Genomic DNA, 72,089 nt, shown 5'->3' on the forward strand with positions numbered 1-72,089 from the left:
GAGACCTACGCTCTGCAGTGAGAGTAAAGCATTTGTGGAAAAATGGGACCGCATTTTGAATAAATGCTCCCTGGACCTGATCTTATTGATGATAGAGGAACTATCAAAGTCATTAACATCTATTGATACAGAAATTACACATTTGAAAACTCAACTTAATGAATTCAAAACATCTGAAGAGCTGACACAACTTTTAATAGACATCAATGAAAAACTGTCTAATTACAAATCTGATATAGAACAGCGTAAATTGAGAAAGTTCAAAAGAGACACCTTTGACTACTTAAATGATATAGTATACAGCTGGCAAGAATATTATCACCATTGTAACCTTAATAGACAAAAGCCCTGTCAACCAGATTCCTCCAACTCGGGGAATGAAAGCAGCTCCAGCAGCATAGGTGAACCGATACAACAAGGAGCTACAGGTTCGCACAGAGAAGGATCACAAATACCCGCAGAAACAGCAGACTCGCGCTCAACAGACAATCTAGGAGTCTCTTCGTTACCACCATCACCAAGTCTAAACAACGCAGGAGTTTTTTTAGGACTCAGAGACAAGTCAAAAGAAAAATGCGCAGAGGGCAAGGCAACACAAAAAAGAAAAAACAAATGAGTGAAAATATAGTAGTCAACATATCCAACAAGACACTCACTAGCGGTCAACTAGACATGTTGAACCGGGGCTTGTCATTTGTCCTTACGAACAACACAACTCTATTCGAGGAAAGAATTTGTTTGCACAGGCTTTTAAGAAAATTGCGATTAAAAATCTTCTTTGACACAGATGAAAATCTTGAGTCTAGTGAGTCAGGAAGTGATACATTAGAAATGAGACCAAAGAGTAACTTTGATCCACAGACACAAAATTTCATCTTGAACCTCTGAGAATTAAGTACTAGCTGACCTTAAACGCATCAACTATAAATCAACAACACCTTGTAATGTGAGGAAATACCAAGTGGACCATATTGAGGCACTGGCTAAAGCCGAAGATTTAACCATAAAACCAGCGGATAAAGGAGGTGCCATTGTGATCATGGACACGATAAAATACACACAGAAATGTTTGGAGTTACTGGAGGATGACACCACCTACAACAAACTAGATTGTGACCCTATCATCAGGATAAGATCAGTCATAGAGGGACTAGTAGAGGAAGCATACGCCAATGAATAGATCAGTAGCAAAACTTGCGAGTTTCTTATAAATCAACATCCCATCACACCAGTTTTTTATGGACTCCCGAAGATTCATAAAAACCAGAATGACCCACCTCTGAGACCCATAGTGGCAGGATTTGATAGCATATTTGACCCCTTGACTATATACATTGACCGATTGTTACAACCACTCATTCAAGAAATACCAACATACTTGAAGGACACAACAGACTTCCTCAACTGCATCTATGAGATCTCAGAGTTAAGCTCAGATTGCATACTGTTGAGCTTAGATGCGTGCAGCCTATATACCTCAATCCCTCATAGGGAAGGTATAGAAGCAGTAGAATGGTTACTTCTTGATTCAAGAGCCACAAGAGGCGATCCGCAATTTATAATGCAACTGTTAAATCTGATACTTAATAACAACTACTTTAGATTTCAAGGCACATTTTACCTTCAAACAACAGGGACGTCAATGGGGTCAGCAATGGTCCCAGTTTACGCTAACGCTTTCATGTACAAGTTTTGCTGACCTTTGTACTAGACAAACCAGAATGGGCAAGCAAAATCATCATGTGGAAGCATTTCATAGATGATATCTTTGGGATATGGTGTGGCACACCAGAGGAATTAACAACATTCTTTAATTATCTGAACACGGTACATCAGAGCATCAAATTCACCATGGAAACAGGAGCTCCCTCTCTCCACTTCTTAGATGTTTGCTTGGAAATCAAGGACAATGTCATCGCCACAAATGTGTATCACAAGCCAACAGATGTTAATAATCTTTTACACTTCACAAGCTTTCACCCTAAATCTATGAGAGATAGTCTACCTTATAGTCAAATCTTGAGGCTCAAGAGGATTATCTTGGACCCAGCAGGTCTAGAAACATAGTGTACCAAACTACTGGATACGTTTGAAAAAAGAGGATACCCACTCTCTGTGCTAGATGATGCTAAATCAAGATCGTTGAACAGGAGCAAGGAACATCTACTGACCCCAAAGATTAAGGATAAGACAACACCATTACTCTACATATAAATATATTCTAGACAAAGCTTTCAAATTGGCAGATCAATAAAGAAACATTGGAGTACTTTACAAAGTGATCTATTGCTCCAAAAATTATTTCCGAAACCACCCATGATGGCTTTTAAGAGAGGCATGAACCTCAGAGATAAATTGGTTAGAGCAGAGAAGATGCCTAAAGATAGACAATTGTTATTGAGCACTAGGAGAAAGGGTACCTACCCCTGTTTAATTTGCTCCAATTGTAACAATGTAATCAAGGGAGAAACAGTGACACACCCACAGACCGGCAAGAAACTTAAACTTAGAGATTTTCGCCACTTGCACCTCTGTAGGCGCTATTTACACCATTAAATGTCTCTGTGGGAAACTCTATGTGGGTCAGACTACAAGATAAGTCAAAGACAGAATTAATGAACACAAATCTAACATCAGGTCCAAGAATATTAATTCCCCACTAGCTAAACACTTCACAGAGCACCACCACTCAGTGGCTCAGATTAAATTTCAAATCTTGGAGATAGTAAAAAAAAAAACCTACAGAGGAGGTGATTACAACTCGATCCTCTCCTGCAGAGAAAAATATTGGATCCATCTTCTTGACACCCTTAAGTCCAAGGGACTTAATGAGGAATTTTCCTTAAGGTGCTTCATATAGCAAATTAGTGATTACCCGTATTAAGTCACAACCCACACCTACACTTATCTAGATAAGGGATATTTGTCACCTTGATTGGCATCACAACATCCATATACAACCACAACAGGGCAAACAGAGGTGGAACACCTGTTAAATTTATCGGAGTCCGGGACTTGTTCTACCGGCCCACCTCAAATTTCTAAATATTCAAGGGGATATCCTCAACGTTTATTTGATAGATCTAACAGGAATATATGGTGGAACTTGTGTTAAACCAAAAGAAGTCCGGGCTCTGTTTTACCGGCCCACCAGATCACTTTATATAAGGCCTGAAATGTTGTCTCCAATAGTAAGCTTCGCAATGATTTCATGAATTTATCTACTGTTGGTTACCATTATCAGTCCAGCATATGCATACCATCATAGCAACCAGTACCCAGATTAGACTGAGGCGGCATTAACATATGGAGGCGATGTGACACCACTATAACCGCAGTCTTATATATTTTGAATAGACGTGATTTTTGCACGTCCAACATGTGACTTGTAATTCCTTAATCTCTAACTACTCAGTGTATAAATATACACCTAGGACCCTATGGCATCACCAGTTGTATAATAATCCATACTAACCTATTCATCTTACCACCTGATTGTCTTCCTTTGTGACATGTACCATTCCAAAATGGTGCTCCTGATTTTCCATTATCCTCTCCATAGGGACTTTCTGAACAAGTCCATTTTCTATTTTTACTACTCTGCCATGCTAACACAGGGAGGTCTTTCCCGATAGACCCTAACTTAGTATTCTCGGTCACCTAGGCGACCGCCACGCTACGCTCTGTAGATTTCTCCACACAGAACGCGGTTAGTATTCCTGGCACATCGCGCCATCGATATCAGGATTTCGTGCATTTTCAGCGCGTCCCGAGAGACTACCGACATACCAAGCTCGCGGTGTCAGAGGTAAGAGTGCTTTTGCACTAGCATATCCCTCACTACTACCATATGCCACAACATGAGCTTTCACTCATGATCCCATCTCTAATTAGGTCTTATACCTTGATCTTTTTAGGGGAAGACATCTTTCCAGATATACTGGACCCCAACATACAGGGACCCTTTAAACACTTAAATTACATTTTGATTGAGGTTATTCTCCGGACATACTGGATATGTGGACATGGACTTCTTGTCACAAGATTTATCCCTATTCATGGGTGAGTGTATAAAGAAGAGATGGCTGCCATTTGTACACACTAACTGATTACCCAGATGGGCGCACTTGGGTGTTATAAACAAATGATTGAATAAGCTTTTCATTTCTCTGAATTTCACCGGAACCCGTAGAATGTGATAAAGTGTTCATCTATTGCCAGATAAGCTAAGAAGGGACTAACTCCTCGCACTTAGAAAAGGAACAGAGACAGAGTAATATTAAGGTACTCCACTTTAAACTCTTGCTTAAACTACCAAGCATGACCTTAGGGGATGTGGTTTCATTAACGCCACTTGTGAAATTCCACGGGTCACTCTGTATCTCTCGTATTTTTTTATTCTCAATCACTCATTTACCACTAAAGATAGTCACATCTTGGGACTACATCAATAACTACAGACCCCATGTGACACGAAGTAGCGGCATCTTTTCAGCCACTAATATACCGAAATCTTACCTGAAAGTTTTTCCATGCATATGCTGAATTGATTCCAACTAGCATACCTATAATCTCCCTTGAACGTTCACTAGTCAAATGTTGAAATGGATTGTGCATTCCACAATGAGATCTTTTTAGGTGTATATGGTCATGGGGAGCCACTATGTATTGCTAAACTTTTTGATATATTGGACAAAGTTTATATCCTCTTTTAGGGATGATTGTTAAACTAAACTACTTTTGCTTTTCAGTTCTAAATTTGGCTCAGGAAGAAGAGAATGGATTCTCGAAACGCGTCAGCCATTTTAATTGTTTATTTTCGCACAAAATCCTTTGTTTCTTTGTGTTGATCTTCTATATATATATGAAACTAATGTGAAAGAAATTAATTAAAGAGTTCTCTTTTTTATGAAGATGATGTTTTGAAAGTCATTTGTTCATAAAATGCTTATTGAATAACAACACTTTGTCATAAATAGTTATTGAACCAGTTCTCAAATGGTCTAACAATAGAGTGCAGGGGTTGGGAGGGCCCCAGAATTTTGGACCTTCTTTTTCTCTTTACATTTTTGTAGCAGTGGACCTGTGCCAGATCCACTTTTCCTCCACCGCACCTTAAAGAATCTAAAGTTTAAATACCATATTTATTTTTGACCTTTTACCGTATAATCTTGGAGTGCATCCATATACCCCTCTCTACTCCCCACAGTCCCATTTCCATGGCAGGCATGCCGAGAAGACCCGGATGTGGCATGCTCTGTCCGCAGACTACCGCGGTGTCCGCGGACTCCGTAACACAGGGGCAGCCCTTCTTCCCTTTCCACTTCACTCTTTACACTACTCCTTCATTGGCTACTGTTAAGCAGTCACACACCCACCCACCAATCACAGCCAAGAATTCTACATCTAACTCTATTATTTCAGTGCAGGACTGCGGATGTACTGTTAAACACTGAGAGTACAGGTCTCCTGTTATTCCCAAGCACCTGCATGAAAAGGTACTGTAAAAGTCACCAAGATTTCTACTTCCAGATTCATCCACATCAGCATCTAGCAACACAAAGTACAGGTATGCATACATTTTGTCAAGTACATTTCCAACTCTTTCACAAATGCATATACACAGGGTTTCTACCACATACCCTACAAAACCTACTCTATAATCATACTCTAATTTCTCCCACTCCTGACATCAAGTGGCAGTTACTTACAATAGTGTCTGCTGGTAAAGTTTTCTTTTAATGAGCACTTTCATAACAGTGTGAAAACAGACATTTCAATTTCAGCATCACTCTGTGTGATTTTATTGTAACAGAAATAAAATCCACATGTGAAACATTTCCACAGCATTTTTAAGTGCCAGATCCTATGTGAAACCTCAGTATATTACCATGCCATGCATGCTTGTTCGTATCACCCATTATAATGTGGAAACTGTTATTTTCTTCTTTCCTTCTGTCACTTTTAAAACCACTTCTCCCACTAACACAGCTGCAGTAAAACATGCACAATACACACTGAAAACAAAAACTTATTGTACGTTACCAAAGCATACCATGTACATGGTTTGAAAAATGACAAAATGCACTGCGTTTACAACTACTCATTTCAACACCATGTGAAGGCAACCAAATAGATGTATGTGCACATTTACAGCAGTGCTGTCTGTAATTTTTAATAAATAAATGAAAGCAAAGGGAAAGGATTTCTCCAACTTACTGCAAGAGCACTCATGTGCCAACAATCCATGTGTGGGAAAGTTAATGAAATTGCACACACTAACATTCTCTTTTCTAATCTGTACATCTTTCTTGGCTAATCCATTTTTTACAGCCCACTAGGACTTGCAGTACGCCATTTCCAATACAAATAGGGCAACAACAACTCTTGAACTTTGTAACGTGCAGCCCAGTAGGGCATACTTATCACGGGACCAACGGCCCCAATGCCAACTATGCTGGTGCTCCCAGTACCCATTTCCATACAGTGCTATACAATTTCACACACATAGAGAGTGACATTTTCCAACACCTGACTTTCCAGGCCAAAAGGGCCTGTAATATCCTAGTGACACTGGGAAGCTACCTGCCAAACAGGTATTAGGAATCTGGTGGCAACCCGTCTGCACCAACAGCAGTGTTACAACCATACTCGTAATCACGTCCAATGTTACTAACACTTCTTCTCAAGAAATACTCCTCCCGTCTAAAATAATGTCTTCTTCTAGTACAATTATTGTGCCATTACCACGCATACCCACTAATTTTCTTCTTTCCCAACTGCAGTGAAGAACAGCCTCCTGAAAGATAGAAACGTCTCAACTAGAAGATAAAACCCAGAAGAAAACGGGTAAGTGCAGTAGTGTTGTACTATTTTTTCTGTTACTCATACAGTGCAGTGTAGCCATATAGTAGTCTACAAGATTCTATCCAATCCAACACCATTTGCTTCACTCTTACTCATTGCACCTCAGCAGGCACACTCTTTGTATTCCCATCTGAACACCAGTATCGTAACACCCACAAGTATTGTAAAAACATTGTAATGTCCTTACTTATTCATGCACATTGCACTGTCATAGGCACTGCAGCAAACTCTTCACACACAGCTACAATTACAACCTTCCAAAGAAGAACTGACAGCCCATTCCACAATCACACAGCCCTCTATGTCTATACTGATATTCAGACACTCATGCACAGTGCACGCAAATACATTGCACAACTTTCAAACCCTCAAACCCACACTTCCCTTTTTTCTCCAACAGACAGAAGAGAATGCCTACCAAAAAGCAACTTCATAGAAAACAACTAACAAATAGAGCAGATCAAACTAAAAGCATGCAAAGTAGTCATCCACCTCTAGCAGAGTTTGTAGAAAATGCTCAAACAAAACATCCAATACAGTCACTGAACAGAACTGAACCAGCTAGCAGGAAAGAAAGTATGGCCCCTCTTCCAAAAAGTAAAAATAAAAATAAATGTGTTAGGAAGAATAAACCTACCAATAGCGTTAGCATTGCATCTACCAATTTTAATGTAGCCACAGTGAAGAAGCAGTCCAAAAAATAATTTTACAAAAATTGTTCCAGCACCGTCCACCACATCAAAATGTTCCCGACACACCTTTCCACTATACTGAATCTTGTCTAGAGACTGTACTATGCAAAAAGTCCTGCTTTAGAACTGGAACATTTTAATCACATTCTCCTACATGGCACAGCCAAAGAACTCCTTGAAGAAATAGACCACATCCAAAGCAAATATTTTGGAAGTGAAGATCACTTAGAAAATCCAGTAACTTTAAAGAAGAATAGCGAAAACCTCACAAATGGCAACCTTCTAATACACACGTACAAAGAAGAAATAGCAAAGTTTAAAAGCACATCTGCTGAAGTACCAAACCAAATATGTGTGTGTTGTCGCATAACTTTTTATACAAAGAGCACCAAAACTGTATATATAACGTACAAAATAGAACACAATGAGGAATCACAATGGTTCCAATTAGCTCTCTATCTTATAGCAGAAAACAAATACGAAATGACTAACCCCTCAATACTTTTCACATACTGCACTACAAAGCTTGACAATAACCAAATAAATGCCTTCACAGACTATCACTAATAACTTGGAAATATACCCACTTCCAAAACCTCTCCAACAGCTTAATTTATATGAGAGCATTATAATCCAAACAGTACATCCATTTCAAGCTATAATACGCCTTCAACCTAAAACAGCCAAGCTGCCTCCTTCGGAATTACTGAAAGGCATTCATGGCAAAGCAGTTTATTTGCCATTAGATCTTAAAGAAAATGTAGACACGCTAGAAGTGTAGCAGCCAATAATTATATCTATAATTATCCTAGTGAATGGTGTACCTCCGAAAGACAAAAGAATTTGGCAACAGCTACTAGACTTAAACAAAATTAGAGAAGCCCTAAAATATCTTAAAGAGAACAATGAGTACTACAAAGACATAAACATTGCAGAAAACCTAAGGGAAACCACCAAAATAATTCAGGATTCCTCATCAACTGGCCAATTTGAACTTGTAGATCCCATCCCGGCATTCAATATTTTAGACCAGTATACAATTCATCCACTGCAGTCCAAAGACACCATAGACGATGCACTGAAAACATATCAAATGCGGCAAGCCAAAGGATTTCCAATCAGCAAATGGGAAAAAAGTGTAGAAGCACAAGCCTTTCCTCTGCTCTTTCCTACTGGAAAGGGGGGAAGGTATGATGAAAGATGCACACAAATACCTGCATCAGAATTCCGCTCTTTACGAATGTATTCTGAAGACCCCAGATTCAGACAAAACGTTGAATACATATTCCACCTCATATTTGAAAGTGAACTATCAACTCTGTTACGGAGTGGCACACACATTAAAAACAGGTTACAATTTTTTTATCATGTCTGCTACGCAACTACTTCCAAAGATAAAAGACAAAGATGAAGGGCCTCATTACGAGGTGGGCAGTAAGGGGTTAACAGCGGTGGTAAAGATGCCGGAGCCGTTAACCCCTTACTGCCCTACTACGAGGTCTGCTCGCAGGACCCGCTAAGGACGCCTGGTTCTACCAGGCGTCCTTAGCGGGTCCCGCAAGCAGCCCAGCATGCTAACAACGGGCCTGTCATTAACGGGCCCATTGTTAGCATGCTACCCATTCCCATTGAGCCCTATGGGGGCTCAAAAGGTAATGGGGATGGCCCGGGTTCCCTAAATGGGGAAATACCGGGCCCTCCAAGGTCAGAAAGGCCCGGTATTTCCCCATTCAGGGAACCTGGACCCGAGTTTGGAGGCAGCCATGCCCTTATTATGGGCATGACTACCTCCAAACTCGTAATGAGACCCGAAGTTTTGTAGTCAAGTATCACAAATCTCTTGGCAAACATGTGTGGTGCAAAAGAATATTGGTTACGACGTCACGCAGATGTACGGTGTATGCTACAGAACCTTGGCCCACCCACATGGTTTGTCGCTTTGAGTTGTGCAGCGCGCTCTGTTGTGTAAGCCCTGTTGGAAGGGCTGTTTTGCATCTGTTACTCTGACTTTTTCTTTTAATCATTTGAACCGCATTGCTTGTGGAAACCTGATCCTTTGTGCAAGGCTTTTGAGCTCACAAACATTTCAATGGTTCTTGAATCCTGTAAAGAACTACAAAGACCCTACTTCATCCACATAGGACCTTGAGGCTCAAACTACGCCCACCTAGGACTATTGTTTAGTACCTAAACGGTGCAGTAATCTGCAATAAAAAAACTCCGAACTGTGCAAACCTCGCCCACCATTCCCAGAATTCCACAAGAGTCTCATCGCTCGCGCCATTGCGCGCACCCTGTTGTGTAAGCCCTGTTGGAAGGGCTGTTTTGTGGCTGTTAACCTGACTTTTTCTTTTCTTAATTTGAACCACATTGCTTGTGCAAACTTGAAACTTTGTGCAAGGCTTTTGACCTCACAAACATTTCAATGGTATGGCTTTTTCCTTTTAATATTCTATGGTCATTTGAAATGTGTACACTTTGGTAGTATACAAGAAAAATGTTTTCATTGTTCTAGGTTCTCGAATCCTGCAAAGAACTACAAAGACCATACTTCATCCACCTAGGACCTTGAGGCTCAAACTACGCCCACCTAGGCCCATTGTTTAGTACCTAAACGGTATGTTATTTAATCACACATGCTTTTGTGATAATTTCTATCTGCTTCTCTAACAGATTACTAAGAGATCTATCTTTAGTGTTTTAGGTGCGGTGTAATCCGCAAAAACTAAAAAAACTCTGAACTGTGCAAGCCCCGCCCACCATTCCCAGAATTCCACAAGAGGATCAGTGCTCGCGCCATTGCGCGCACGCTGTTGTGTAAACCCTGTTGGAAGGGCTGTTTTGCGGCTGTTCTGCAGTGGGCGAGGTGAGTCACAGTCCTATAATAGACTACTGCCAAAATCAACTTACTGTTACTGCCCACCCATGAGATCACAGAAGAGCAACAACTTAGGGAAAAACCTCCACGCTAGCTTCCTTTATTTTGCCCCCATGGAAATTACCGTTTTTATTTCATGGCATGCGGTTCATTACTAACTTTAAATCTTACACCCTAACGTCTGACATGCCGTCCAAACTAGAGAGAGTGAAGCTAATAGAACGCTTAAAGTGCACTCCTCTCAAAGGAGATCACACTGAACGCTTGTCAAAAGACAACTTTCCCAGCTCTAAGAATGGTCCATATTCTGCTACTGCTGACATTCAATCGTTTTATGCGATTGAACAGCATAAAACATTTAAAAACAGTTCTGTTTCAAGGTCTCTTAATGCGCCCTCAGGGGGCGTATACAATAACGAGATCCTGACGCAAAGAAGGTCCAATCTCAGTGACAAAACTATGGAATCAATACCCTTATCAATACTGGTGTCTACTCAAGCCAGAATTAGGGACTCGGATACCATCTCCTCACTAAATACAGCACTGTTACCATCTGCTCAAAGCATATTAATGGTACATGCATCCACAGTCCTATACGCCGTTCACTGATGACCTAATAATCATTGATTCTCCCCCCAAAATGATGTCTAATTCACATAACAGTGAAGAGCATGAAGCAGTAACGAACCATGAAGCAACAGCTTCCTCAACTCATCACTGACAAATGCACGATCAACGAAATGGATTCCCCACACTGATCTAGTTTGTCGCAATCACCAATAATGTTTACATCTGCTCCTCCCAATTCATCTCTGTTATCCATAACCTTTCTGAGCCCCCTCGAGTGAGGCAATACTTTACAAATGAGACTATTGCCCCCAACCCCTCTTCTTCCTCAGAGGCTGACTTTTTACTCAATTCCACACTAATATCGATGAACTTAGCCCTCACTTCTTTCATAAAACTGTATGAAACCAATGTGGCAAATTAAACTTGTAAACAGATTTGCTTAACAACCTTGTAAATAAATCACAGCAGACCACCCTCAATTTAACCGAGCAGCGCATGGCTTGTGTCAGGTTATTTGGGAGCCTGAGACAGGATCTGCAAATAGAATCTGTGCCATGCTCTTCTGGCAAGTTTTCTAACCAAACTGTCAGTACAATTAATCAACCACTGACCCTAGATAAGGTGCCTCCGCGGTTGGATGTTACCTCAATAACCACAAATAACCACTGCAGGGGCTCGCAAGATGTCCCTTTAATAGAGAACAATATCACACAATCTGATATGATCGAAGTGTCCAAAAAATCCATTAATCAGACTGAATGCATTGAATCTAACAAACTAACTCAGCTATCATGTCCAGGTCTACTGGATATGCGAGATGATTTTGACATATTTTCCAAATCAAATAAAGTGCCTAAAACCAAGTTACATCAGACGAAAAAAACAAGAATATTAAAACCAAGGCCTCAATCAATCAGGCTGCTACCAAATGATTTGTAAACAATCTCACTAAGCCAAGTAAACGCATCTTGGATGTGAGTGGCGCGATATCGAATAAATATGCCAAACTGGTCCTGATAAACAGAGACCTGATAGGGTTCTCATGCACGAACCACTGGATGAACTTCTGGGTGAAATTGAAGCTCAAAACCAAAACCATCCTGCTCTGATAATCACAAGTGCCAAATAATAAAAGTCGATGATCGGACCATTGAAGGACACAGAAAAGAATGTTCCACCCTTGATCTGATCAGCGTTTAACTGAGTTAGAAAACTTGTTACGCCAACATTTCAACCTCAGTGCTCCTCCTCACAGAAACACAGGTTTCCAAAATGAATCTAATCCACAAACCAAGAACCAGCAACCTTATTGCCCCCCAACAAATGGACTCAAAACTAATCATGTGGAACAACAAACTCAAAGAAAAAATACTTCAGAGCAACATCCGATTAACCCTACTAACATCACCACCTTAGATAGTGGTTTAAATAAAGTCATTAATTTCCACACCCTGATAATTCAGTGTAGATCGGATCTAAAGCAAAAATATGATCTAAATAGATCATTGATTTTCAATATTTTTGAAGATTTATCCTTTTGTGACATACAACCGGTTGAGTTCTCTATGACTCAGATCTCACTACTGCGAGGTTATGGATCCGGTCAGGTGCAATTTTGAACTTGATTTGGCAATCCAGACAGCCTATATTTGAACTGGGATTCACACTTTGCTATGAGTCATACGACAAATACAACACAACGGTAAGACATTCGAAAGAACAGTCAAATCTAACATATCAGAAAAAATCCACTGTAGGGCAATTCACAACACAACCATCAAGAATTGAACATAGATTTGTTAAACATAACGGGGGACAAAATTCTAATCATCGACGAGCATGAGCAAAGGCTTTCTCATAACCACCACTTGACGAAACTTAGCAGTCATTTGCATTACTCTCATGGAGCACACGGGGTCATTGCCACATAATCAACAATAAAGACAACAATCTTTATAATATTGACATCATAGCCTTGCAAGAGACCTGGCTAGTCAAAATACCAGTATGGGATGACTATAGTATCGCTATGACTCCAACCTTGACCCAAGTCCGAGGGAGGCCTATGGCGGGTCTCCTTATAGCCACCAAAAACTGGACTGGGTTGATTTTACATACATGGGCACAACCTAATCCCTTTATTCTCTTGGTAAAAATTGTCTATGGCACTAAATATATTGCATTGTCAAATATTTACTGGAACCATCTAGTCATTAAAGAAAATTCCTATATTGATGACATGCAACTCGTCCTTGACTTAATAGCTGCAGATCTGACCATCAATACTATCTTCATTTTAGGTGATCTGAATCTACATTGCCTAGGTAATAAATTACCTTCTCAAATGCATATCTTGCGTAGATGGGCTGCACTCATTAACTCCAGACAACTAATAATGCTTAATGGAGCCATCGAGAATGATGTGCCAGCACGTCCTACCTGGCATCGGCTGAATCATTTGCTGTACGAAATCAAACTTATAATGACCACGATCAACTAACTGTATCGTGGAGATGGTTTAAAAAAACATAGCACAACAAATGTATAAAATGAATGATCTAATAGTGTCCAACGGGTGTAATCGCATAAGATGGACTCCACAAAAACTTGACATACTTCACCATTTTATCAAGACAAAAATCTTTAAGAATAAAACAAAGTCGACTCCGGAAAAAGTATACACACCATCTTTGCAATTATTTAACAAAGTTAAACCCAAGGCCAGCAGACCGAACTTTAAACACAGGCATTAATATGATCCTGAATTCAAACATCATAAAATCCTCATGAGAGCAGCAATAAGACAGAAATCTAAAAGCCACAGAGTGAATTGGCAAGCCTTAATAAGGAGCATTAAGCTCAAATACCAAAACTGGATTAAATCCAGAAAATCAAATGTTTATCAGCAGAATCTGCAATCTGTTAAATAGTGCAACTTTGACCTGGTAAGCCGCCCTGCAGATAAATGCAGTTTATGAACTGGCATGGACAGAACACTTCACTGCCCTCTATGCCAGTAGAGATCAAGAAACTGACCTGCAAACCAGCTCAGCACAATCCCAACTGTCGCTGACATTTGATCTAGATGATATAAAAATCTACATTTCAAAGCTCAGTCTCTCACGAGCTCAGGGCCCTGATGGCCTTACAAATCACAACCTCAAGGCCAATCCTGAGCACTGGGCCTCCATTCTTCACACAGTATTTCAAAACGGTATTGACACAAGGCGAATACCGTATTCCTGGCGCAATTCAATTATAATTCCTATCTTTAAGAAGGGGAACCGCCAGACACCATCCAGCTATAGGCCGATAGCTTTGCTCGATGTTGCGGGCAAACTATTCTCACGATTGATCCTCAGAGATCTTAAATAGTGGATCAACTCCAAAAACCTGTTTGACCCCCATCAGACGGGTTTTGTACCCGGGCTTGGAACATTGATCAACTTGTTGACAATTACAGCAATTCAGCAGCAGAATTTAGGAGCAAAACAACCCATCTTTATGGCGTTTGTTGACTTTAAGTCAGCCTTTGACGCTGCAAGTAGAGATCTAATGCTTCGTAAATTACTGAATGCTGCATGCCCAACATCCTAGATTACTCTAATAATACAGCTGCATACTGACACATCCATCCAGATTAACCACAGATGGCAAAACTATCCACATTGATACCGACATGTTGTGGTTTAAAACAAGGATGTGTTTTGGCGTCCACAATATGTGATCAATTAATCGCAGACATGAGCCACATCTTTTCAACCATACCAAGCGACCCTCCTCGTCTTGGCACATATCCAATAGCTTGGCTCATGTATGCAGATGACCTGATTCTCATCTCCAAAATCCCAGTAGGTCTGCAAAAACTGCTAACAGGTCTCGAGAAATATGCAATTTCCAATCTGTTAGAGATCAATGCTGAGAAAACTAAAGTTCTATGCTGTCACTCAATTAAGAAAAAGAAGACCAACAGGGTCAAATGGTCTCTTAATAACATCTATCTAGAAGTTATAGACCAATATAAGTACTTGAGGCTTAATGTAAACAACCATGTATCAGACCAACCGTATCCAGAAGATTTGCAGACTAAGCTATGAACTGTCACTTCACAAGCGCTGATTATTCAAGGAAAATATGGCAAATTCCCTTGTTCAACAGTTATCACTTGTTATTTACAAAAAGCCTCAGCGCTTATTTTGTATGGGGCTGAAACTAAATTTCCTATATCAGAATTGTTTTGGACCAAAATTGAGGGACAATTTTAGAAAAAAGTTTTAGCTTTGCCCAGAAGTGTACCCATGTGTGTGTTGAGGTTTGAGCTTGCTCTGCCTTCCCTATGTGCCATGTACTCCTGGAAAATCCTGAGTTTGTATAGGAAGTTGCAAATGGCCTTGAGTGATGGTAGACTGATGTTTAAAATATCTCAATACATGATTTCATCTGAACATGCTTTCCCTCAAAAATGGAGATCCCTGGTGGAAATTGTAATGGATGCAGCAGAAATAAAAGTAGACACATTAATTGCCAATCCGACCAAGGTTAAGAACAAGTTATGGAGATCGGATTGGATACACACAATAGATCTATGTTAGACATATTGAGTCTGCACAGAACATCCTCTAAATGAGAAATAATATCGTGCTACAGAACTTTATCTGATTAAAATCCCAAATCCAAACTATAGAAATATTGTATATGTTTCAGATTAGATATTCACAAAACAAACCATGTCCAAGCTAAGTATAATCAAATGCCACAATGTGAGAACTGCTGATGATTTTTCTGCAACCAATCCCTTCCAGAGACTCTAAAACACTTATTCATTGAATGTTCTGCTCTAAAAACTGAACGAGTGTTACTTCTGAAACCCTATTTTGAACACCATAGAGAGCTGACACCTCAAGATCTATGAAAAAAAACGTTGTCGAACCAAATTGATATCTGTTCATATAGCCATAGCAAAATTTATTTTATAACTGACACTGGAAAGCTAATCACTATGCCTGAGATATGTTTTAATAGTTTCAGACATTTAATGTTGTGAATCTGACGACAACTGTGAACTCTCTTTTTTAACTGACACAATTTTAGTTTAGTCATTTTTCCAAATTGTCGTTCTTTTTTAAATGGGTTAATTGACATCATGTCATTTTCATGTTTATGCAGTATCTCCTTGAATGTATTAAATGTAGGCACGACAAAAGTGACTTAATGAATAAGAAATAATGATTGTAAACACACAATCAGGAACTCATGAACTACATAATCCTTGCTAGTGTCATGTTTTTTTTATATCTAAATATGATGTGATAACATTGTAAAAGTTGTATCTTTTTCAACTAAAAACAATTAAAAAAAAGTTGTGCAGAGTATGCATGGGAAGACTTGCAAGACTTCCTACACATTGAAAACCAAAACAAAGAAGGGATAGACATAAAAACAGCAGGAGAACTCTGCTCTCTTGATCCTGTAAATGTATCAAGGTACTTTCACCACTGCTGTATTACCATGCTGCACTTCATCTGTAATCAAACAGTTCCTCCCCTCGGAGAAGCGCAATACTTCTTTTAGAGAAAAGAATATCAATCCAGAGGAGCACCACACAGCCACATGCTTTTGTGGAGAAAAGATGCTCCTAAATTTGGTCAGGACAGTGATGCCACTGTCTTGCAGTTCATTCACAAATATGTAAGCTGTGACATAAGCACACATAGTGAACTACATACACAAATGATATGCTTCCAAAGAGGTGTCCAGTCATAATGTCGAATACAATAATTTCGAAAGTCAAAATGTCGAAAATATTTAATCGAAAATAAAAATGTCGAATTACAAAAATGTCGAATTTTTTTCGATTTTTTTTCGAATTAATGTTTAAATAAATAATTAATGAATTATAGTTTATAAAACATAATTTTTTTAAATGGTTAAAGGTATATCCATGGTGGGTGGGGGGAATGGGGAGGAGGGGGGGTTGGGGTAGGGGTTTGGGATGGGTTTTTTTAATAATTAAAGGTATATCCATGGGGGATGTTGGGGGGATGGGGAGGAGGGGGGGGTTGGGGTAGGTGTTTGGGATGCGGGGTTTGGGGAGGACCCCCCAATAAAAAACGTTAGTATGTGTGACATTTTACATAGTTATTTTAACATTGGTTTTTCGATTTTTTTTTCGACATTTTATTTTCGAATTAATGACTTTTTCTATTATATGTATGTGTTTTCGACATTTTTGCATTCGACATTTTTGCATTCGACATTTTTGTAATTCGAAATTATTTTTTCGATATTATGACTATAAACCTTCCAAAGACATAAATGTGGCAAATATTGTTGACGCAGATATAAAAACAAAGGCAAATACTACAGCAAATGCTGCTTTGGTTTCCCTAGACCAGTTTCAGTTAAAGGACAAGTAAACAGCTTCATGTCTTCTGTTAGACACAGTGTGAAAGGCAAATCGCCTAAAAACACAAACTGCATTAAAATAAGCAAAGCTTTAAAGTACATCAATGATTACAATGCCATCATTGCTCTCTTGTGGAATGCAAACATAGATATACAGTACATTGCAAACAATTCCACTGCTGTTGCACGATATGTCATGGATCTACGTGATTTTACCGAAAAGTTCGACTCCCAAAAGTCAGTTAAAAAAAAATAATAATAATTTCACAAATATATATGTGGGGGAGACCCTACCCCCTATACATTTTTTATTCACTTTATCCCCCCCACATATATATATATATATATATATATATATATATATATATATATATATATATATATATATATATATATATATATATATATGCATGCATAAAATTGGGGGTCAGACTTTTGGGGTTGAACTTTTGGGAGTAGGTAATTTTGTACAATACCTATGTCACAGCCTACCTAACCAAAGCTGAGAAAACAGAGCTATAAAACCTCTGGCATGACATATCATCTGACAAAACACTGTCACAAAAATTGTACAGCGTTGGCATAAAAATGCTCTCTCATAGAGAATGTGGATGTTACGAAGCTGCAGACTGTTTAACAGGCACAGCCTTATATGACAAATCTGACAACATAGTCTGGCTAAGCTTTGGTCCAGCTGCATCCAGAAAAAGAGTGCTCAAATTGTACCAAGATATAGAAACTATAGCCAAAAACAAGCCCAACAGCCAGGACATTTTGAAAAACAATGTATTAGACACATACTACCCAAACAGAAGTTGTGCTTTGGAAAACATGTGCGTACAGCACATAACTCAAAATTTCTCGTACAAGAATAATATTAAACCAGATGAAAAAAAAGGTAAATACATAGTCAAAACCTGTGAAGGCAGCTTTGTTAAACTTACCAATTCCAGCTTAATTAATCATATAAAGCTATCATTTAAAACCACTCAAAATAGAGAACTTTACTACATGTCCCTTCTCCAACTTTTTAAACAATGGAGAGAAGAAGAGGATTTGTTAGGCATCCATGACTCCTTTAAAGATGCTTTCAATGCAAATGAAAGCAGTATAACAAATATCAATTTCAATCAGTACAAAAACATGTTGGACAATGAATGCAAACAAGAGGAAGAAGTTCAAGCACAACTAAATGTAGACACTCCTGAGGGTAGTCAACCTTCTGTTACAGGAAGCAAACAACCACTTGAAGAGCCATTTATACTAAATGAAGCAGAAAACACCATGGGCCCAATTAATAGAATCCAGCGCAGAATCAGCGCAAGCGCCGCACGCTGAGAAGGAGCGTGGGCCACATGTGCGCCAGCCGAGGTGCAAATTAGCAATTGCGTGGCACGCGTATTCATGGATTTCCCGAGGCATCAGTAGCTGTGGCGCAATGAGCAGCAAGCAGCGCCAGTAATGCCCCCAACATGGCCAATGCGCAGGAAAAAGCCCGTGAAATGCCCAATACGGCGCAAGGCCCCATGCCATCTATGGCCCAGCACACGGCACCCCCTCGTAATCACGTGAAAAATCAGAGCGTGCCCCACTTGGGCCTGCCAAATTGTGTGGAAAGGCCCATGCGTACCCGTCTGCACCCCAGCAAAATCGTGTACCCCGCTCGTGGCAGCCAAACCACATGGAAAGGCCACGCGTACCCCTACTGCACCCCAGCAAAATCACGTACCCCTGCTGCACCCCAGCGAAATCATGTACCCTGCTTGCGCCAGCCAAATCGTGTGGAAAGGCCTGCGTGTACCCCGTCCGCAGCCCAGCGAAATCACGTGCCCCGCTCCCGCCAGCCAAATCGTGTGGAAAAGCCCGCACGTGCCCCGTCCGCACCCCAGCAAAGTCCTGTACCCCGTTTGCGCCAGCAAAATCGTGTGGAAAGGCCTGCGCGTACCCCGTCTGCACCCCAGAGAAATCACGTACCCTGCTCACGCCAGCGAAATCGCGTGGAAAGGCCTGCGCATACCCCGTCCACACCCCAGCGAAATCGCATACCCCGCTCTTGCTAGCCAAATCGTGTGGAAAGGACCGCACGTACCCCATCCGCACCCCAGCAAAATTGAATATCTCGCTCGCACCATCCAAATCGTGTGGAAAGTTCCGCCATCAGCCGCAAACACAACCCTGCAGGCAGCCCACACCACATGGGACCCATATCACCTGTAACCATACCCTGCAGGCAGCCCACATGGGACCATACCCCGCAGGCAGCCCACACCACATGGGACCACCCCATCACCTGTGACCATACCTCGCAGGCAGCCCACATGGGACCATACCCCGCAGGCAGCCCACACCACATGGGACCACCCCATCACCTGTGACCATACCTCGCAGGCAGCCCACACCACATGGGACCCCATCACCTGTGACCATATCCCGCAGGCAGCCCACACCACATGGGACCCCCCATCACTTGTGACCATACCCCACAGGCAGGGCCTGACTCATGTCCCCCCACCACCACCAGTGACGGCAACCTGCAGGCAGGCCCCGACTCATGTCCCCCCCACCACCAGTGATGGTAACCTGCAGGCAGGCCCCGACTCATGTCCCCCCACCACCACCAGTGATGGTAACCTGCAGGCAGGCCCTGGCTCATGTGACACCACACACCCCAAAACACATTGGACCAATACACAATCATGCAGCACATGCCAACAAAATGTGCCACCACCCGCTGCGCACCCCCGATGCTCCTTTGGTCATGCCATCCAGCACCTGCCCCATGGCATGTGAATCCTGATATCACATATGCATGTATGTGTGCACACACATGAACCACATTGGTGAACAGCAGGGACACACAAATGAGTCAAGGAAGAGTGAAACATGCAATAAACCATTGAGACCAGACACCACTTAGATCTCAATGGCCAAAAATATAATGAAAAACATGTATCAAAGTCACACACAGTGCAAACATATAACAAAACATGCATGAATCAAATCAAAAAAGAAAAGAAAGTGAAAATCAAAACCAATGGGATGCAAAAATGAAAAAGTTCAAAATATGGTCCATCTCCATCAATGTCAGTCCAAAAAAACACAAATCATAAAACAACCATTTCTTCATGGTGAAAAAAAGTAGTTCCAATGAAATCCAAACTATTTACAATAATCCAGGTTCCATGGTCCCAGCACGTGTTGAAACATCATAAAAATCCAATATTATTTTTTACTATATACAAGATGAGGAGCAAAGGCCAGTGACTAAAAAAAAAAATAAAAACAAATGAAACCTACTCCTAAAGAACTATATACAAAGGCAGCGGGCTAGTCCTACGACTCACCATTTCCCCCAAGAGTTTTGGCCAGGGCATCATCGAACTCTGCATCAATTTCCCTGAGGCGAGCCTGTGCTCTCCCCTCGAGGTCCTGCACGGACTCCATCATGCTCCTTTCAAACTCCCTACGAGACTCCTCGAGGAACTCGGCCCGCCTCTCCCTGTGACGCAGGGTGTTCTCTGCCATGCCGATGGTGAGTCGTTCCCCCTGTGCCCGCTGCCGCTCTGCTCCAATTTGCTGGCCTATTCGCTGCAACACGGAAGACATCCTTGTGTTAAGATCCACGTTTCCCTCCTGCTCGACGGCCGATAACTGCCCCTCTGATATTGAGAGCCCCGGGTCCTGTTGCCGCCTATGTCGAGCCTGCTTCCGCCGAAAAGCCTGGTGCCTGCGACTCCGGGACAGCCTCCGGAATGATGACAAGCCGCGGGGCTGTCGTGCACGTGCCCTGCTGCTTTGTGCCTGCACTTCCTCCATTGCCATTGGTCCTGTTGCTGCAGTGACCACCTCTGCTGATCCTTCTTCGATTCCCAACTGTGGCAGGGATGTGGTCTCCACCAGACTGGCCGCCGGGGTTGGGACAGGTCCACAGGGGGCCCTGGTGTTATATGGGCTGGAAGACGACAGGGAGGACGACTGGCGCACAGAGGAGGAAGAGGAGGAGGGGGTCGCAGCAGTGGCCAGCACACGAAGCACATTCGTGACCATGAACTGAGCTAGCCAGTTTATGAGGCGACAGACCTCATCGTGATGATGTGCAAGCCTCCGATTGGAAGCCTGCACATCATCACAAATGCTGCCTGTATGCCTCGCAATACCGGCTAGCACCGGTTCCACCCGGTCGCGAATTGCTTTATCTGCAGGTAGTGGGAGATCCGTTAGCGTGGATGCACCCACCACTTGCATGCCAAACATAAGAGCATGGTGCACATACCAACCACACGTCTACATGCACATGCACTATGGTGGACAAGAACACATGGACACTTACCAGTCGACTCCGGTTAGTGTAGATGTATCCGCCACCTGCAGATGGGTCCGGCCTGAGGCATGCCCGCATGTGCATACTGGTGCAGTCGCAGTTCCAGGGACAGGATCAGTTACAGGCCCCTCCACGGTGACCTGCACTGGCTCCGGCCCCTGACCCTGGACTGCACCAGTCGCACCTCCCTCATCACCCCCGCCGGGCCCCATGTGCTGGGCTGATGTGGCCTCCTCCTCATCCTCTACCACCATCAACCTAGATGACTCCCCATTGTCTTCTGCATCGGATTGCCCCTGTGTGGGCTCACCTGTCCCTCCCACTGCCTTGGAGCCCACAACCAACTTCAACCTCTTGGGCCTCCCCTCAGCAGCTGAGGCCGTTGACCCAGGGGTGGCACCAGTCTCCTCGCTCCCAGAAGATGACAGTGCCTGGGAGGATGACTGGGCCTTGTGTCTTTGCCTGGTGGAGGCATCCCTGCTGCCGGGCTCCACAGCGCCATCTCCGCCCTCTTCCTCCAAGATCGCTGTGGATAGGGAAACATAGAACAGATACATCAGGGTACTGGACATATGTGTGTTTGTCACAATGCAAAAGTACAGAATTGCCACTGTCAAAGGTCACAAACATCATCACTGTCCACCAGACACAGGGAAGTGCCATTCACACACAGGCACAATCATGTCCGTCATTCACACCAGACACACATATCCTTGAACAAGGCACTGCCAGCACTTCCAAATTGTGCATGCACTTCACACGCATCATGGCACATACACATCTCACTCACACACATCGGCTGACAGTCATGAAGCAGGCCATGGATCCATCACGTCAGAGTGCACTTGAGCTGAAATTGGCAGCATGCGGCAATCACCCATGCAAAAACGAAGAGTCGCAGAAATCCTGGAGTGTTTGCCACTCACACACTCACTTCTCATACACATGCACATGTACACCATGAATGTCCATGATGTTGCTGAATTCACACATGTGTCACACCTCTGGCATGACACAATCCACACACAGGGATGGAAACGTGTGCATGTTGTGACATATGTGCGCACATCATGCATTTCCACACCGACACATTGATGTCGCACATGCATCAATGAACTCACATGCAGCTGTGCCTGGGACATGCACACAGACATCTATACAGTAGGCATGCCAAACATAAGAGCATGGTGCACACACCAACCACACATCTACATACACATGCACTATGGTGGACAAGAACACATGGACACTTACTAATTGACTCCAGACAGAGCTCCAACTCCAAGACATAGGTATGCAGTGCTGGGTCGATGTGCTCCAGGACTCTCTTTTCATTGGTGGTCAACCGGCCCCGGGCCTTGTTGAGGGTCCTGAACCTGTAGTCCTCCCAGCGCTTATGGACATGTTGGTAGTCGCGGGGTGCCACCCCGACTGTGTTGATGGGCACCCACGATGTCCACCCAGATCTTCCTCCGTCCTTCCTTGCCGACTTGCAATGGTCCATGGAAGAGGGCATCATAATGCCCCATGACTTGCTCCACCAGGAAGTCAACTTCTTTGGCACTGAAGCTGACAGCCCTCTGCCTCGCTGCTGGAGGGGTTGCCACTTGCCTCAGATGGTGTGATGTCGGACATGGCAAACCCCGAGGCAGGTGTGGGTGGGCAAGGTGGCCCTGGGGCTGGGCTGTGGAGCAGTGGTATGGCAGTCGGAAGTCTTCAGGATCAGCAGAGCTGGTCACAACAACAGGATCACTGGCAATGGCTTCAGAGCAGGCACCAAAATGCAGGACATGCTGGCAGCAGCAGATGGCTCTACGAGGCAGTTCGGTGCAGTTGGAGGCAGGTAAATGGCCTTATAGGCAGGAGCGTGGGTCTTCTGTGTTCTTTCGCGTGGCCAGCCGGAAACATAGTGACTGCACGTGCGGAAACAGCGCATTTGCGTGTAATCGGAGGAAAGGCCCTAAGCGCGTAAGTTACGTGATGCACAGTGGTCATTGGGCGTTGCCGTTCAGTATCGGGTTAAAGGTCTGCATAGGACAACAGTGCACTGTACGTGCTTTTCATGGGGACGGACGCGTGAATTTACTTCTTTGTGGGTTTGCACGTGAATAGTACACTACTGTGGCAGTGCATACTTCTTGTTTTAGCGGGGGAGTTGCCTATGCGCACACGCGTGTGTGTTTTTATTCTTTGTATGAGGCAGACGGTGAGTCGCGCATGCATTTTTCATTCTGTGGTTGCCCCTGTGTGTCGCATACCCAATTTTTGGGCTTATAGTAGCCTACGTGTTCCTCGCATTCTCATTTTTTGTGTTTCTGGGTGCCACAGCGTACTGTGGGACATTTTCTCATCACACGTGGGCTACTAAGGGGTCACGTACATATTGTTTTTTTTTTGGGGTGCCTGAGTGGTGTGCGACCCGTCCAGGGGTCACACTGAGCCTTGCTGGGGCACGCATGTACGTTTAACATCACGTGCCCTGCCCACTCACTCCAATTGCCCAGGTCAATTGTCTGCTGCACCCCCCATTGCACCATTCCATCTGTGCCATGACTGGGAGGGGAAAAGTGGGAAGGGAGGCAAAGGTGGCCGAGGGGGCCGAGGTGCTGGGGCTGGCAGAGGTGGACGAGGGATCTGGGGTTCCCAGGTCCATGCAGGGAGGGACCTGCCCCCATCTCAACAGGGTCCGGTAGCTGCAAGGGCAGCTGCAGCACCAGCCACCCAGGCTCAGTGTCCTCCTGCCATGCCTGTTGTGGGCCCGGCCCCATTCCAGGGAGACCAAGGGGCACATGTCCATGTTACCAAGGCCAAGACGCGTGTGCTCCCGGGACCTAACACCAGCACCAGCGAACCCGAGCCAGCAATTCCATCTGCTGGCCTGACCAGCCAGGGTGCGGTAGCAGCAGGGTCCTCCTGCCATGCCTGTTGTGGTCCCAGCCCCCACCCAGGGAGACCAAGTGGCACATGTCCATGTTATCAAGGCCAAGAGGTGTGTGTTGCAGGGACCTGCCACCAGAACACAGGCACACATGCCTGCAGGGTCACCTCCGCTCAGAGCATCAGTGGCTGATGCCTCAGCCCGGCCAGCAGTGCTCCGGTCCCTACTGACCCAAGTGGTCCCAGCCACACAGGCACTACACAATCCTGCACGAAAGGGTAAGCAGACAGTAGGCAAACAGGCTCAGTCCCGAGGCATGGCACAGGGACTCGTACGGTGAGGAAGAGGAGCTTCAGTGATGCGGAGATCCAGATCCTCTTGGACTATGTGCAGGAACAAGAGGCTGACATGCTTGTGTGGGCACTGGCAGTGTGTCGCCGATCGCATCAACGCCCTGGGCATTGAGAGGCGCACAGCTTCTGAGGCAGTGAAGCGCTGGAATGACCTCCGGCGCTGAGCCAAAGTTAAGTTAGGTGCCAACTACTCATCCTCTCTGGTGACTGGAGGTGGACCAGCAGTGGAGGAAGCAGTACTCACTCCACATGAGGACATCGCTAGTCAGATGATGGATGCAGAGCTGATCCAGGGCGTGGGGCACCTTCCAAATATGAGGCAATTCTGATGAGTGGTGATGGGTGTGTGTCTAGGACATGTGTGTCACGATTGTGCCAATGGCGCACCAATTGGAACCCATCGTAGACTATTTGGGACTCATTTGTTTCCGTAATACTCCCTGGACAACACCTATTCATATTATTGCCTTTATGTCCTGTTTGCGAGGCTTTGGAACTTTCTTATTTACTTTTGCAAACTACATGTCCCATAATGCACCTTGTGGCAGTTCCCATTTCCTGGCTATTCCTATGCAGCAGTTCTAGTACTACAATCCCCAGAAGCCTTAGAGAACAGTGGAGTTTTCGCTTTCCCAGGACTACCCAGGACTAGAGAGGGCGGAGGCCAATTACATTCAGGTGTGCTGCTCCAGGTGTTGCTAATTAGCCTATTTCAGCACAGGGCAGCTCAGTATTTAAGCAGCTGCCTGCAGGAGCACATGTCTCTTGCATTGAGCCTTCTATCAGCCCTTTGTTGCCTTATTCCTTGGAAATTTGCTGTGTCCTGTGGTTTCCAGTTCCTGGTCTTGTTCCTGAGCCCTGTGCTTCCTGCCTTGCAGCCCGGCTTCTCAGCCTTCTCTCCCATGGCTTTTGCCTGCTCCTCTATGCTTCCCATTCTGCAGCCCTGCTTCCTTGTTTGCAGCCCTCTGTTCCCTGGCTACAGACCCCTTGCTCTCTTTCTTGTTTGAAGCCCTCTGTTCCCTGGCTACTGCTCCCTTGACCTCCTCCTTACCTGCAGCCCTCTGTTCATGATTCCTGTCCTTGACTTCCTTGAGTCTTCAGTCCTCCCCTTTTGTTATCCACTTCAGTTGTACTGTTTCCTTAATTTCCCTCTGCTAGCTTTCTCTTGTCTTTCCAGCCCTGAGTTACCGTTCTTGATTCCTGTGTACTGTTTTTCGGTCGCCGTTCCCTGCATTTTGATACTAGTTTCTGCCCTTCCTTTCTTCCGGTTCTCTGTCCTGAACCTTGCTCTCCTTAACTTCCTTTTCCCTGGATATTTCTGTTCTTGTCTTCACTTGTGTTTTATGTAATTCCTATGTACAGAGTTTGACTGCTGGATTTCCAGCAGGCAATCTCTGCCCCTTCCCTTGTCGTGTTTCAGTGTTGTACTTCGTGACATTGTTTACAGTGTACTGGTTCTTGTTTCAGGAAGCAGTCATTGATCGGTTCCTGCTGGACCTGTACAGGCTTCAGTCTTGTGAGTACTGTTAGCTTGTTTGTGCCTTAGGGTTCAGATACAGACACCCACTGCTGTTGCTCCTATCCATGAGCATTCAGAGTGGGCCCCTGTAATAACAATTTGTTCAGAAGGCTGGAGTTTCCCAAGTTCTGTGGAACACTGTTTCCCCATTCTGCATACACCCCAAGAGGGAACCCAACGTGTTTGTTATCTTTGTATTCCCTGCCCCTTTTTGTTCACAGCCTCTGTTGCTTATCCTTTCTTGTCTGCAGGACTCCTTGTAATACAGCTTCTTGTGTGCCTTTCTCCCTTTGGCTTAGTGGGCACGCTTTTACCCTCAGGCCCCTCCTGACGATGTGTATGTTGCGCCTTGGCCGTGTGTTGATTGTCTGGCAGATCTGCATGCATTCACATGACTACCATGGGTGTACCATGTCATGGTGGTCTCGCATGTACTTGTTGTCCTGCAGCCTACACATGCACGATGTGCTGCACTCCCTGTCAATGGACATCTGAACACCTGTTCAATCCTCCAGTTACACCCTATGTCTGGGAGCTCATGGCCCTCTTCCTGATCAAACCTGTGATGTCTGATGGGCTGTGACCCTATGCCACTCAACATTGTCCTTCTCTGCTCATCTCTGACGTCGCTGAATTTTCGACCTGCCAGCTTAACCTCTGCTGGGGTGGCCTCCCTTTCCCCAACTCCCCACAGCAGCCCGCACTCTCCAGGGGACTGGTCATACATGTGGTGTCATATTTCAAAGTCCTCTTACAAAATATATGTGCTCCTACTCACTGTGCTCTGCAACTCATCCCGAGCTAGACTGTGTCGGTTGTTCTTTTGTCTTGGGGGCAGGTGTTGTATCTCCACAGGACTGTGATATTGGCATTGGGTCACAGAGGGTACGGCTGTTGATTTCCTTCACAGTGCAATGTCCACAGGGACATTTGGGAGCTGTGGCCACAGTTATCCATCTTCCGCATTTGCTTACCTATCATGGACTGTGATCAAGCCTTCACTGTTCACTCAGGGTCATTCACTGCTCACATTGCAATCAGTTGGTGGTGAGGGTCTCTCTTTGGCAGTGGCCTCCCTCTGGTATGGGCTCTGTGCCTGATTTGGACTGGAGGTGATCCTTATACAGGTCAGGTGCCACTTATGGTGATTGGACATGTGTTGTGCTTTCACTACTCCTCACACCTGTTGACGTCCAGGATAAATGATGGAATGCACTAGTCACCTGCCCAAACGCTGTCCTCGGGCACAGGCCTCTGAGCTGACAGTTTTACACGTGCACTGCATCCACGCCATACACCATACCCGGGGGAGGATGGATGTATACCTAGAACCCTCTTCACGCTATTGACACATGTTGTATGCACTTCCACTTCCACCTGGCCGCTACATTCCCATGGATTGTCAGTGTGTTGTGTTTGATTTGTGTGACGTTCACCTGTTGTGCATGGCCCACTCCCACTTACATCCACTGGGATCGCCTCCAACGTGCTTTTTGACTTGACTGGTGTCGATGTGACATGGACGCAGTCCTGTATGGCCACTGCCATCGAGGACCAGACCAGGGCCACAAGTGGTGTACCTCTCTCGCCATTTCCACATTGAGATGCACCTCCAGAGTATGGCGACCGCAGTGAAAGGTCTCCTGATCCCCAATAGCCGTGAGGGCCATTAACCCATGGAGGGTTTTTTGTTCACACATCATCCACACATGTGGGTGTTCGTGTGCACCCTGCACCTCTTCCCTCCTGGGCGCCCCCCCCAAGTCCCACATGGGCAATTTAGATTTTTCTCTTTTTACAATTTTTTTTGTGTGTCTATTGTGCATTTATGTGACAGTGTGTTGCTTTGTGTGGCATCCGAAAGCATCCACTGTGGTTTGTGTGGCATCTGAAAGCATCCACTGTGGTTTCCAGCTGGACCCATGCAGGCTTGTCTTTTGTCTCGTGTTAGTACCCTCCTTGTTTGTGCCTTGGGGTCCAGGCACATGTTCGCCTCCTGCTTCCCCTTTCCATGGGCTTGCAAGGAGTGCATTGTGTGAAAGTAACTTACACATTGGCTATGGGCTTCCATGATATCTGTGGGTAGTCTCAAGTCAAAAATGTGTATACACCCCTAATGGGAATCATGATTGTTTGTCCCTTTTGGTTTGCACATTTAGTCCCATACTTTGTTGGTGTGGTAACTTCATTTATTTGCTTGTCTGTCTTCATTGGTGTTGGCCTTAAGGCTGTATACAATTTGATGATCCCTTTGGTTGTCTAGGACACGAGTATGTCCAAGGGTGACAAGCGCAAGTCGCTGCCCATTGTAGCACGAGTGCAGTTGTGTCTGGTCACGGGAGGAGGGCTTCACTGTTGGGTGCTGTGTGTCTGGTATGTTGTACTGGCCAATTGTTGTTCCTGTGTACATTGTTGGGTTTAGTTGACATGGTGGGTTGATTCATGGTCTCGGTCCGTTGATTGTTGATCACTTTGTGACAGTGGCGTTATGTGTTGGCCATTTGTTTCTCTGCTTGGGAATTGCATGCCATGGAACGTTGTGTGGGACAGGGGACATGAATTGTGTGGGGGTTTGGGTGACATACTAGCATTTAGATGGTTGCTTTGGCATGGTGGTGGGTGGAAGGTCCTTCTTCCATGAGTCCCTTTTGTACACACCAGATTGGGTTGCTTTTAGTGCTTCGGAATGCACATAATGTGGCACTTCCGAGGCCACTTTCTCAGGGTGGTAAGGCTTGGACAGATGTTTGCCCCTTTGTCATAATCGATTGTGGCCTGGCATGTGCCAGGGCTGTGTGCACTCCGCAGGGGTTGGATTTTAGGTGAACTATTGGGCCTCAAGCTGGGTACGGGCAGCCTCGCCATGTGCCCTTTCCCCTCCCATGCGCAGTGGCCTTGCATGTGGGTGGGGATGTGGGGGCACCATCATGTCCACCGGTATGCCACACCATGTTGCAACATTGTGCAGGACACATGCTGCCACAATTATCCTGCACACTACTAGTGGTGCATATAGTAGCTGTCCACCAGAGTGGACAATGGAGTGGTAGCGTGACTTTAGCACTCCGAATGTGCGCTCCACTATGGCCCTAGTTGCAATATGGGCTGTGTTGTATCTTACCTGGGGTGGTGTGGTGGGGTTCCGTATTGGCATCATCATGTAGGTGCTCGGAGCGTAGGCACTGTCCCCTGTGGAGGTGAGATGGGTTGTCAGTGAAGTGGTTTAGTCTGCATGAGACATGCATGCAATTGGCGCCAATGAGCCATGTGTTGCCATGCCTCCCAGCTTCCAGGGTCCGGTGTAGGGGTGACATTCTGTAGATGAAACTATCGTGGGTGGACCCTGGATAGTTAACACATACAGAGGTGATGATTCCCTTGGCATCACATACAACCTGCACGTTGATGGAATGCCAGTGCTTGCGATTGCGATAGATGTGCTCTGTGGCCCTAGGTGGACGTAGGGCCACATGGGTGCAATCAATGGCACCAAGCACTTTGGGGAAGTGTGTCACCCCATAAAAGTCCTGGACCACGGCCTGCCTTTCTGCGGGTGTTCTGGGCATGTATATGTGCCTGCGGACTGAGGGGCGTGCAGTCATGATTGCCAGCACCCGGTGTAGGCAGCATGACTGTGTGGTCTGTGAAACACCCCCATCTGTGGCAGTTTTCCGCTGAAATGACCTAGTGGCCAAAAAATGCAGTACATTGAGCACCTTTTCAAAGGGGCTCTGTGCTTGGGAGCACAGGGTGGGTAATGTGACAAGGTCATCCTCCCACTCAGTGACCAGGTCTAGGATGATATGAGGTGGAAACCTATACCTGCCATAGACCTGGTCATCAGGCATCCCAAAAAGGCTAGTCCTTTTCCAAAGAAATGTGGGGCCTGGCTATCCTCCTCCTGCGGTGTCCCACGATCATTGCTGCGAGGAATGGTACATTCATCGTAGCTGTATACGCGCGTTTGTGTTCGCGTGTGCTTTTTATGCATTGTTTTAGGTGCGCAGTGACGCTTATGCCTGCTTTCGCTTGACAGACGTGTTTCCGGGTTGTGAGTATTTTACTGTGGTACCCACATTTACGCTTGTTGTTCCCCATTCCATGTATTCTGCCCCTTTTTAGGTTTGTGCGCTGGGTGGTGTGCGCCTTCACTGAGCATCTTGCACAAGGCGTTCGTGTTGTCGCAGTGACATGTTGGACCCGCGCGGAATGAATGCAGGTCTCGGGTAAGCCACGCGCAATGTTTTCCATGAATCGGAAAATGGGCACCTGCGCGCGTTTTGCACGCATGCACCTCGTTTTTGGCGCAGATTTATTCCATGAATCAGGCCCCATGTGTCAATATGAGGAATCGGAAGAAAACGTTGCTCTGCTGAAATCACAACTCAATGATGAGCAGCGTAGCATTTTCGTAGAAGTAACTAAAGAAATTGAACATGGTTTGCAGCATGAAAGTAAAACTTGTAACTGTCAAAATTATAAACCTGTGCTCCTCTAGGCAAAACATTCTTAATAAAAGTCATCAGCAAATTCCTCCAAAAATTAACAAACAACAAGCTTTCAGCTGTTGTAACAGCCCTCACAGGTTTAGCTGCCTACAACATAGGTGGTTACTTTACACCGACTGCTGCTCCTTGCAGTAGAGCACCAAAACAAATTAGAGTACTACAAACTTTCAACAGAAGCTGCTATGGAGCGATGCAAACTTCTGAAGCAAATGGAAATGCTCCTAATAGATGAGGTGAGCATGGTCTCCACTCTAATGTTGGCTTTGATTCACTGCAGATTGCAAGAGGTTCTTAAAATGAACTACGAAGAACTCTTTGGAAGAAAACACGTTATTGTTTTCGGAGATCTCCTACAATTAACAGTGGAAGGTGAACCTATTTTTTAAAACCTTATGACACAAACTGTACTGTAACACACTTGGCAGCATAGGAAATGTAAATCTCTGGCAACCTTTCCAATACAGAGAACTAACGCAAAACATGTGTCATTCTGCAGGCGGTTCATGTAATAATGTCCCCACAAAAATGCCTCCTGACAAAAAAGTCAGTTTATTGCAAGGACATTATTACATTGAACATGCGGGGGACACCGCTGCAACCCCTGATTTTTTAAAAAATGTTTTTACAACGGGAGCAGGGGACAGCCCCGCAACCTGTCCCCATACATAATGTCACCATATATAATGTTGCCAATGGCTTTTCCTGGCAACATTATGTATGGGGACATTATGGATGTATTACCTGATACCCTGCAGACCTCACCTATCCTAACCTGTTAAAAAGCATACAGATTGGTCTTCTTTCTAAGGATGAACAATCTTTCTTAAATAGTAGACTCATCCATGAGTTGTATGGGCATGGCACATCTGCTCCTGATGTCATGGAACTATTAGCACACACAAATGTGAAATGAATGTCCTTAATGCCAACCCTAGCAAGCTGTACGCAATTCAATGAGACAATGTTAAAAAATGAAATGCAACAGTCAAGTACGAAACAAGTACTGTTTGCTGTGTTTGCCGCATTTCCCTATTGGAATTCTGCAGACCACTTCTATTCAAGACTGCAAGGCTGTGTGTACGCCCGCCATCAGGAGGACATCTGAAGCCATAACACCGGCATTGCCTGGCCTCATAGGAAGAAGGTGACTTTTGCTGTAAACTCTTGCACAGCTTCTGTGTGCGCCTAGACCCCGAACTGATAGGGGTGGACTTTTTGTGAGTGTGCCCAGTATACATAGTGTGCCCATTACCCTAATAGTGTGCCCAACTTTTCGGTGATAGAGGCGCTAGAAGAAGACACCAATTAGTGGAGATTTGTATTGTGTCACTATGTGATTACCGTCACGTTGAAAAGTTACTCACACCCTCTTGTGTTTTGTTAAGGGCACTTCCAGGCGGAAGCTCCGCCTTGGCTTTGTTACGCCTATTCCTGGGTCTACATATCCTCAACTCCCAGCGCACCGCCAAGTACAAAACAAGTATTGTTTGCTGTTCGCGGTGCGCGGTAAGAGGGGGGCATTGACCTAGGGGATTTGGCGCTTGCGTGTCCAAAATTTCTTTTGGGACATACTTTGATGTAGACATTGAGTTGGATCAAATAAGCTTGTGTTTTTTAAATTGGTAACAGAACTGCTACAAGGAACGGTTGGGTGGTGGACAAAGAGGTTATGGGAGATTACTTCCCTAAGACTTTGTTTCCCAAGGTGTGATATTTACTATAATTTTGATCTAACAAGCATTGCTTGCCAACAGTAGGATTGGTTGCTTCACACCTGGAAAACACATGAGCCAACTTTATGTGACTTTTTTTCTGGGCACTTAAAACTTAAAGTTTTGGTATTTAGGACTAAATAACATGTCCTCGCGGCTACGCTTTCGCACATATATGTTGGAAGACCGACCAGGTGCATCATTAAGATGGAATGAGAAAACGTGCAGAAAGCTAAATGCAATTATTAAAATGCTAACACTGAATTGCATGAATCGTAGTGACCCTACTACTTACGGGTCGATAAAAATACTACACAATTCAATCATCACTTATCTACTTGGTCTGGCTTAAATCAAAGGAACAAGCACAGCCTTTAGTTGCGGATTTACTTGCTGTAAGAATTAAAATTCTAAAAAAACAAAAAAAACAGGATATTGTGCATTTAACCAAAATGGGACTATCTAATATTGAGTACCAAAATACAAAAAGAAAAGTAATTAACAAATACTACAATAATATAAAAAAATTACAGAATCTATCTTCATCACTCAATAAATCAAAAATTGATAGCATCATTGTGCTCAAATGATGGGCGATCCACTTGGGCGCTTCTAAGGGGTAATGAAGACTTAAGAAACAATGAGCAATCCTCTAATATTAGTGCAGAAATATGGACTCACTTCTACAAGGACAAATTTGCACTACCGGAAAGATTCTCGGAATCTTTAGTCAAATACCACCATTATTCAACTAAGGAATTTAAGGGATGGTCTCTAGAGGATATTACATGGGCCCTTGGTAAGCTAAATAAATCAGGAGCTCCTGGCCCGGTCTGCATTCCACCATGTGTCCTTAAAGAAAATGTGCAACTATGGGCCCCGGTGCTGAAACTCCAATTTTATGAAATCACCCGAACAGCTTGTATTCCATCATCATGGTTGCAATCGGTCATAGTTCCCATTCACAAGAAAGATGTCAGAACTAACCCCGGTAATTTTCGCCCGATTGCATTGATTGATGCAAGCGCAAAGACCTTCGCTGTCTTACTATTACAGCAATTAAAAGAGATTGTAAATCGTCTTGCTATTCTCTCACCATTTCAGATTGGTTTTCGTGCCAGAATGGGAACTGCACTGAATGCAACTGTTTTAGCACACTTAATTGCCCAAACGAAAATTCCAAATGCGGGTGCCCTATACATGGCATCCGTTGACTTATCCGCAGCCTTTGACTGCGTGATCAGGAACTTACTTTGGGAAAAACTTGATGCAAAGCGGATACCACATTCCCTAATTGCGATGTTGGCCAAATTACATCAAGGCACTTCATATTTGGTGCGAATAAATAAATCGGGATCAACAACAACTCCTATTTCAACTGAGGTGGGGGTTAAACAGGGTTGCAATTTGGCGGCTACCCTGTTTAATCTCTACCTCTCTGATATCGAGCAAATATGGAAAACTGAGATCACCTATCCTGCAAGATTAGGACATTTGCGCATTCAATGGATTGCATTTGCGGATGATGTGTTAATCTTTAACCGTACACCATATGGCTTACAAAAAAAGCTCACAATATTTGCAGAATACTTGTATAAACACAATTTAACATGCAATGTGGAGAAATCAAGTATCTTCATTTTAAAAACATGAAAAAGAGAATCTCTACAATGAAATGGTCCATAAACTCTATTCCAATGCCTATTAATCTGAATATGGAATATTTGGGATATGATGTGATAGATTCTCCCTCAATAAAAACTGGCTGCTAAACTTAAATGCAAAAAAGCCGTATTGATGACACAGATGCGGATTGTATTCATGAAATATTGTAAATTTTCAATAGTACCACTTCTGCAATTTTATATCCTAAAAGTGGAAGACATTTAACTATATGGGCTTGATTTATGTTTGTGCAATATTGATGCAATCCTTGACCAAATCCAGGGCCAATTATGGAAATCTACACTGAGATTATCAAGCTCCCTACCAAATTGTATATTGCCACAGGAGCTAGGTATCTCAGCTCTATCAGTAAGATTCTATTGGCGACAGCTAACGAACTATGGGAAAATGTTATTTCCCCCTCACCAATTGCTCTACGAGGAATTCTCAATTATGATCAAGAATCGAGAGCCTATTTCGTTGGACACCTTCTCAAAATCCATGATTACGAAACTCGATGAATGTGGCTTAAAACCAATGGATCTTGAATTTCGATCGGCTTACGTGAAGAAACGATTATATGAGCATGATTGGCAAATCACACTGAACGCGATGCATTCAAAAAAACTGTATTCTAAAGCAGCAAAATTTGCTACTCTTAGAATGCCTCGTAGAGCCTATTTGTTAAAATTCCCGGCTAAATCCTATCGGTACTTATATTTGAGATTTAAGCTTTACCAACTACATACCTTTGAAAAAACAATTACTTGGAACAAGCAATCTCTAATGAATCAGATCCCATGGTGTAGATTTTGTGAGGGAAATATCTGTGTGGAAAATGTAAAACATCTAACCATCTACTATGCTCATTTTGAAGCTTTAAGATATCCTCTCATTGGTCCTAATGTCTTAGATATGACACAAGAAGCTAGAGAATGGTGCTGGATGAAATTTATGTGGGGATATTCATTCAAAATAATTGTTTCACTGTGCATGTTTCTTGAGAAATTGGTTGTGGAATTGGCTAAGAAGGAAGAAAACATTCTCCTATAACAATGAAGTATGTATCTAACAAACATAGTATGAACAAATGTATTCTTCTTTTAAATAATATTTAACCTTATTTGAATCCAAATTATGAATGTAACCATTTTTTATTTTATGTATAATGAATTTTTAAGATCATGAATTTCTTATTATGTTGTAAAAAGTTTGTTAATAAAACTAATAAAACAACGTTTTAATAAAAAAAATAATAATAATGCAACCAATAGTGCATATTAACTCCACAGACAAACTGGAAGTGCACGGCATGACACTCCCTATGTGTCAACAAGCAACAGCACAAATGAATAGCTTAGAAAACTCTATCTCCAACAGAGAACATTTTAACATTGTGTTTAAAATGTAGAGTAATTGTGAAATGTAACCTTGACGTGGAGCAAGGTTTAGTTAATGGAGCACTTGGTACAGTGGTTGGCTTCCATACCTATCCAATTGACAACAACATTCAGTTTGCCACCATGCACTTTGACAAACTTTCAGAAGTTGAAAGGATAGGATGCTCAACAGCACAATTCATTCTTTTCAAAGACATCTATGTATGCAGAGACCAATGTTCTCTGTCTCTTGCATATGCAGTCACTATTCACAAATCGCAAGGTCTAACCCTAGATCAGGCATTGATTGGCATTGACAGCACAGTCTTTAAAGAAGGTATTAGTTACGTAGCACTGTAACGTCTACGTACACTCGAAGGACTATTTCTAGTAAATTTTGATGCAAAGTCAAGGCTGACATTCCTTGCATCGTGGAGTACAACAGACTACATGGACTCTAGACATCCCATCTCAAAATCTACCCCGTTCCTCAAAAAGGAAAACGTATTAAAAGAAAAGTAATGCAAACAGAACTTCTAAGAGAACTCCTAACAGTACCACCAAAGAAAGTGAAAGCGGCTGCTACTCATCAAGTACCACAACCACAAACTGTTATGCTCACCTGGTCTCTGCGGGGCATTGGGGCACAATTGCAGTCCTCCCTGGACTTTTCTCCCCTGGATCAGGCTTCTTCCCCTGCTCCGGTAGTGTGGACTGTGCTGGTTGCTGACTCTGCCCCTGAGAGAGTAAAAGAGGCCATGAGAATGCTGTGGTCGGACTGTGATTTCCTTCGAACCCTTCTCCCAGAGCGAGATGAGCATACTTTTACCCATATAGTCTCACCTGTTTATTTATGAGGATGAGCTCTCTGTCCTGCTTCTCAACTGCAGGGGTGCCTTTAATGAACCTAGTTTCTTCACTGGTCCATGTGCGTGGCAGCCCAGACAGGCTGTGGCTGATCCACTTCTAAGGTAAGTGTTTCTCAACAATGACTATTGTCCGTATCCGTTTGCAATGTCTTTTTTCCGTGATTATTGTCCATAACCCTTGTAATGTCTTTCCTTCTCCCAATAGGTGGTGAAGGGCTCAGCGGAGTTGCGGTGTTGGAAGCAAGTCCAAATGGGGGCCAGAGGTGTTTATGATGTCCCAAGTAGAAGGTAAGTTTGGTTCTAAGGTCAAGCGCAAGGAATGTGGTGCGAGCGACCTTAGAGTAAAGTCTTTATGTTGTTTCTAAGCTTGTTTGTCCTTTTCTCCTGCAGGGATGGCCTGGCGACGTCTGACGAGAGGCAGCTATCCGAAGGTCTGTCGGCGGTTGCTGGATGGATGAATTTGCGAGGATGCTGAATGAGACGAGCTCCTGCATAGCTTAGACGCCCGGAACTGGTGAGGATGCGCTCCGACTGCAGTGACTGCTGGAATCAGGTAAGATACACTTCAAGCGATGGTATTGCTGAAATCAGGTAAGAGCGCTTCAGGCATCTGTGAGCATTATGCTGCTATAAGCTGACTAACGCAAAGCGCTTGCATACGGGCAGGGCAGGCTTAAATAGCCTGGCCCCAGCCACGCCCCCTTGGCTCTGCCTTATGGCCCGACCTTGCCGCACCCAGAGGATGCTGCACGTGCAGCCCAATGTTTTGCTATGGCCACGCCTGGCCTGGATGCACGTGGGGACCCTGCAGGGGCAGAAAGAACACGTGCACCAGAAATAAAGTGAGGAGCACATTTTTTCATGAGCCTGATGCCAAAGGCGCCAAGACTGAGTCCACCTGGACCCTTTATATGATGGAACTAGTGGTCCTTGCCCAGTGGCCATGACAGCACTCCCCCTCAAGGCCCCTCTCACGGGGGTTCTTCCCCCAGGTACTGGTTTGGCGGGATTGTTACGATGGAATTGTCTGATTAGTCGTGAGACATGGATGAATTCCACAGGTTCCCATGTGTGGTCTTGAGGTCCATAACCTTCCCAGTCGATCAGGTAGTACAATTTAGATCGCACTATCTTGGAATCCAGAATGGCTTTGGCTTCGTATTCCGGTTCTCCTTCTATGATATCAGGCTCGGTGGTGCCTTAATCCGAGTCTCTGGTTTCATTGGTTTCAGGAGAAAAACTTGGAATACCGGATGGATCCGCATATTGACTGGTAAATCCAATTTCATGGCAGCAGGGTTAATGATGGCTTTGTTGGGATAAGGTCTGAGGTTCCTGGGACGGAAGGCTCGGGGTCCTTTCAATAGAATGTTCTTCGATGCCAACCATACCTTATCTCCAAATTGGTAATGCCGGGCCTCTCTTCGATGTTGGTCTGCACACTTCTTCTGTTGTTCTTTGGCTATGGTCAGGTTTTCTGTTGCTTCTTTAAGGGTTCGAGTAATGGTCTTATGCAATGTGGTAATTTCTGGCATTTCCTGTTCGCCAAGTGGATCAAAGGAGGACTTTCGAGGATGTCGCCCATGCATTGTGTAGAATGGGGTTTGTCCGGTGCTGCTGTGGATAGAGTTATTGTAGGCAAATTCGGTTAACCAGATGATACTTTTCCAGGACTCCTCGGTTTGTTGCAACATACATCTCAGGTATTGCTCCAGGATCTGATTGGTCCATTCATTTTGACCATTGGTTTGGGGATGGTGACTCGTGGATAGCTAAAGGTCAATTTTGGCTATCTTACAGCACCTCCTCCAGAGAGCTGAGACGAATTGTGTTCCGCGAACTGAAATCAATAAGGATGGGAAACCGTGTAACTTGACAATTTGTTCCAAAAATACAGTGGCAAGTGCGGAAGCAGTGGGAAGGCCCGTCAATTGAATAAAATGCACCATCTTAGAGAATAAGTCTACAGTGACCAGGATCGTGTTAAACCCATTGCAAGGAGGAAGATCAGTGATAAAGTCCATAGACAGCGTATGCCATGGTGCTGGTGGTACAGTCAATGGACACAGTAAGCCTGCAGGACTTAACTTCTGGGATTTGTGTTGCACGCAGATACCACAAGTCGCAATTAATTGGGCAACGTCTTTTCTCCAGGTTGGCCACCAATAGCTCTTTTGAATTTTGGGCCAAGTCTTGGCAATCCCTGCATGCCCTTCCACTAATGATTCGTGGTAGTTTGCTATTATTTGGTTTTGCATTTTCTTGTCCTGAATATATAGTCTTCGTTGAAAATAGGGAAGGTCATTTTTGATGGAGTATTGATCTCCCTTATCCAACCACTCCTGTTGAGCTGTTTGGTTCATCCCAGATTGAAGATCGGTCTTTAAGTCCTCCCAACAGGCGGTCGCAGTGATCTGGTTTCGGTTTCGGATTCTTCGAGAATAATGGCCACTGGCTTGGATGTTGCGAAAGCTTCTTTGTCCTCACCCATGCATGACAGGACGTCTGCTTTCCCATTACCTACTCCAGGTCTGTAAGTAATGACGAAATCGTATTCAGCAAAGAAGAGAGCTCAGCGAAGCTGGTGCAAGGATTGGGCCTTGGCAGTTTTCAAGTGTTGCAGATTATGGTGATCTGTGATAACTGTGACCGTGTGTCTTGCCCCTAAAAGGTAGTGTCTCCAGGTTTTGAAGGCTCCTTTGATTGCTAGTAGTTCCTTGTCAATGATTGCATAGTTTAATTCCGTTGCAGAAAACTTACGGGACCAGAATGCTATGGGATGTAATTGCCCCATGTCCGGGTCCTTTTGTGATAATACTGCTCCCATGGCTATGCTGGAGGCTTCCATTTTGACCACATATGGCAGGTCAGGTCGGGGATGCAGAATAACTGGTGCTGTGGTGAAGGCAAGTTCTATTCCTGGAAGGCGTTTTCTGCTTTGGGGGACCAGAAGATTTTCTTATTTTTTCTCAGTATGGAAGTGATTGGATCAACTATTTGCGAAAACCTTGGGATAAACCGTCAGTTAAAATTGGCAAATCCGAGCACACTTTGTACTCCTTTTGTGGATGTTGGGGATGCCCACTGAAAGATAGCATCCACCTTGCGGGTGTCCATGTGAACTCCTCATGGGGTAAGCATGAAGCCCAGAAATTCAACTTCCGTGACATAGAAAAAGCATTTTTCCTAATTTGGCAAACAGCCGGTGCTGACAAAGCTTCTCCAGAACTGCCCTTACATGGCCAACATGATCCTCCTTGGACGTTGAGTAGATAAGAATGTCATCAATGTAAACGAGTATGCAAACGTCCAATAATTTGTGAAGCATATCATTCATGAAGAATTGGAATGCAGCTGGTGCATTACATAACCCAAAGGGCATGACCTTATACTCGTAAAGTCTGTATTTGTTTCGGAATGCCGTCTTCCACTCGTCTCCCTTTTTAACTCTCACAAGGTGGTTGGCTTCTCGTAGGTCGAGTTTGGTGTAGATTTGAGCATTATTCACCTGATCTAGCTGCTCCGGGATGATTGGCAGGAGATATCTGTTTTTTTACTGTGATTTGGTTCAGGGCTCTATAATCTATACAAGTTCTTAAGTCGCCCTCTTTCTTTGGTATGAAAAAGAGAGCCGAGGAAGCAGGAGATTTAGACGGGCAGATGAATCCGTTAGCTAGGTACTGATCCAGGTAAGACTTCAGATGCTGGTTTTCTTGCTTTGTTAGAGCGTAAATTCGACTGCAGGGGATTTGTGTTCTGGGCACCAGATCGATCTGGCAGTCGTAAGGTCTATGTGGAGGCAGGGTGTTTGCTTGTTCCTTTTGGAACACGGCCAGGTAATCCAGATATTCGTGGGGTAAGGAACCAGAGAGCCCCAGGATAGATTTCGTCTTGAGTTCCTGGCTCTTCACGCTTTTGTGGTAGCAGCGATTGGCGCATTCTTGAGGAAAGGTCAGCACTCGTGTTTGCCAGGCGATCCTGGGGTTATGGGTTTCCAGCCAAGGCATTCCTAAATTCATTTGGAACTGGGGAGCCCCGATAAGATCGAAAGAGATGTCTTCCCGATGTCCATCCTGACACATCAGCATGACTTTGTCGGTATGTTGCTTCACTGGGCTGGATGACAACTGAGAAACATCCACTGCTGTGACGTTTTCCGATTGTAGCTTTTGCTGGAGGGGAAGGCCTATTCGTGCAGCCAGATCTTGATCAATATAATTTCCTACCACTCCACTATCAATGTATGCCTCCAAGGCATGTACCTTTGACGGTTGTTGGTGGTTGACCAAGAGTACCGGGATGACCAGATGTGAGGTCTGTACAGATTCCTTAATTTTGCTCGGCAAGTGGACTCTTCGCTTGTCGGGCGTTGGAGTTTTCTGGGTTTTGTTCGTTCTTTTCGTTGTCATTATCCGTTGCACCTACTATTCTCTTGGGCGGTATTACTGGGCATTCTCGGAGGAAATGTCCTGCTCTTCCACAGTATGAACAGAGTTTTTGTTGTCTCCTCTTTTCTCTTTCCACCTTGGAGATAGGAGCCTGCAATCCCCCGATCTGCATAGGCTCGGTTAGTTCGTGGGCTTTGACTAGATTGTCCCAGGGTCGCAAATAGACCGACCTTCCTTCAGTTCTTGGGCGATCCATTTTTCGGTCCTGCAACCTGTGGTCCAGCTGTACAGTCAGATTGATGTACTCCGCAAAGCATTCAGGAGGGTTGACCACTTGGGCTAGAACATCCTTTAGTTTACCACGCAATCCCCGGTAAAATAGTGTGGTCCTCTTCTCTTCTGGCCAATTTGTCTGTGCTACGAGATGATTAAAGGTAGCAATATAAGTCAGCAGATGATGGCTTCCCTGTCTGAGGGACAATAGTTTGTTATCCAAGGCTTGTCCTTGGGTGTGTCTAGCAAACAATTTCTCCAGTTCGCGTTGGAATTTTCCAAAGTTTCGGAGTAGAGGATCATCCTGATTTACTAATGGTATCTGCTTTGCTGCCTACCAAGTATGAAAGTACAAAGGTGACTCTTACGCTATCGTTAGGAAAGGCTCGAGGACGGCACAAAAAGTGAAGGCGACATTGGTTCATGAATATGGCATACTTGTTAGGATCGCTGGTAAAATGTTTGGGTGGGGCCAGTGGCACTGCCCCTGGGAGCACCACTTGAACTGGTGGTGATGGCTGCGGCATAGGAATCTGTGCAATTCCAGGTAGTGGTACCTGCCCGGCCTGTGTCTGAAGTATCTGCCTTGCCAAGTCATCAGTTTGTTCTCGGCCTACAATAATGTCCCTTCTTAAGGCATTGGTTTCTTGTCTAGAGTTATGTACTTCGGCCCGCAGTTCCCCCAGCAATTGGGCCAACTGGTCTGTTTCCGAAGTGTCCATAATGCCCAGGCAGAGATTCAGAGAGGCTTTGCGTTCTGTTACACTCACCTGGTCTCTGCGGGGCCGACGGGGCACGGTTGCAGCCCTCCCTGGACTTGGCTCCCCTGGATCAGGCTTCTTCCCCTGCTCCGGTAGTGTGGACTGTGCTGGTTGCTGACTCTGCCCCTGAGAGAGTAGAAGAGGTTGTGAGAATGTTGTGGTCGGACTGTGATTGCCCTCAAACCCTTCTTCCCAGAACGAGATGAGCATGCGTATACCCATATAGTCTCACCTGTTTATTTATGAGGATGAGCACTCCATCCTGGTTCTCAACTGCAGGGGTGCCTTTAATGAACCTAGTTTCTTCACTGGTCCATGTGCGTGGCAGCCCGACCGGCTGTGGCTGATCCACTTCTAAGGTAAGTGTTTCTCAACAATGATTATTGTCCGTATCCTTTTCCAATGTCTTTTTTCCGTGATTATTGTCCGTAACCCTTGTAATGTCTTTCCTTCTCCCCAATATGTGGTGAAGGACACAGCGGAGTTGCAGTGTTGGAAGCGTGTCCAAATGGGGGTCAGGGGAGTTTACCATGTCCCAAGTAGAAGGTAAGTTTGGTTCTAAGGTCAAGCGCGAGGAATGTGTTGCGCGCGACCTTAGCGTAAAGTCTTTATGTTGTTTCTAACCTTGTTTGTCCTTTTCTCCTGGAGGGATGGCCTGGCGACTTCTGACGAGAGGCAGCTATCCGAAGGTCTGTCGGCAGTTGCTGGATGGATGAATATGTGAGGATGCTGAACGAGACGAGCTCCCGCGTAGCTTAGTGTTAGGCAGAATCCTATGCAGTTCCCTTAGGGAGCACTACAGAAGATTAAGACTACGGGTATATGCAATAAATCCCCTTTGGTATCAGTCTGTACCAAAAAAAAAAAAAATAGTTGGGAGCTTTGGCTAAGTGGTCAGACTTATCTCAAGCGGGAGATGAGCAGTATTCAGGGTTTACAAAATAGGACTACAACACTATGGAACAAGGAAACACTGACCAAAGCTTTGTATCAAAAAGAATATATATATATATTTATTTTACACACTCTTAAATCTTCACACACATCACTATCATTAAAGCAAGTTAAAACAGTCAAGAAAAGTATACACAACTCCCAATTTAAATTGTAGACATGTTTGAGCAAGAGTAAAACTGAGCAAAACAGCACAGTGTAAACCAAACAGAAATGGCACCCTAACAATTTCTTCAGAGAGAGGGAAAGAACATGTCATACAGGGTTACACTCCTAAACACACCAGAAACACTTCCCAATTGGATTGTGAACAAGTTAGGCAAGTCAGTACTTTAGCATAAGCAATACTTAGGTGAAAACCGAGCAAAATGGCACTTCAACAATATAGAAAGGGGAAGGAAAGGTGGTTATAAGAGTTTAGGTGCACCAACACATTTCTTAGTGAAAAGCAATCTAGAGAACGCAGTTGTAACAGATTTAACCAGAGTCAATAGGCCTGTGCCAGAGTCAATGGTACAAGGCAAAGTACCCAGGGTCAAACGGTTCTAGTAGCTGCAGTCAAGTCTTTGTTTAACGATTTGAAAAGGCGGTTGCAGAAGGTAAAAGATAATGTTAGACGAAAGGGGCGGCCAGCCCAGAAGCTAAGTAAAGGATTTCAAACACTTTTAGCAGTACCCAACGAAACGGGAGGCCTGGCGGAACAATGTACATTGAAAGTGGAAGAGGCTCCTGCGGTGGCGGTTGTTCCTGGCAGTTCCTGCAGTTCGGGAGATCCAGCAGAGGAAGAGAGGCTCTCGTCGTGGAGGAAGTTTCGAGTTACTACACTGCCCAGGGATGAAGCCAGCCACGGTGATGCCAAAATGAAATAAAAGGTACGCTCCTCTAAATCGCAGTTGTGGTGGACGGCTATCCGGTCTCCTAGTGCTGGGCACTGGCAATTCGACCAAGGCAGGTCCTGGAAGGCGATTGGTAGACTTGTTGGCTCCACCAGCTCAAGGGAAGAAGACTCTTGCAGGTGAAGATCTTCTCAAGTAGTTGGAGAAAAGTGGTGAGGATCTGCAGCAGGGCTTCACCGGTGGTTCAGTCGTTGCAGATTTCTTCAGCTTCTCTCCTCTTTGGGTTTATTAGTTCCAGTGGCGACGTCTTGTCCTCCAGTCCTCAGAGCCCTGCTTTTATGCAGAAAACCCCCCATTCATATAGCCTAGCTGTCACTCACACAGTGGGGTGGCTATCCTGGCGGGATAACCCCCCAGCCTATCAGGCAGAGTGCGACTTGGGTTGCCTAGGTAACCCTGTCCAGGGTGCCTATTCCCCCTCCCACACATCCTGTCTACCCCAGACTCCGTGGCGCCGAAAGGAGGGCTTCTGTGCAGAAGCCCGCCAAAACGATGAACAAAGGATCCCCGACCTGGGTTAGGATTTCAGAGAAAGACACGAGAAAGAAATATTATCAAAGATCTGGCAATAAAAACCTACCGGAGTAAAGTTAATATTAAAATAAACCGGTGGTATATTAGAGGCTGTGAGTAAAAGTGGTAGCCTCGAACAATGGGAAAATCACATAGGAAAATATTTGTGGTCGAATATTTATGGTAGTAACCACTGCCTCCAGCCAGAAACTTTGGAGAGAGGGACTGGATGGTACTCCCTCGAAAATGAACACCAGGGAAAACTATTAACCCTTTCCAGTACTTCCATAGTAAGATGGGTTGTACTGGTTTTGTTCATAACTATTGACTAGTAAAGTCAATGGTGACTATACATGCCCTGGCGGACAGTAGCCAGCCCCAGGGTATGGAGTCTATGTTTGGGGGTCTCTAGGACAACCCTGTGTTACTGCACTGAGGGTGCTGTGTAACACACATGTAAAAAGATGAAACCTATGAGGGTGAGAAAAACCCCATAGAGCATAAGCACAAAAGATAGCTAAAAACACACATCAGCAATATATCTAAGCGGGGGAAAAAGAGTCTCACCCTTAGCAAGAGTAAAAAAAAAATAAACCCTTGAAATCCAGAAAAGCTGCTGTGGGACTCTATAGGTAAGGGAAATTAGCCTTGAAAGAGAATTCTCCCTAACACTTAGAAACCTGGAACATGTGAGGATGCGCTCTGACTCGGTGACTGCTGGAATCAGGTAAGATCTGCTTCAGGCGATGGTATCGCTGGAATCAGGTAAGATGCGCTTCAGGAGATGGTTTTGCTAGAATCGGGTGAGATGCTCGCTGGAGATGATGTTGCTGGCGTTAGGTAAGCTGCACTTCAAGCGATGGTATTGCTGAAATCAGGTAAGAGCGTTTCAGGCGGCAGTGAGCGTTACGCTGCTATAACAGACTAACGTGAAGCGCTTGCATGTGGGCGGGGAAAGCTTAAATAGTCTGGTCCCAGCCACGCCCCCTTGGCTCCACCTTGTGTCCGCACCTTACCGCACCCAGAGGATGCTGCACTTTCAGCCTAATGTTTTCCTATGGCCACGCCCAACCTGGATACACGTGGGGACCCTGCAGGGGCGGAAAGAACACATGCACTAGAAATAAAGTGTGCAGAGACTGGAACCTTTATATGATGGAACTAGTGGTCCTTGCCCAGTGGCCATGATACAAAACTATGTAGTGTAAACGCAAGTGCACATCCAACAGTACAAAGAGAAATATGTCTTCTAAAAAACAAGTGGAAGTCCAGCAAATGACACAGACACAGAACTCTCTGGTCCATTTATATTTTCCAACACAACTGATGTAAATTGCTAAAATGTAGCAATCAATGTTCTGTTCCAATTGCCACCTATTGTGCAAAACATTTACTTGAAAGGCGGAGACCAGTTGTGTTTGCAAATGCTCCTCCTTCATAGAAATGCAACAAACAATCCTGACAACACTTAGTGTCTCAGGAATAAGGCAAGAATTGGACTACTGTGCAGGAATGGTATGATTCACCATAAACACACAGGAAGATCCACAAGAATGTTTAATGTACTTACTGCAAGTGCTAGAAAGCAAAAATATACCTATAATTGAAATCTTCCATATTTCATATACGTGGAAACATACATACATACATACAACCACTCTCTGCAACCATGTTGCGCAGGAGCAAGTCCTTAATGAACGATTTGTGAATGTATCTATACCTAATTGTGAATCCATTCCATTTTAGCAGCTGGTGCAGAATGCAAATCATGGCATATTATGTACTGTTTGTAATTCAGACAAACGTTCCACCTTACACATAAACTCAGGTAGCCAATATATGATAGTAATGCTTTCAAGATACAACGCAGATGGTACCAAAAACAACTGCACGCTTACTAGCTTCACAGACGGGCAAGTATTGCTTGGCAAGAAAACCTTCACAACAGTAAGCATAATCTACCACACGGGAGCCACAACCAGTGCAGGTCACTATACTGCAAACATTTAAAACAAATGTGGTTGGTTTGAATGCAATGGCACTTCCATTACTCTAAAACATAGATTACCAGCAAATCTAACAAATGCCTACTTAATGTTCCTTAAACCTAAACTTACTCACTGGCCTGTAAAACTAGCATAAGTTACTGCACTATAGACACCAACAGGTATATAAGTGCTAAAGAAAAATACCCTTCCTAACTGTAAAAGAATAAAAACTTAGCATACACCAACTGTTTGTCAGTACATCCATTGCGCTACAATGCTGTTTGTGAAATGGAAAAAAGATGTGCATGTTGTACATTTTTGATAACGCTATACAGTCTTTTTCCCCAATGACCCAATGATTATGCACACAGAAACAATTGTGCAATACAGGCACTAACATTGTTTCACCCATAGTACTTAAAATGTACTTATTATTAGGGTCTACAAACTTTATTCACTAACCTGTAAAACTATCAACTGTTACAATACTCCAGCTGCTTTCTAACTGTGCCCATACAACTGCAATGAATACGCCAACTGGTATCTAACTGCACCCATAATACTGGAATATCACTTTCCAATAGTGAAAGATGTGAAATCCACCAACAGGAATGAAAGTGCTTCAAAACAAACCCCCCCAAAACTGTAATATAGTGAACAGTTAGAATACGCCAACTGGTATCTAAATGCATCCATAGTACTGCAATATTATTTTTCAATACTGGGAAAGTTACAATCCACCAGCAAGAATGGAAGTGTTTCAAAATATACCCTTTAAGACTCTCAATCTATCAACGGTCAGAATACTCCAACTGGTATCTGACTACATCCATAGGAGTGCAATATTACTCCCAATAGTGAAACTGCTAAAATCCACCTTCAGGAATGAAATTACTTCAAAACATACCCTTGAAAACTGTAAAACTAGCAACAATTAGAATAAGCCAACTGGTATCTAACTTCACCCACAGTACTACAATATTAGTGTTCAATAGTAAAGTACTCAGAATGCACCAACCAGAAGCAAACTGCATCAAAGGATGGTCTTAAAAATTGCAAAACGATAAACAGTTAGAATACGGCAACTGGTATCTGACTACAACCATACCACCACCGCTGTCGGAAAGCAAAACACATACACCATTTCAATTCCTCCTACTGCAACAGTGCTTGTAACAGCAAAACCACATATTCCTGCACCTTAAACATTCCTGTAAGTACTGCACACTTCAAACAAACATAGTGTGACACGGAACGTCAAATGAATGTACTCGTTTTTTAAAAATCCTGCATGGATTTCTTTTCCCACAGACCCAATGATTTTGCAACCGAACACAGCAACTGTGAAAAATGCACAGTAATGTTGTTTGACGCATAGTACTTGCAATGTACTAATTACAGGGGTCGACAAAGTACATGAATATGTGACATTGTGTGCAATGCGACATTGTGAAGTACCTTACCTAACATATTATGCTGTTTTTTTCACATAGAAAGAAGCAAAGATTTATCCTGCATTACCATGTGCAACAAACACAATCTGTGCCCACAATGGTAAATCAAAGACAAGTACCATTTCCACTTCAATGGTAGTGTGTCACTGTGTTCCAAAAAGTGTACACTGCCTATACAGCATGTATAATGACTATACACATATAATTATAATGCTTCTTTCAAATGTCGAAAGTCTATTTCTGGACAGATATGAGTACAATAGTTGTGGTCACTCCCTAGACTCTTGGGTTCATGGCCTGTTGCCTCCGGCCATGCACCCAAGAGTCTAAGGACAAGCCACAACTACCACAGCATAATATGACCATTCACCCAAGAATCTGGCCAGTGGCCACAACCCACATACAACAATGTGCGCTTAACCTCCCAATTTAAACCCCATCTGCAGATATCAAAGTAGACCACCAACTCTATTTTCCACCAATGGCAATATCACCATATCATCCATACTCCACTACCCTACTGCAAGAATTCCTTGTGCAGTCACCAAATAAGCCCAAACATGTTTCTCCAACTGCCCACCAAACACTACCTACTGCAATAGTTGTGGGTACATTCTTGGTTGCATCGCCTTATGATACTGCAGTAGTTCTTCCAGTGGCTAGATTCTTGGGTGCATGGCCTATTACTCCAGCATGGGGTCTGGCATGGATTCACATGCTCATGAATATTCCCCGTCATCAGACTGAGAATCCTCGGTAAAGAAAAAAATCATTTTCAGTTTTGTTTCTGAACTGTCTTTCTACTAATAACCAATCACTGGTCTCTGGATCATACTGCCCCAGCCAATGACTGTCCTCTACCTAAGCCCCTCCTCTGGCAGCCATCTTCAGATTGTTACCGCACGTTCAAGTGTTGGGAGTCCTTGTGCTATAACTCTCAAGCTTTTTACAGTGTATTGGATTTTTTTCTCTATTTTTTTTCGGTTAATTGAGCCTCAAGCTCCACCGATTCATCATCCGATTAACGGGGACACGTTTTCGGAAGCTTCTATTTTGCCTCCAACTTCGCTTCTTGGAGGATTCCAGAAGATTCTTGAGGCCTACCCCGCGTGGAAATGGCTGAAGATAAGCGAGACTCAACGCCTCTGTTTAGGATCTGCCCAGGATGTGGACTACGAAACGTTTTCCTGGAAGATGGGCACTCCTGGTGCCTTTACTGCCTACACTCAGACAAATCGGACGTGGAGGAGGCCTGTGCGTTCTGCAAGAACATGTCCGCCCGCACCATGAAGGACCGTTGCAAGCGGCTCGCTGAGTGGCTGGAGACAAAGAACTGGACGGCAGGTGAGCCCCGGCAACATTCTTCTCCCAAGAGGAAATCTGAGCGATCTTCTAAGACCTTTGAGGGCGCTCCGGCGAGAGGGGCCCAACAGAAGGTTAAGCTCTGCAAGTCAACAGGCACTGGGAGCGCCATTGGTACAGGCTCTGCAACAGCCAGGCTAGGCGCAGCATCGCAGACACCGTCAACCACGAGCCAACGCTCCGGCTCAGCGAAGAAAAGGAAGTCAGAGTAACCGGGTAAGATTCGGGAGAAGGCCTGATCGACTCCGACGGAGAAAGCCAAGGGGGAGCAAGGCACTGACACTCCCCCCACGGTGCAGGCCCCAGACGCGCCTAAGGTCGCAAAGGCCCAGGTTCACCAGGCGAAGGCGTCTATTGAGGGGGTGGTGGCATCCCTGGTGAAGGCCGCAGATGTGGGTTCCCAGGAGGCATCCACCAAGGCGAGAGTTTCCCTGCCCGCCCGGAGGTAATCGTCATTTGTGCCGATTGAGAAGACTCCCGTGAAGATGCCGATCATCTCCCCGAGACCGTCGCCCCTGGCTGAGAAGAAGGGGGGGTGCAGTGGTCCAGCTAGACTCGGAGATCTCTTCCGAGGAGGCGCTTTCAGGCCTGACGGTGCCTGAGAAGAAGGGCATCGAGATCGGGCCCTACGGGAAGGACCCCGATGAGGCAGATGGGGAGAGCAACGAGGGAACCGATTAGGAATGGTAGGGCAGGGAGGAACCGGACCCCACGACGCTCCCGACACTCCCGTTGCAACTGCCTCTACCACCGACTGACAGATCGGAGGACATCCTACAAGCTCTGCACATCCTGTGCACGGAGATACTGGCAAGGCTGCCCATGCTGACGGGCGGTCCCGCGTCTGGACCGTCGGAGGATCCACCAACTAAGAGGAGACGAGTCCATCTTCCTCCACCGTACCACCCCTCCCCTACATCCCCTCTGCCGAGGGACAGAACGGAGCCGAATACGGCGACGACAGGTACAAATGATGGCGACCACTACGCAACAGATCTCCAATTGACGGTACCCGGGGCTTCTCCCCCCAATGAGTTCGGATCCTTCCACGCCAGGGCCTCGGAGCTGTTTCCGCTCAACCCCGAGGAAAAGAAGGAGGGTTTCCTTTATCAGCGATGAGAGGCCAAGAGGAAGACCGTGCTCTTGGTCCCGCTGTTGGACGACATTTTGGACAAAGGGCTGGCCCTGCTGAAGAACCCATCCTCGACCCGGGCAAAGAGAGACTGGTAGGAGAAGAAATACTGGGTTCCAGACTCTGCACCGATGTGCCTCACGGCGCAGCCGTCCCCGGACTCACTGGTCTCGGCGGCGGCCAGGAAGAAATCTGCAGGGTCGGCGGCATTGACGTCCCCTTCCCCACCGGACAGTGAGGGAAAGAAGCTAGACGCCATGGGACGACGGGTCATCTCGTCGACGGCGACGACCATTAAGACGGCCAAAGCTCTCGCCATCGTGGCCCACTACGACAGGGAGCTCTGATTTAAAATTGCCCCTCTCCTGGACTTCCTTCCAGACGACAAGAGGGCAGAGGCCCTTGAAATCCTGAAAGAAGGCGAGGTGGCTTCGGACCATGCCATCACAGTGGCCACGGACATCGCCGCCAGATGAGCAACAACGTTTGCCTTCACGGGCGTGGTTAGCTCAGGGCCACCAACTGCCGTCAGGACATCCAGGCGAGGGTATTGGACATGCCCTTCAGCGGGGACAACTTGTTCAGCAAGACAGTGGATGAGTCACTGCAGGCCATCAAGGCAGACTCTGAGACAGCCCGTGCCTTGGGCACACTCCAGCAACGACGTCCGTCCTTTTGGTCCTCCGGAGGCAAGTCTCAGGGTGTCTCCAAAGGATTCGGTAGCAGCTCTTTGCACCGTCAAGCAGCCCGTTCTTCGTCCCAGGAGGCCTACAGAAGCTGCAGCAAGGCCAGAGGAAATCGTCATCGTCGCCAAGAGGCCCAAGGTGGTACAGACTCGGCGAAGCAGGACAGAACCGGCTGTGATGTCGGGCCCCCACACGAGCCCCCCGGTGGGAGGCCGGCTGGTGAACTTTGTCGGCGTGTGGAAGTCCATCTCCACCGACCGTTGGGTGCTGAATGCCCTGGCCCACGGACACACCCTGGAGTTCCAAAGGAAGTGTCCCCATTTTCCACCTGTGGCCAGGAAAGAAAACCACGTTCCACAACTGCTTCTAGAGGTACGAGCGATGCCAAAAAAGGGCGCGATAGAACTCGCCCCGAAGAGGCTACGGGGCTCCGGAGTATACTCGCGGTGCTTCCTCTTCTGAAAGAAGACAGGCGGTTGGCGACATATCCTAGATCTCCGCTGCCTCAACAAATACATAAAATCCCAGAAGTTCCGGATGGTCCCCCCTTCAGCACGTGCTGCAATAGCTGAAAAAAGGAGACTTCCTGTCGTCGTATTTCCACATCTCCATACATAAGGGGCATCAAATGTTTCTGCGCTTCGTGGTCCAAGGGCAACACTATCAATTCAAGGCCCTTCCCTTCGGTTTGAAGTCGGCCCCAAGGGTCTTCACCAAGTGCCTGACACCGGTGGTGGCGAAGCTGCACCTGCAGCGGATCCACGTCTACCCCTATCTGGATGATTGGCTCATCCGAGCGAAGTCAAGGGAACTCGCCGTCGAACACACAGCAAGGACCTTCCGCCTGCTCACGGAACTGGGGTTCTCGATAAACTATGCAAAGTCTTGCTTTGTGCCAATCGCAGGACGCTCGGTTCCTGGGAGCCAGACTCAACATGGTGGCGTGCCTGGCGTCACCGTCGGAGGACAGGATAAAAGCCATCCTGGGCAAGGTACAACGGCTGTTCACCATGGAAGTTGCCAGGGTGAGGTCCATCAAGTCCCTGCTCGGCATGATGTCGTCATGCATCTACCTCGTTCGGCTGTGCAGGCTGCCAATGCGACCGCCACAGGAGATCCTTGGAGATCCTCGACGCTTGTTGGATACAAGTGACGGGAAGCTTTGAAGACAAGATCGCCCTTAACGAGACATTCCGGTGAGCGATTCTGTGGTGGGGCGTCCACGCACATCCCACGGCGGGCACAGACTTTCAAACCCCAGTGCATCAGGAGACGGTGACAATGGACACCTCCCTGGAGGGATGGGATGCGCATCCCAGAAATCTCCACGCAATAGGCCTTTGGCTCCCAGAGCTCCGGGCCGTGTTTTGGGCCATCAAGTCCTTCCTTCTGTCCCTCAAGGGCAAGGTGGTGCGGGTCTTCACCGACAACACCACCATGATGTTCTACTTTCTGAAGCAGAGGGGCACCAGATCCCCAGCTCTCTACAAGGAAGCGCAATGGGCCGTCACCCAGAGGATGTTCCTGGTACCCTTTCATCTGGCAGGAGTGAAGAACAATGTCACCGACTCACTCAGCAGGGAGCTGCGCTCTTGCCATGAGTGGGAGCTTCGGCAGGATCAGGTGGACCTACTGGTTCAGCGATGGGGCAATTCCCAGATCGATCTGTTTGTGACGGCGACAAACACCAAGTACCAGAGGTTCGCTCGCAGGTTTCCTCAGCCGGGGAGCATGCGGGATGTGTTCTCATTCCCCTGGGACGGCCTGTTCCTCTATGCGTTTCCACCATTGCTGTTGCTTCTGCGACTCATCAGTCAACTCAGACAGTCCCGTTGCAGGCTGATCCTTGTTGCACCGGCGTGGCCGAGGCAGATATGAAACCCGGACCTTCTGGACATGTCAGCGTCCCCTCCAGTCACGCTTCCGGTGGACCCAGATCTTCTGGCCAGGGAAGGAGGCGCGATTCTGCACCACAACCCAGGGTCGCTGAACCGGCAGGCCTGGCTCCTGCAGCGCTAGAGTTTTGAGGATATAAATTCCCGGCAGACTGCAAGGAGGTACTTGCCAAGGCAAGGGCTTCTTCGACTCTTAAGTGCTACGGACATAAATGGAAGAGGTTCACCGTCTGGTGCCGTGCACAGAAGATAAACCCACTACGGATTACGGCCCAAGTGCTGCCGTACTTGCTAAGCCGTCGCTAGCCAAGGCGAGGATGGCACACGGTTCTATCAAAATCCATCTGGCGGCTATCTCCCGCTACACCAGAACTCTGGGGTGGTCGTCGCTGTGGTCGCATCGCCTGGTTAAGGAGTTCATGAAAGGACTTTTCTGCTTGTTCCCGATGGTGAAGGCTCTGGCCCCAGTGTGGGCACTCAATGTGGTGCTGACTAGGCTCATGGGACCTCCGTTCGAGCCTCTGCATTTGGCGCCTCTGAAATTCCTTTCGTGGGAGAGGACGTTTCTTGTGGCCATCACCTCCTCACGATGAGTGGGAGAGATCCAGGCCCTCTCCTGTAAGCCTCCGTACTTGACATTCCACGAAACAAGGGTCATACTGAGGACGCACCCCTCCTTCATGCCCAAGGTGCCGTCGCACTTCCATCTCAACAAGCCCTTGGTATTACCTGTTTTCTTCTTGTCGCTTTCATCGCTGGCTGAGAGGACGTTGCACTCGCTGGATGTGGCTAGAGCGCTGAAGTTCTACGTGGACCGCACAAAGAGTTTTCAGAAGACATCACAGCTGTTTGTGAACTTTGGTCCTGTGAACCAAGGGAAGGCCCTCTCCAAGGCTTCCATTTCCAGATGGCGCTCCGGCTAGATCACCCATTGTCACAGGTTGGCAAACCGACTGTTGCCTGGCCGTCCGCGAGCCCATTCGACCAGAGTGATCACTGCAACTACGGCATTTCTGTCTGGTGTGCCCCTGCTGGACATCTGCAGGGCTGCTATGTGGAGGTCGATGCACACCGTCACAAAATTCTACTGCATTGACCGGGATTCCAGGGAGGAAAGCAGAGTCGGCCAAGCAGTGCTGCGCAACCTGTTTGCTTGAAGGTGAGCCTGGTGAGGATGTAAGAGATGCTTACTATTGAGTTGTTGAAATGCTTAATGTTGAGCCTTGCCACCTCCCGTGGTTGTGCATGTGTGTACTGCTATGTGTTATTCATGACCTTGTGAATCCATGCCAGACCCCATGCTGGAGAAGGAACAAGTTACTTACCTGTAACTGTTGTTCTCCAGCCTGGGTCTGGCATGGATTCACATGCGAACCCTCCCGCCTACCCCTCTGTGACTCTTCTTTTGGTCCTACTGCCACTTTACGTGCTACCAAATCTGAAGATGACTGCCAGAGGAGGGGCTTAGGTAGAGGGCAGTCATTGGCTGGGGGTAGTATCACCCAGAGACCAGTGATTGGTTATTAGTAGAAAGACAGTTCAGAAACGAAACTGAAACTGATTTTTTCTTTACCGAGGATTCCCAGCCTGACGACAGGGAATATTCCTGGGCATGTGAATCCATGCCAGACCCATGCTGGAGAACAACAGTTACAGGTAAGTAACTTGTTCCTTTTAACCGATGAAAACATCCTCCTATCATTTATATTCCACTCCCCTACCCTAATAAAGTGTCATGATTCACTGTTTCCGCCCTTTCTGGACTTTATGGTCCATCAAGCACCGCAATGTCAAATCCGCTATTCTACCAACATGGCCGACATCATTGAGAAGTCCACTGTCTAGTGTTTCCGCAAGACCTGCCACTTCCTAGAAAACAGACACACCCCCCCGGCTCTGCACGTCTCAACGCTACCTTTCCGAGTATCCGGCAAGTTCGTACCTAACATTTCCCTCTACTCCCATGCTACTCCCTTTCTAGCTAGCGGTTCCCTAATAACCCGTCCTGGTATCATTTTGTGCTGCTCCTTACGCTTCCGCCTGAGGACACGTTCGTCCCTCTTCACTCCCGGGCCTTCGCTCCTGCTCCATTCCGTACTCGCATTCTGCCTTCTGCACTGTGCAAGTACCTCGACTCCTCCCTGGTTTCTAAACCCATCCCGGACTTAAGACCATTACTCACCTGATCTTCCTGGAATACTGTATCATCTCTCTGAGGCTGGGGTCCGGTCTACACACTAGAGACAGAGGATACCCGTCCGTACCTGTACAAGTCCCGAACGACCAAAAAGAAAGAAAGACCTCAGAGAAAGAAGACTTCAAAGGACAAACAGGTGAGACAAGAGTCAGAGTGTGACATAAAGCCTGCCTGCAGTCACCACATAAGCCGCCCGCCCAAGGCCCTGTCCGCAGACTAATGCAGTGTCTGCGGACTGCCGCGCTCCGCCTGCTCTTCTACCACTTAAACAAATACATGATATCAACCCTCCTTCACTCCCCCACCCTTCCCAGCCCCTGTTCCCAACACCAGATGCCCCGAAACATATTTCAAAGCCCTGTCCCCCCACCGTGCTATCGGCGGACAGCCGGGGCTATCCGTGGATAGAACACGGCAGGCGTTTTGGAAAAATATGACGCACATCATGCTTTTCACCAGCCAATCAGCGGGCACGTTGATTGTCCGCGGACACCACGTGGCCCTCTGGACCAATCAGAGTCCTGTCTGTGGAGTGAACAGGGAAATGGGTCTGCGGAGCGGGCCCAGATATCACTAATTGTTTTGGACCTACATTTTGCCTGTTTTAAAGAAAACTACTGGACGGGTTTAGACCAAATTTACAAAAGCATGTGCACATTTTTTTCCATTGCGTATATGAAAAAAGAATTTTGGGACCCCCACTTGAAGAAACCTCACCAAACTAATATTCGGAGCGAGCCATATACTTTTTTTTTACAAAGTTTGGTAAGGATTCGTCCGGGGGAGTGAAGTTAAAAGCACGCCCAAAAAGTGCTCTCCCTATGAGTTGAGCAACTTAACCATAACTACATGGCTGCTACTGCAGGCCGTGTAATATATATGTATATATATATTTGTTTCATAGACATATTTATCCTTTTTGGATATAAATCAGGCTTTTATACATTTTTTGAATAAAGTTTATACATTCATAAAAAATCTTTTTTCTCTTGTCTGGAAGCAGTTTTGTTAAGACTTCGATGATATTACAGGAAAAGGATTATGATGTTGTGTCTTTTTTTACCCAATGATTCTTTAGTTGATTTGTAATCATAAATGTGTCAGGTAACATATACACATAAAATGGAAATACAAGTTCAAATAAATGTTATTGTTTAAAGCGCTGACCTATCTCGTGAGCAGCAGAGCACTGTACAGGGTGTGAGAAGCACGCTTTTGAGCTGCGTCTTTTAACAGTAGCGCAGACCTGTGAGCTACAGTCTCTAGATCTGTGTGTAGATCCATTGGGATTAGTCCGTGGTCAGGTGTTGTTGAAAAAGCCATGTTCAAAGAGATTTGTGAAATATATATTAGAAAAGTAGTATGACATCGCAGCAAACAACAACCAGCATTATAGTCCTTGGCTTGTCAATTGCCAATGTCGTCTCGTGCATCAAAAAAGGGGAATAAAGCAAGGCCATACTTCTTACCTTTTGTTGGCTTGTTCTTAGTTGTCATGATGCTACAAGAAAAGAAGCAATCATCTTGACCTGCGTCATGTCAGTGGTACACTTGCATGCACCTAGGGCTTGTTTAGCACCCTACCTTTGCTTTAATTAGCTTCTGCTGTTGCATGCTTTTCACCTGAAGGCAGGGACTGGCAAAAATTCAAGTTGATTATTTCCAAATGGTTTCTACTGCATCAGTTTGCTCACATATGGGTGTTTGTAAATCCCCTGCTTTTCTATCAAGAAAGGTCTAGGGGTGATTTTATTTTATACGGTTAATTCTATTATTAAAACACATATGTTACACCTTGATCTAGTAGAAACCATGTTTTAGGTGTCAATTGTAAGTTTCACATGCATGAGTTACTTACAGCTAACATAGCACCACTTGGAACATTCTGCCCCTGCCAGAACAATCCTTCGTTGTCTTTTCTAATGTATTTATTTACATTTGTATGTATTTATTTCATTATAAATACAGGGAAAACAATGTTTTTTTGGCACAAAAGTGCTTACAAAGGTTTTTTTAACATGATTTACAGAGTGGGGGACCAGTGTCCTTAACAACGGATGGGAAGGTGTGGATATAAGAACAGTTGAGACAGCAGCGGTAGAAACCTGAACCAGGGACAGTAGAGCATGATTGATGAAGGAATGGGATAGTGGTGGAAGTGCTAAGTTTTAGGATGACGGGGTGAGGGATAAGTGCTGTGGGGTTGCCGCAGAAAGATAGGGGGAGAGGAGAACCATAATATGTGATGGTGTAGAATGCTATGCAAGTGGTTCTTCAGAAGGGAGGAGAGCAATGAGGTTGGTTTTAAATAGAGATATAGTGGAAGTAGTACAGAGAGGGAGAGGAAGAGCATTCCAGAGTAAGGGAGCGAGGAGAGGTAGAGAGCGGAAACGAGAGGGAGTGCAAGGTGCATGTGAGGTAGCAAGGAGGTGAGCCTAGGATGATCATAGGGAGTGAGGGGGAGAGTAGGGAGTGAGATGGGCCAATAGGTAGGGTGGGGCAAGTCCATGTATAGTTTTGAAGATGATGAGAATGAGTTTATACTTTGCCCTCTGTCTCATAGATAACCAGCCTAACTGACGATGGGCAGGGGAGGTGGAGGCTGAAGTGAGGAAGGCTGAAGTGTGTATGGACAGCAAGGTTGATGACTATGTCGAGAGGTGAAAAAGCATAGTTGGGAAGGGTATAGAGTAGACTGGTACAGCAGTCAGATTGAGACTGTACTAAAAAGGCGATGAGGTGCTTAGCAGTGTGGGAAGTATAAAAAATAAGAAGAGGTCTTATTTTTCTGATGTTTAAACGATTAAGTCTGGCCCCAGTGCATAATGCATAATTTTAGGGGGGGACAAAGGTGTTTGTCTCCCCCAACCTTTGTGGCACACCATTGTGTCCCACTCATTTGGCAGGGGCCCCTTTCATTTAATGTCATGTCCCCCTGCAACATTTTCAGCAAAGTTACTCCACTGCCCCAGTGAAAGATTTGTAGATGAAGAGCGAGAAGTTGTGATAAGGTTCGAAGACGACACTGAGGTTGCGAGCAGATGCAGAGTAGGAAAGGTAATCAGGAGAGAAAAAATACAAGAACGGGAGAGGAAGGGATAGCCTGTTTGGAAGGGAAGTAGAGAGCTTCTGGATTACTGGAATTCAGCTTGAGCGAATGAGATGCCATCCAGTATTTGATGGCAGAGAGGCAGTTAGACATTTTTGAGCATAGCTTGTTAGATAAGGTGGGAAAGGAGAAGACGATCTGAGTGGCATCAGCAAAGAGTTGATGGATGAAGCCATAGGAGGAGATCAAGGATCCAAGTGCAGAGGTATAGAGAGTAAAGAGAAGTAGACACAGGACTGGCCCTTGGGGGGTACTAACAGTTAAGGGGGGGGGTGAGTGGAGAGGGATGGTTGTTGCAGGACAACTGGAAGTGTCTGGGGTGAGATATGAAGAAAACCAAGCGAGGGCCTTGTCCCTAATGCCTAGGAGAGATAGTGTTAAGAGACAGAATGGTTGACAATATCGAAGGCAGTTGAAAAGTTCAGAAGAATAAGAATAGATGAACCATTAAATTGACAAGTGGAAGAGATGTAGTTGCTCACATTAAAGAGAGCTGACACAGTAGTGTGCAAAGGTCGAAAGCCAGATTAAAGAGGACCCCAGAGGTTGTGTGACAAGGAACTCAGTGGGTCGGTTGAAAAGTACACACGCTAGGATTTTGGAATAATGAGGTAGAAGAGAGACAGAACGTTAGATTGCTGGACAGTTAGGATGTAGGCCATGTTTCTTAAGGATAGGGATGACAGTAACCTCCTTGTAGGATGATGGAAAAGTGGCACTGTCAAGAGAGGAGTTGAAGAGGGAAGTAAGACATGAAACAACACTGGGAGCTATGCGTTTCACAATGTGTGAGGAGGGAGGATCGATGGGTGCACATGCAGGGTTGGCCTTGAGGAGAAAGCCAAGAAACTCATCAGGGTTAGTGGGGACAAAGGAAGACATTGTCGTACAAGAGGAAGGTGGAGGTGGTGGAGAAAAGTGATTAGGCGGGTGGATAGAAGTTAAATTGCAAGGGTATTTTGAGTATTGGATATTTTTGAAGCAAAGTGGAAAGCTAGATTCTAAGCAGAAAGAGTAGAGGAGATGGAGGAGGGATTAGGAGGTGAGAGGATTGAGTTGAGTGATTTTTTGAGACACCTAGGTTGAGAGGATTGAGACAAAATGAGAGGTAGAAGTCATGTTTGGCAGTGTCGAGAGCAGAGGAGTCGTTTTGAAGAGCAGTCGGGTAGAGTTGGAGATCCGAGGAGGGTCTAGATCTTTGCCAAGTGTGAAGGTTTTTCCTGTGTTTACTGTGTTCGTGCTGGTAGAGAGATTCCCAGACCCCCCTTTGTTTTGCATTAATTAACTTTGGGTTTCACCCTAAGTTAACAGGGCGATCCAGACGTGGACCCCTTGCTCACTGTTCTTATAGAGGCACCAGTTTCACCTCACTGATGATGCCCAACAAGGCTGAAACACGTGTATGGGGTTACTGATGGTACTCTTGTTCAGAGGAGAATTGCCTAGCATTTCGGCGCTGGACTGCCCCTGGGCAGGACAAAGGCTGATATGCAGGGAAATTTCTTCTCTGTGAAAGGGACAGTGAGCTAAAGACTTGGTCGAGTCTCTCCCAGGGGTTATTCACCCAAGAACAGGTCATTGGGCTGTGTTCGTGCTGGTAGAGAGATTCCCAGACCCCCCTTTGTTTTGCATTAATTAACTTTGGGTTTCACCCTAAGTTAACAGGGCGATCCAGACGTGGACCTCTTGCTCACTGTTCTTAGAGAGGCACCAGTTTCACCTCACTGATGATGCCCAACAAGACTGAAACACCTGTATGGGGTTACTGACGGTACTCTTGTTCAGAGGAGAATTGCCTAGCATTTCGGCGCTGGACTGCCCCTGGGCAGGACAAAGGCTGATATGCAGGGAAATTTCTTCTCTGTGAAAGGGACAGTGAGCTAAAGACTTGGTAGAGTCTCTCCCAGGGGTTATTCACCCAAGAACAGGTCATCGGGCTGTGTTTGTGCTGGTAGAGAGATTCCCAGACCCCCCTTTGTTATACACCAATACAATCCTCGCTCACACGCATACACAAACAAAAATCCTATTTTTGACCCCGCCTCCTCAGCTGCTCCGCAGGCCTTAGACTCCCACACTTGCCACACAGACAGGAACCAGGAAGCAGGGAGAGGTTCTTGAAATGCGCAGAGAGGGAGCCTGGTAATGACCCCTGCTGCTCAGCCTGATAATTGAAATCTGTAAATGGCCACACAGCATTGAGTGGGCATTTACAGATTTTGGGTGGCCCTTGCACAGCCAGGCCCTACCCTGTCTACGTTTCTGGCAGCATAACGAAATGGTACATTTTAATTTTCAACAAATAAAGAATAGTTGGTCAAGTATATGGCTGAAACTAAATCAGGAGCCAAATAGCAGCTTTCTGCCTAAAGTTGGCCACTAGATAAACATGCGTAAAAATAAAAAACATTGTGTATGCATTTTTGTTTCCCGTCTTTTCTCCTTTTATATTAACAAAATCTATATAATTTAAGAATAAAAGCCAACACATGGAAAGTTATCAGCAAACAACAGTTTCAGATCAATTTGTAAAATGGCAGTTTGTGATCTTAATATTTTTTTTAATCAAAATCACCATTTGACAAATCACAGCTTTAACTATTTGGCTTTGACTATGAAATTACAAAATAGCTGTATTTTGCCCATATTCTTCCAAATAATATTTGCAAGGTACATTTCAATACACCAGGATTGTTCTAGGAGCGCAGTAGGTTGAGAGCTTGTTGCAGGGCACTTTGTAACACGCAGTCATAACGGAATCAGTCCTGGGATGCTTCCTAAGTGAATAAAAGAAACACCACCACATTTGGTAAAATAGCACCAATCATTTTAGCGCCAAGATGTTCACTTAGTGGTGCTATATAGCTTTAACTTTTGACTGACCACCTCACACATCTTTATTTTCCCCTTTCCCAGCTCTCAGTCCCATTCCTCAAGCAGAAAAAAACGGAGAAATGGAGAGAAATATTTAAAGCTGCATGATTTGAAAAACAAATACATTTTTGACTTGGAATCAAAACATTTTCTTCGTAAGATATATGGCATGGTCATTAATCCTGGACATATAAGGCAAAGATTTTATCCAGATTTATTCCCTGGAGGCCTGCAAAATCTCTTGGGGAAACTTTCCATATTGCATCCCCATGGAGAAGTTGTCATGGGAGACAGCAAAAGTTGGAAGAGCACATATCAGGCGATCAGGGTGAACGCGCGTTGTATATATGTTATATCTTTTCTATTAATACAACACCATCACCAAGACGTGTAGCCATCGTGTTGTACAGTGTGAAAAGGGAACAGACACCATGCAAGTAGCATAGTAGGATTTTCTTAAAGTGCATCTTGTGTCCTGAATCGCCTGCAGGAGCTTTGGTCTCAGTGCTGTTGCAAAGTGAATTATTGAGGATGCTGAAGTTTTCTATGAGGTGCAAGCAGCTCACACTATCGGCTCTAAACTCTTCACTGTGTCAGAGTGCCTATGCCCTACACGCTCTCCACGTGCCTCCAATCTCCCCCCCCTTTGTCCATTCCACCGCACATCCCCACAGTGTGTGTCTATGTGCTCTGAGTTTCCCATACCACACAGTGATTCCATACACCCCAGGCTCATCACACTGTCATTAGCCCAAAGCTTCCCAAACTTCCTTATCTTGTGTGTCCATTTGCACCAATCATGCTATCTTTCAATGTGACTGGACCGGACGTCCCGCACTGCCACATCATTTTCCTCAAGCAAGTTTACACTGTGGACCCATGGCCCTAGCTTTTCACACTGGCAATCTATGCGACAAAAACTCCGCAGTGTCACTGCATGGAACCCAAGCTACCTTCTACTGTATGTCTATGCGTCCAATCTTCTCACACTGTTCATATGCCTGTGATTCCTCTGATTCACCAGACTTTTTCCCTGATAGGTCCTCATCTGTCTCAGGTGCCATTAGTTATGCAAATACCTAATGTGCTGCCCATTTTCAGGATAAACCATGTAGCTTGATTTCCTCTGCGAGCCTTTTCACAAGGCTGCCTGTTTAGGCTCTGCTAGTTGCTGGAAGTCTTTTCTCCCCCAGGATCCCAATATCCATGCATTGTTTCTACAAGAAAGTGATGAAGACATAGGTGTGGCCACAGGTTATCATATTACCTGCCTCATATAAAAAGGAGATGCCAGTAAGAGCTATGACCAGTTTGTGATTGGCATTTAGACGGCATACATGTATTCACAAATACATGTATATTACAATCCAAATAAAGCATCTCTTCAGGTGGCCATCTGCCAGAAGATCATCACTAACCCGTCAAGAGCAAAACACTAGTAAAAGGATGAGGAGAACCAGCCTACTACTCCTTCTTCGAGACAGACTCCAGACTCCAGAGTTATCACATTTCAAGAATGGGGTGCCCTTTTTACTGCAATCTGGGATGCCAGACCCTCTGGGGTGTGTGGGTTTTTGTCGTATCAGACATTCTAGGCAATCAGAATTAGTGAATCCAAACCTACTACAGCAATCTGATACTTCCTGAGATACATGTGTATTTTCCAGAATAAACTACTTTCTAGTTAGATATTACCTCATTCAGCTTGAGGAAGACATTGTATACCTTTGCCAGAACTTAATCTATCACGCTCCTCTGTCTTAACTCTTTCCTCTCTAACAGACCCTCCCAAGTTCAAATGGGTCTTCTTCTCTCCTCCACCTCACTCTCTACCTGTGGCGTTCCTCAGGTATCTATCCTATCACCATGGTTCTTCAATTACTACCTGGCCCCGCTGGCCCACGCAATCTCCACCTAATCCGCTAATTTCCAGTGTGATGCAGATGACACACAGCTCTCTTTCGGCTGCCTTCCCCTACCTCCTGCACCTCCTCTTCCAACCTTATACCTGACTGCCTGACTGCTATTCAGGTATGGTGCTCTGCCAATTATCTCTACCTCAATGCCAGCAAGACAAAGATCCTTCTCAATGGGATGCCTGCTCCTAGTTTCCACCTCACTCCCTGGCCAGACTCCTTGGGTACCCTCCCCTCACCTCACCCACCAGTGCGGCTAAAACCTTGGGATCATCTTTGACTCCTCTCTTTCCTTCTCTCCACACATCACAGACTTTCCAAGAAGTCCAGTTTTTAGCGTCATCTACTTTCCCCCAGAATCTCAATGGCTCCAGAGCCCTGGTTCTCTCTAGGCTTGACTACTGCAATAGCCTCTTCCTCAACCTTCCTCTTTCCCCCCTTTGCTCCCCTCCAACTAATCCAGAATAGAACTGTGAAATGAACACGATACCAAAGTAAGTGTTCCTTTAAGTTCTTTATTGAGAGCAACCAGCAAATACAGCCGCCGTACAAAGCCTCTTCAACCGTCGACCGCTGTCTCACGAGCCAACTCAGAATGTGGAGAGAAAGCTTGCGAGACATTGGTCGATAGACCCTTACAAATCATTACATACCTGGCCCCGCTGGCCCACGTGATCTCCACCTAATCCCCTAATTTCCAGTGTGATGCAGATGACACACAGCTCTCTTTCGGCTGCCTTCCCCTACCTCCTCCACCTCCTCTTCCAACCTTATGCCTGACTGCTATTCAGGTATGGTGCTCTGCCAATTATCTCTACCTCAATGCCAGCAAGACGGAGATCCTTCTCAATGGGATGCCTGCTCCTAGTTTCCACCTCACTCCCTGGCCAGACTCCTTGGGTCCCCTCCCCTCACCTCACCCACCAGTGCGGCTAAAACCTTGGGATCATCTTTGACTCCTCTCTTTCCTTCTCTCCACACATCACAGACTTGCCAAGAAGTCCAGTTTTTAGCGTCATCTACTTTCCCCCAGAATCTCAATGGCTCCAGAGCCCTGGTTCTTTCTAGGCTTAACTACTGCAATAGCCTCTTCCTCAACCTTCCTCTTTCCCCCCTTCACCCCTTCCAACTAATCCAGAATAGAACTGTGAAATGAACACGATACCAAAGTAAGTGTTCTTTTAAGTTCTTTATTGAGAGCAACCAGCAAATACAGCCGCCGTACAAAGCCTCTTCAACCGTCGACCGCTGTCTCACGAGCCAACTCAGAATGTGGAGAGAAAGCTTGCGAGATGGCGCAGTGTATCCGTCTGGACCTGGGGCCTTATTCATGGGAAGATTACGTGCGAACCTTCTTCAATCTTTATCTCTTGATCTAATTGTTGACGTACCTGAGTTGTGATAACAGGAAGCGTAATTGAACAAAAAAATGTTTTTGGGGCGAATGAGTTGTTGCTATCTGATTGATAAAGTGTGGAGTAAAATTCTACAAACGGTGTCAATATCTGAGGGGTTGTCATAGCCAGGTCCCCATACATGTCTTTTACCGCTACAATTGTCCTGGAAGCCCGAGTTTGCCTTAGCTGTCTAGCCAACAAGCGGTTCGCTTTATTCGCTTGTGTATAGTATTTTTGCTTTGTGTATAATAATGATTTTTCTGTTTTGGATGTTAGCATAAGGTGTAACCTCCCCTTTACATTTCTATATGCCTTTCTGATAGCCAGGCCACCACCCATCTCCATTGTTTTCATAATTTGCTTCAGTTCTGTTTCCAATTCGGACTCAATAAACATCTGTTGTTTATGTATAGCAGCCCCAGCTGAAATTAGTTCCCTACGAAATGTAACCTTAAAAGCATCCCATAAAGTGTCTATTAGGGATGTAACGGTATAAAGGTATACCGTTAAAGATACCGTGAACCACTTAATTGAACAATAATAACCGTCACATTGTTCATACCGGTATACCGTTTATACCGTTAAGTGTGCTTTTCAATCTGATTTGTAAAGGCTGCAATAAGCAAGTGCCGTGCAGTCTTGGTCTTGCACTGTTGGATGTGCCATCTGCCAAGTAGTTTCAGTTGGAGCAGTTTTTAATGCCATTCCATAAACCACACGTGCCTGACACAAAATCAATGTTAGCAGTAGGAAGAATATATACAGTGCCAAGAAGGATAAGGGTTTACTTTGGGTTGGCGGCTTTGGGGTTTTTATATTTATAATGGATAATGTTAGCTAAACATATGACAATGGGGGATTTCCCTGGCTCTATCATTGAATTTACATATAAGTCACACCGCGAAATTCACTCATCTCTGTGGGTATTCCCTGCTGCCATACCAAAGGGTAACATGTCCGTGATTACTGAACACCTTTTGACCCGCAAGTAAACTAAAGGCTGTAACGTAAAGAGAGAGTGTGTGTGTGTGTGTATGCGCACAAGCGTATACTACCATCAGCCTCCATTGATCTGTGGCATGCAGGTTATCAAGATGGCAACTTGTTCATCTCCACCAGTAGCCATTGGGGGAGTTAAAAGCCTAAATGACCACTTAAGAAAAGCTATTCAGTTTGCTTTGCCAGTCGCAGCAGGGCTCCCCATCCCCCCTCCTCCTCCTCCTCCTCCTCCTCCTCCCCACACGTGCGTTTCTGTTTGGTGGAAGAAAGGGGTGGCATTTCAGTGGAAAGTATGTTGAAAAGCCCAATTCTGGCCCTGGGTGCCTGGTTTTGTTTGTGTTGATAAATCTGACAATTTATGATCTTTTAGAAAATATTTGTTAAGATTAGTTAACAAATTAGTTAACCATGATATACCGTCATTTGGCAAGAAGGTTATTGTACCGTCATAAAACTAATACCGTGGCACCCATAGTGTCTATCCCTATCATCCCAGTATCATTGAACTCAAAGAATTCCAACATTTCCCCCCCCAATTCCTCACTCAGAACCTGTTCCCAAAAGAGTGCTCAAGGGCAAACCCATGACCATATCGCTGATGTTGTCCAGGGAAGGAGGAACACCAGTTCCATGGGAGAATGATCTGATAATGTAATCGGGTGTGTGTCCATGTTTGTAATATAACCCAGCAGCGAGGCTGAGGTCCAAATATAATCAATTTGTGAGAACGATTTATGGACATGAGAGTAATCTGTGTAGCCTTTCTTTGACCATTTCATTGTTACCCATACATCGGAGATCGCCAACTGCTCAATTTAATTGCATAGCCCCTGTGAAGGAGGAGACCGTGTAAATTGGGTTCTCGCACTTCTATCCCTGTGCGGGTCCCAAGCCAGGTTGAAATCCCTGAATATTAACCGTTCCCCTACCATAAATGTTTCCACCTCTGTTAATGTCTTCTTCAGAAAATTATCCTGGCCTGTATTTGGGGCATAGATTGACACCAAGGTTATCTTAATCTGTCCTATTTTGGCGACGATTAAAAGGAACCGGCCTTCCCTGTCTGCCTTTGTATTGACTATTTTAATTTGTGTCCCCCGCCTGATTGCAAATAGAACACCTGCTACTTTCTTCTACGCATTAGCTTGTACAATAATGGGATAGTGTTGTTTATGAAGTCTGTTGTCTAATATGGGTTTCTTGCAAAGCCAAAACATCAGGCCGATGCCAATTAAGAAACCCCTCTAATTTTGTGCGTTTGACTGGAGTATTTGGCCCCTGAACATTAAGAGATATACACTTGAATGCATTACATTTTAATCTGTTTACAACCAATGCTCTATCCCTTGACCTTGTTCCATACATATATTGCCTTAAGCAACTGTGGTTTTTTCCCCTCCCTTCTCCCCAAACATTGTCCCACCCTGGCCCCAACTTTTATAACCTCTACCCCCCTATTCACCTGCCCCCCCCCCTCCTCCACCCTGCTGTGACCCTTTGTGCCTAGAGTACCTTCGACTATCACTCCTCCATCGTTGGTCACCACTTCCTCCAGGGTTCCCCATAGGGTATCCGAAAACCCTCTTCACCTCCACTCCACAGATTCCAAGTTGGAATGTCCCATCCCGTGCCTCCAGTTACACAAAATGCATGGCAGTGCACTCCCCTCCTTATTATTCAGTTGAAATCACTTCTTGGACATATACAGCAGACCTTTAAAATGAGGATTCCAATGAGACCAGTTGGGTCCTTTGGTATGCAAGCCTTCTGTGTCCCCGCTTATTCCGTCATGTGTTGCCTTTGTCGTAGGGTGAGCCAATTGTAGCTGATGATTCTGAGCAGTGCCGCTTGCATCTTCATCGATTTCTAACAGATCAATGCCTTCTGCCCGGGAGGTAATCCTGTGTTGTCTCCCGTGCGAATGTTAGCTAAATGGGAATGTCCGCCTATACTTTATTTTCTTAGTTTGCAATGTTTTTACTACAATTTGCATCTCTGTCTGTGTTTCTGAAGCGCGACTGGAGAGAGATCTTGGTATAGTTGTATAATTGCTCCATTATATGCGATAGGATCTGTTTGGCTGGCTGCCCTTAAAATGTGTTCCTTTTGTGGTTAATCCCCACACGCTGCCAGTACATCCATTGGGCGCCTCCCTGTAAAAGCGATCCAGTAAGATCTTCTCTTCCTCAACGTTCCCCAGTAATTCTTTGAATTGCCTGTTGTGGGGTTGTCTGATGGGGGTCATGCGCCATGCCATCAGGGGATATCCAGCATCACCCGGAGCAATACAAAAGGTACTTGTGATTTATGTGGCCATTCCATGTTGGCACAGGCTGTACAGTGTTCATTTGATAAGTCAACCATGCACAGGGTTTATAAATTTACATGGCATGTGTAATTGGCTATGTACCCTGTAAGAGAACTTAGGGCAGATGCATGGGGCTTGGGGTGGGTTAGGTGAAGTTGCTGTCACATAGGCCATTCACTGTGAACTTGCACTCTCACAAATCAAGTACAGCTGACAACAATGGACTCAAATCTCATTTATGTGTTACCAATGAAAGCTGACTGCACTTTGCACATTTGCCTCATTTACATTTGTTATACAGTGGTCTTCACCGTATGCAATCTACATCTACAGGTATTCATGCACATATCCATCTACACTGTTACCCATTTCACAAGGTCAGATATCACTTGGTAGTATGTGTCATGGGTAAAGGGTTACATAACAAGATTACGGCTGGGTGGGTGTTTGCATGGATGAATGAAGCTACATTGGGTGAGGCTGGCACCTATCAATAGGGTACTGGTGGTAGTCAAGATTTGTAGCATTTTGGTATTTTGAACTTAATGCATTCTACTTGAAGGTGTCCCTTAAGGTATGATATGATATGGCATTTATAACGCGCCTATACACAAGTGTTTCAAGGCGCGACGTGGCAAGGGAGGGGGAACAGGGGAAGACAGATAACGATCCTACTAGGCCAGGTGTCATTCACATTGCGCAAGTGCATGGGAAGTGGGAAAGGGAAAAGTGCAAGGGTGCAGGGAGAGGAGAAAGTGCAGTACATGGGATAGAAGGATAAGAATAAATAAACGACCAGCTAGTGGCAAGTGCAAGGTAAGTGCAGGCATAAGTGCAGGTAGGTTAAATAACAGGCGTACTGACCAGCGGTGTACCTGTGAAATGTGAGTGCAGTTACCTTTAATTTCAGTGTGGCAGATAGTTTCCTCTCTGGATGACCATCATGACTTGTGAATTATTTTACTGTGTTTTTGAATGTCATTTATTGTCACTAATGAGTGGTACATGTGATTTCTGTTTTGTAAAGATCCTAATACATGTGCTCATGTGAGCACTGTGTCTGTTAAATGCATGGAGACACAGCTGGGAAGGCCTTGTGCTTGAGCATGCTATTACTGTGTTGCACATTCAGTAACATAAACACACTAGCAAGTAATAAGCACTCAGTACGCTGTGTTTGGTCATGTTCTAGCTATTCTATGTGTGAGGTTTGATGTTGTGCAGGTTGCGGATGATGATGTTGCTTGCTGTTATTCCTCATCTACCTTAGCCTAGCCTTCTATCGGCCTATCCAGTCTCTGTGCACTTCAATGGATGCTTTGTAATGGTTACGGGATATTGCAGAAGGAGCGATGATGGATTCATGCATGCAGTGTGCCCAACCGCTCTTTATGCATGCCATGCTGTGCTATGTTTCAACACTCCTCATGGGCCTGTGGTTAGACTCACCCAGCAGCCAGGTTGCCTATGCGGTTTAGTTCCCCCCCAATTCAACACTCCTCACGGGCCTGTGGTTAGACTCACCCAGTAGCCAGGTCCGATGTCCAGCTTGTCGTGCCGTGTAGCAGGGCAGCGTGGAGTTGCGCAGCACCATGGAGCCATGTCTAGAGCCAGGGAATCTTGTGCAGCAATGTGCGATTTATTTTGCGTGCATCGCACATCATCTGTACGTTGAGGGAATGGTAAAGCTTCCTGTTGCGGTACACTACCTCCACAGCATGCCAGACAACGAGCTCCATGTGTGTGCAGTCGACAGCACCAATTACATTAGGCATGCCTGCAAGATATATGATATATGATATGATATTTTTTTTTATTATTATTTTATTTTATTTAGTTTTTTTGTTTTTTTGTTTTAACCCCTTTGGTTTTTACAAAAAGAAGCTTCAGACTTGGGACACCACTTTTGTCGTGCAAGGAGAGTCCGTGTCGAGCTTCCAGACAGCCCTACTTCGTGTTTGCCAGAGGCCCGCTGCCGTCAGGAGAGTTGGCTCTTTTGAGTGCTACATCCAAGAATTTGGCTGTCATCCTGGCCCATCTGGGAGAGTCTCCTGCGATCAGCCGAAACCAGCAAGTTTCGTCGTCGTGTGCAGTTGCGCCTGAAGTAAGTGGTGCCACGTATGCTTGCCTTTCTACTGCTAAAGCTGGACATGACATGAGAAGGTGGCGGATCGTTTCCAATTGGTCTGGGTCTTCACATAAGCGGCAGTGGGCGGCAGGCACCCGAATTCGTGCGGCCAAAATTTCCTTTGTGTTCAGTAAGTTTAGCCGAGCTCTCATGAAGGTTTTTCTCAAGTTCTTCTCTGGGAATCTCTCGCAATATTTCAGTGGGACCTTTGGCCGATTCGTAGTGGGTGGTAGATGTTTTAGCGATTTGTACTGCAGGATCTTTTCGGTGGTGTGGATCCAATCTTGATTTTCCAATTTTTTCTTTACCCTCCCAGGGTTGTTTAGAAGCGTTTCAGTCGTACATGCCACTTCTTCCAGTTTTTCGTGTATTTTTCCGACCCATTCTGATAAAGGTTTGCAGGATCCCTTGGAGATTTCTGCTTCCATGATTCGAAATATCGGCAGCGAGCTAGGAGACAGAATTTTCCTGTAGAGTTGCACAGAGCTTTGGATTACCACTGAGGCTAGAGATGGTAAGCCTAAGTCGCGCCGTATGGCTGGCATGGGTGCAGATTTGGGCAGGGCCAGCACTGATTTCCACAGGTATCCTTCGAACGTAGTCCAGATTTCAGGTGGCATGTTTAGATTCGCCGCCATTCCGTAGGTTAGGGCTGGTACTACTTTGGTTTTGTAGTACTGGAGTGCTGGTGACCAGGAGAATTTTCCGAATTTGTTGTCTACAGCACGGGTTTGCGCTGTGAGGCTTCGGGTTTTTACCCACAGAGAGTTCAGGAGGGAGTTGTCTTTCATTGTGTTGTCGATCACCACTCCCAGGTATTTAAATTTTTTGACTGTCTCGATTTTTGTCTTTTCCAGAAACCATGAGTGTGTCATCTGGGTTTCCTTCGTGGTTTTGCAGAATTAAATGATTTTGGTTTTCTTTATGTTGATCTTTAGGTTATTGCTCTCCATATATGTGGATAGGTTAGCTAACTGCCTTTGGAGGCCTATGGCCGTCTGATCCAACAGGATTAAGTCGTCCGCGTACCACAATCTTGAAATCTTGGCTTCTCCCAGCTTAGGAGGAAAGGATCGCACCTGTTCTTCCGTTGTTTGAAAGTCGCCAATAAAGGCTATGAACAGTGCGGGCGCTAGCGGGCAACCTTGTTTCACTCCTCTTTTCGTCTCAATCTTGTCCGAAAGTGTTCCTTGTTGGCATAGGCGGACTCTCAAAGATGTCTTCGTGTGCAGGGACATGATTGGGTCGAGGATCGATCTTGGACATTCCCAGTTTGTTAGTTTGGACCATAGTTTGTGGCGGTCCACTGTGTCAAAGGCCTGTGTTAGGTCAATCATGGCCATGTGGACGTTTGGCGCGCCTCCCTTCACTTTTGCCTTGATGGTATTGAGGATCAGAAGGTTTATTGCTGTTCCCACGCCCTTTTGGAAGACTGTCTGGAAGATGTCAAGGGCTGGTGAGTTCTTAGCCCATTTTTTAAAGTGGGTGAGTATCAGAGAAGCAACATTTTTTTCCAATGATGTCCAGTAAGACGATGGGTCTGTAGTTGGTCGGGTTGCTTCTGGTCCCCTTTTTATAGATTGGCACAAGGACTGCCTCGGTCCAGCTCTTCGGGATCTGTTTTCGTTGGGCGCATTGTTCGAACAGCTCTCTGATCATTCTAGCCCAGGCTTTGGGATGTTGCTTCAGATCTATGTTGGACAGTCCGTCAGGACCCGGGGCCCTAGATGACTTTAGGCTTGTGATTGCACTTAGGATGTCTTCCATGATGGCCACGTTGGTCCAGCGCTCATTAAGGCCCACTGAGAGTTGGGGTTGCGTAGTGGGTGGAGAGCAGGAAGGAGGAAACGCGTAGACTTCCGAAAAGTGTGTAATCCACTGTTGTTCTGTGACGTTGCAGAGAATCTGGTGGGGATTCTGGCTGATAGGTGTTTTTAGCAGGGACCAGAAGTCACGGCTGTTCTTTGAGGCCCACACTTTTAGCATGGCCTCTGCATCGTTCTGGTTTAAGTTTTGCCGTTCTTGCTTGAGCCATGCTTTGTAGGTTGCTTTCCCCTTTTGGTAGGTAGTCCAGGCTTCTTTGGTGTTGCTTTTTGTCGCCACTCTTTTCAATTTTCTGAGGTCTTTACATTTGGCTACTAGTGCTGTGTTGAACATGTGGTTATGTTTGGGTTGGGGCCGCTTCTTCCCCCCAAAACTCACTTTGTGAGGCACCAATAGGGACACGTATTCTAGCCGAGGGC

The sequence above is a fragment of the Ambystoma mexicanum genome, chromosome 11 (assembly GCF_040938575.1).
Source record: "Ambystoma mexicanum isolate Mex_15411 chromosome 11, UKY_AmexF1_1, whole genome shotgun sequence".
NCBI lineage: Eukaryota > Metazoa > Chordata > Amphibia > Caudata > Ambystomatidae > Ambystoma > Ambystoma mexicanum.